This window comes from Eumetopias jubatus, unplaced genomic scaffold, assembly GCF_037043125.1.
Source record: "Eumetopias jubatus isolate StellerSeaLion01/CBP00866 unplaced genomic scaffold, mEumJub1_p1.0 scaffold_7, whole genome shotgun sequence".
NCBI lineage: Eukaryota > Metazoa > Chordata > Mammalia > Carnivora > Otariidae > Eumetopias > Eumetopias jubatus.
Genome location: NW_028274813.1, coordinates 119,352,389 through 119,423,119, shown reverse-complemented (window position 1 = coordinate 119,423,119; position 70,731 = coordinate 119,352,389). Strand labels below are relative to the sequence as shown.

The following is a 70,731-nucleotide window of genomic DNA, read 5'->3' as shown; positions in this document are numbered from 1 at the left end:
CAGAGACCAAAGGGAACTCCAGGGGCTGCCTTGGCTTTGGACCTCGTTAAATAGCTCTGGTTTCTTTTCTCCTTGCTTAAGTAGATAATAGTATTGCCAATAAATACAGCCCGGCATGTCCTCGGCCAAAAAAACGGATTAGACGGAGTTTTAATAAAGTCAAAAATTGTATTTAGGGAAAGGACGTTTCACGTCTCACGTAACATGAGAATCCACAGAGTTCAGGAAGCTGGGCCTCGAGCCACGAGGGATCTAAAGAGCAGCATGACCAGGTAACGGAGCGGAAGGAGCTCACGGTGGTGGGCAGCCTCCAGGGGAATGCTCGGGGGTGTCCACGCCCCGCGGCAGGGCTCCAGATCCAGAGGCGGGCACTGCTGGCTCAGGGAACCGCCTTGGAGCCCACCTCTCGACAAGAGTCCTCCAGGGCTCTGCTGAGGGGAGGGCTCTTTCTTCAAATACAGCCCTCAGCTGGCCTCACCTGCTCTCTGACCTCCACCCGCTGGAGAGCCATGGGACTCCCGTCCTGGGACCTCTTCCCCACCGATACTCACTCCCTAGTGGACCTTGTCCACCATACTCCCTCTGGATACTGCACGTCCAGTCTCCCAGAGGGAGCCCTGTCTTCCTGGACTCCTGCAGGAACTCTCCCTGCCTCCATGCCTGTCCCCTGAATGTCCATCCCTCACAGAGATGCTAGAGTGCTCCTTTAAAATCCTAAGTCAGGTCATCTCACTTGCCCCCTCAAACGCTACAGTGGCTCTCATCATAATCAGGGTAAAAGAGAAAACTCCTTAGGATGGTCTACACGGCCTTGCCTGGTGTGACCTGGCTACCTCTGTAAGCATCTGCTATGCCTCCCTCCCTCACCCCAGTTTAGCCACACTGACCTTTTGGATGGGTCTTGAACATGTCAAGCTTCCCTCTGCCACAGGACCTTTGCATGTGCTGTACCTCTGCCTGGAACACTCTTCTCATATACTCATATTTACCACTCCTTCATTTCCTTCTGGTCTCTGCTTAAATGTCACTTTATCAGAAAAGCCTTCCAAGGTCCCTGTTTAAACTAAGGTATGCCTTCTTTCCCCCCTCTATCCCTTTAACTTGACCTGATTTTTTTCCACTTAATGTATTCCTATCTATCATTATATTATGCATTTGTGGGTTACTTTGCTGTCTGCCTTTCCCTCTAATGGAATATCTGAACACTGTATCTCCAACCTCTGGAACCATGCCCTGGGCACACTGTGGGCATTCAATAAATATTCGTGAATGAACAAATGAGTCGGTTAATCTACATGCCAGTAACGTCACACAATTTTTTTTTTTTTTTTTTTTTTTTTGCAACACAGAGTACAGATAGGACCAAATGGGGTTGAACCTGTGAGGAAAAAGCACTCCTAAATGTAAGTGGATAGGATCTGCTGCAGACTTAGCAAACATCCTGTGCCTGGATCGGGAGGGGCTAGAGGAGAGGGTCCTCCGTGGCTCTGTTGCCCTTGGAGAGCTCAGCCTTCCGAGCGTTGCAGAGAATGCCTGATTCTCTAGGCGGGGAAGTAACGAGACAAGAGCAGTGGATGCTGAGATGTGCTGCCCAGATCCCCCTTCAGGATGGAAGGACCCGAAGCCCAGCCCAACTCACGGCAACTTGGTAGGGACGGGGTGGTCCTCCCCGTTTTGGAAGTCACCATGGGGCTGGCGGGGACTTCCTGAGACTGAATCACGACCCGATTTCCCCTGTCCACCTGTGTCCCCTTCCCTTCTCTGCCACCCGTGCCCACCCAAGAACACTCCCCAGGTCCCTGCGGCCCACTTGTCTCCGTCTCAGAGACCCTACCTTGGAAGACAGCCTTCCGGAATCCCCACTTTTGTGCAGGGTGGGCTGGAGGGAAGCGGCTGGACGTGCCCAGGCGGTGCCCTGGGGGAACAGATTAGCGGATAGGATAGGTTCTCGCGCTGGACGATGGATCACACCGCAGTTCGATATGCTAGATCCAAGCATCCAAGTGGATGAATCTCAAAAAACACAATCCTGAGTTTAAAAAAAAAAAAAGCTGCAGAACGTATCAATATGATAGGATTTCTTCCCTTTTTTTTTTTAATACATGAAATAATACTCTATACTGTTTTCAGGGTAGCACAAAAGCATAGAAACACGGGCCTGGGGGCATCCACAGATTTCGTGATGGGTGTGTTCTGAGGAGGCACAGGGAGGGCTGGGACCAAGGAAGAACAGAAAGGGGATTTCAGGGACATTTGATTTCTGCCCTCGTAAATATTGGGAGAAAAATGTGTCAAAATGATGGCATCTGTTAAATGCCACTAGCAAGTTATACGAGGATTTGTTAACTTAGTTTCTGCACTTTTTCTGTTTTTAATTTTTTTCAAAATTACAAAAAAAAGATTTTTCAGAGTCAAATGTTAAAAAAATGAAATCAAAAAAATCACCAAAATACTATATAAGTAAAGTTTAATATAAGAACTTTCTAAGAATAAATTCAATGAGACAAAATGACAGAAAAGGGTCAGTCTGGCTTTAAAACAGTTTGAGTGTAGGACAAAAAATTCCTGAATTTAATTAGAAGACAGCAAATTGCAAACTTGTGATAAAATGGCAAAGGATTAATATTCATAATTCGTATGAGCTAATTAAGAAAAAAATCACATCTATTTAGGAAAAAACAATGGACAAAAATAAGAGTTTTCACAAAAGAGTAAGAATAAATACATTTTAAAAAATCAATCCCACTACTAATCAAACAAATGCTAATCAAGATATCTTTTATTAATTCATCAAATTGGCAAATATTTTCTTAAAATAATACAGAACTCTGGCCAGAGTTGGAGAGTTCAATCAGTAAAGGTGAAAAGGAAATTATTCTTCGCTCAGGGCAAAAGCATAAATAGGTTGAATCCTCCTGGAAAACAATTGCTGTCGGTATGTAATAAGAGGTTTAAATATGTGTGTCTCATCAAAAGGAATGAGATCTTGCCATTTGCAACGACGTGGATGGAACTGGAGGGTGTTATGCTGAGTGAAATAAGTCAATCAGAGAAAGACATGTATCCTATGACCTCACTGATACGAGGAATTCTTAATCTCAGGAAACAAACTGAGGGTTGCTGGAGTGGTGGGGGGTGGGAGGGATGGGGTGGCTGGGTGATAGACATTGGGGAGGGTATGTGCTATGGTGAGCACTGTGAACAGTGCAAGACTGTTGGATCACAGATCTGTACTTCTGAAACAAATAACGCAACATATGTTAAGAAAAAAGAAAAAGAAGAAGATAGCAGGAGAGGAAGAATGAAGGGGAGTAAGTCGGAGGGGGAGACGAACCTTGAGAGACGATGGACTCTGAAAAACAAACTGAGGGTTCTAGAGGGGAGGGGGGTGGGGGGATGGGTTAGCCTGGTGATGGGTATTAAGGAGGGCACGTTCTGCGTGGAGCACTGGGCGTTATGCACAATGAATCATGGAACACTACATCCAAAACTAATGATGTCATGTATGGTGATTAACATAACAATAAAAAATTTAAAATTTTTAAAAATAAATAAATAAATATGTGTGTCTTCCCTGAGCTACCTCTAGAAATCTAGTGTAAGGAAATAATAGGGAAGTAAGCAAAGATTCAGTTTAGGATACATGGAACCATGGAACCAGCATGGTCCATACATGCCGGTGTGGAACATTTAATATCAAAAACTAGAAAGAGTTAAAATCCCCAAAAGAGAGATGCCTAACCAGATGATTTTGCATCCACATGGAGCAATGCTGTGCCCCACCTCGGGTAGCTTTCCCAAAGATATAATGATGATATGAACAAATGGCACCCAGTAAAAGCAAGATGCTCGGGTATGCGATGTGTTTCTAACGTTGTGTGTGTCTATGTGCACATCTTATGCTTAGAAAGAAATCAGGTTACAAAATGAAATAGTATAATCCCAGTTTTAAAAGCACATATGCATTTCAAAAAACGAAAAATTATTAATTAAATTTTAGCATCATGTCTGGACTTGTGGAAATTAAGAGACCTTTTTTACCCCTCTTGATCTACCCTGTACTTTTATGAAGTCTGTAACTGAGTTGAGGAGAGAGAGACACGACTTCAACAATTTCCAGAAACTTCCCGGTGAGTCAGAGAAAAATGATGAAACAAGGTCCAGCTATGAGGGAACCCAGTGGTGACACCTAAGCTCGTCCTGATTAAAGCTCTAGCATGGCAGAGGCAACCACTTCTGGACAGATGCAAGATGGCGCAAGGTAGGCCTCTTGAAGCTGTCCCAAGTTCGTGGCTGGAAGGCAGTGTCTACGCAGCCTGGAGGCCCTCCCATGCAGACTCCACTCGCAATAGCACCCCAGCCAGCCGCCCAAGCACCCAGTGTCCTCTCTGCCCCGGGGCCTGTGTCCTCCCCTTGTTCTTGGCGTCCTGCAGCTCGAGGGCCCCCTCCTGTCTGTCACGGGGGGTGTTGTCTTCCTGAGCGAGAGCACATCTCCCAGGCTTTGCATCCCCAAGCGGCCTGAGAGGCCTTCTGTTCACCCACTTACATTGTGAACGTTTGATCTTTGGGTTCTGGGATGTTATCGCGCATTTCAAATCCTGTTTCTCTACCGCTAGGTCAGAAGAGAGAACAAGAACTCAGCACAGCAGCCATGACCGACCTCCAGTCACAGAGCCTGACTACGCATTTTTCCCAAAGCAACAAACCAGAGACAACTTGTCCCAGTTCGCCTGGGCTTTCTGGGTTTAGTAGCGAAAATCCCACATCTCTGTAAGCCCTTCTGTTCCAGGACAGGTAGGTGGTCGCCCTGGAGGGTCCAAAATCTTTTGGCAGTAACACAGGGCACGCTCTCTGAGGCCCAGAAGAGAAGGATGTGTTCCTCCATGGCTCTTCCTAGTCTCAGGCCCCGACCCCTGACCCCACTGCCACACCAGGTCCTCCGGGACCCTTTCCTGCAAGGGAACACAGAAAGCATCCTTCCTTATTCTGACCCCTTGTTCTCTCAGGCACCGACCTTCATAGCCCTTCTTTGATTCAATATCCAAAATAAAAACCATGCTCACTAAAGCAATAGTAGTCACACTGAAATTCTAACAGAGAATCTGCTCTAATATCTTCCATGACAAACCAGCGGCTGTAATTCCTCAGGAACCGGAAGTGTGGAGCCTCCGGCTGTGTGATTTCACGCAGCCTCTTACACCTGCCCCCGAGGGGGAGTCCATTAGTCAGGGCTCCACAGGTTCTCCAAACCTGATTCAAGGGAGCTCAGCGGAGTTGGTCTGATCAAGTCCATAGCCAGATCGTGGGAAGGCAGCCAAGCTCAGAGATGACAGGCCCTGAACTAACTCTCTCTCTCTCTTTCTCTCTCAGGCTCCTTATGTTGGTTTCGTTCCCTTCACATTCACTTGTCACCTTTCACATTCACAGTGTCACTCTGACACTGAGAAAAGCAAGCCTCTCTCTCCCAGTCCCCATCTGCAAAACCCCATCGGAGGACTTTGTTTCTCTGGCTGAGGTCACATGCCCATCCTTTTGGCTGGGAGGTCCTGCTCTGTAACCAGAGGACAAAGGGAAGGACTAAGCAGACAAAAGCAATAGATGCCCACCACGGTCCCACTCAACCACAGCTCATGTTCACCCGGCTCCTTGGAACTCCGGCCTCCAACCGCACTTTCTGGCGATGGTGGACACAGAAGCGTGAGGTCTGATCTGATTTGATAAATATCCATGATTCCATCCTCTCTGCTCCACCCTCAGACACTCACACGTCCTTTCTCAACAAAGTGTAAATCTATGCAACTGAATCATTTTTCACAAAATTATCTGTTGAGAACGCTGAGTATTTATCGAAACAAACTGCTTGTGGTAGGATAACGGGATTGCAGGTCACACAGACGCTCACCTTCCTTCCCTGGATCCTGACCCATGGGGGAGGTGTCCCTGCCGTGAAAAGCGTGTATGACCACTGGTTGCCTTCCCACTGGCTCCCGCAAACTCAGATGTCCTTAACCTTGGAAACCGCACACTTCCAAAAATGACGACAAAGAGTAAAGATAGAAGGTGCCCGAGCAGGGTGACGTGCATCCCAGCTCTGCTTGCCCAGCCTCCAGGCCGGTGAGACGGAGAGAGAGAGAGGAAGCCAAGTGGGGTGGGGAGAAGCCTGAGAATTGGCACTGACATCCTCCCGTTTGGAGGGACGTGGACCAAAGCACGTCGTTGCACAGCCTGGGGAAACGTGCCGTTGGAGCCCTGACACAGCCCCTCACTAGCTGGGCAGCCAGTGGAAAGGGGAGGATGGCTCGGGGCTGTCACATCAGTCTCCAGAGCTCCGAGCTGAGCTGGGAGAAGGACACAAAGGTCAGAGATGGGTCTCCTACCTCCCGGGAAACAGAGGCACACCCCTGTGTTTGGGAAGTGAGCGGTCCAGGAAACTATTTCGGATCAAAGGCAAGGCTGCCCACGTGCTTTCTGATGGGTGGTCTTCCCCACACTGTGCCCTCCAGCCACAGGAAGGCAGGCGGCCGACACGAGCTCTTCTCAGACAGCAGCGACGAGATGAGTCGGCGAGGGAAACAAGTTCAGGAAAAAATGAAAGAGGTGCTACTGACCCAAACCCAGGCCTGGAATTCTCATAGGTGAGCTCTTCCAGCCTGCCAAAAACATGTCATTCCGTTCCCGAGCCATGACTACCTGAAAAGAATGGCACCAAAAAAAAAAAAAAAAAAGAAAATTCAAGGAGTTGCAAATTTGGAGGACCTCACAGGCCAAGCGGGTGACTAAGATGCATGACCTTGACCGACCAAGACCACGGGAGTGCAGGCTTTTGAGCGCTGACCCTGGGGGGCTGCAGAGCCTGGCCCGGGAGCGCAGAGCTGACTGCCCTCCACCCCAGGTGGTCTGCCACATGGAAACCCAGGTCCACCGAACTGCCTGGCTCTTCAAGAAAAGCTCAGCTGGTATGTTTGCCTCCCCCAATTCTGAAACTCTTACGGGCCAAACAAACTTAGCCGGCCGACTAGATGTGGATCATGACCCACTGGTTTTCACACCCCTCCCCATTGATGCTGTACTTAGGAATATTGACCTGAAATCTTTTTTAAAAGTCAACAAATATGTTTTCTCAATGACCAACGGGGGACCCATCCTTAGACTTAAAAGCGTAGTTCGATCTGAGGAAATCTGTCAATACATGATATTAACAGATCAAAGAAGAGAAAGCATAAGAATATCATAATAGGTCCCTCACAAATTCCAATATGGGTCCTCAATTTTTAAAATCAAAATAGCCCTTAGTAGAGCAGACATGCTCACATTTCCTAGACTGCTCAGCACTTTTGATTTTAAGAGCTAACACTCGACTCAAGCTATGTGAAGGGAAAACGCACAAGGAAATGTTTTGTTGACCTGCGTATTTGAAACGCAAGGTGTCTCTTCGCTTTCCATGTGGCTGGAAACCAGAGTTTAGCACAGGTCGGTCCTGACTAGCTTGTCACGACTCACCTCGGCTTCTCTCTCCACATTGGCTCTTTTCTCTCCAGCTGCAGGTCGCGTTTTCCGCGCAGCCGGGAAAGGTGAGAGCGAGGAGCTCTGGTTGAATTCATGCTTAAAGTGAATGTGTGGGCGGCTTGTGGGCAGCAAGAAAAAGAAAGGTCTCTCCCCATGATTTCAACAGCAAAGTTCCAGGGTGGATTCTAATCTGCTCAGCTAGGGACACACGTATATATACGCAGTTGTAAGTCGTATATCTGACAAGTGGCTCCTATCTAGAATATATAGAGAACTCCTAATAATAAAATGACAACCCATTTAAAAACTGGGCAAATGATCTGAGCAGACATTTTTCCAAAGAAGGTATATAAATAGCAAATGAGCCCATGAAAAGATGTTCAACATCACCAGCCATTGGGGAAATGAGAACCAAAACCACTTTAGGAGACGCAGCCATTTGGAGAACAGTCTGGTGGTTCCTCAGAGAGTTAGATGGAGAGTTACCACATGACCCAGCAATCTGCCCCTAAGTATATACTCAAGAGAGAGGAAAGCACACGTCTACACGAAAACTTGTACATAAATGCTCAGAGCGGCTCATAGCCAAAAAGTGAGAACAATCCAAATGTCCTCAGCTGATGGATGGACAAACAAAGTGGTCTAGCCACACAATAGAACATTATACAGCCATGAAAAAGAATGAAGGACTGTCATGCACTACGCCATGGATGAGCCTTGCAAACATGAGGCTAAATGAAAGAATCCAGACACAAAAGACCTCATAGTGAGGGTGATTGATTATCTTATGTCCAGAATGGGCAGAAAGTAGGTTAGGGGCTGCCCGGGGCTGGCTGGGGGAGGGTCTGGAGAGTGACCACCAAAGGGCAGAGGGTGTCGTTTTGAACAATAAAGTGTACTGAATTAATTATATGCTTTAAAGGGGTGAATCTGGTGGTATATAAGTTATATCTTAATAAGAATTAATTTTTAAAAGTAGAACTTGCTAAGGCACCTAGTTATACAATTGATAGATCAAAATTAATATCTTTCCCATGGAAATAATAATAATAAATCATAATGGAAGATAATCTCCCATGTACAATAGCAACTAAAGGGAGAAAAGGCCCAAAGATAAACTAGGTAGGAATCACACAGAACCCACATAAGAAAACCTTTGAAAACACAAGTAATTGGAAACACAGACCTTGCTCCTTAACTGACAATTTTTATTTCTCCTTAGAGTAATACCTATAGTCACGGGTTTCCAAATACAGTATAAAAATGACTATCTTGAAACTTAATAGGAAGTAAAATTTATCTAGAAAAATACTCATGCAGAATACTCAGGTGATTTCTGAAATAGCGCAACAGACTCGCAGAGAATGAAAAGAACTGATGTTCACATATATTATCAAGCTATAAGAATAAAAAAAAAACTGCTTTTACTGAAGAAGAAATAGACCAGTAAAACAGAATAAAGGGCCTATAATTAGGCTTAATTGCACATAGAATTTAATTTAGAATAGAGTCAGTATTTCAAGTTAATGAGGAAATTGGAAATTATTTAACAAATGATGCAGTGAGAACAGAGTCTTTGGAGACAATAAAGCCGAATCCTTGCTGTACCCCTATAACAAAATAAATAACTCATTGGCCAAAGCTTTAAATGAACAAATCAACAAACAAACCCATCAGACTTGAAAGAAAGCACAGGGAGTCGACTGCCATTCTAGAAGTAAAGAACACCCACCAAGCCCAAAGACGTACAGAAAGAAAGCTGGCTAATGTCATTACATGAAGACATTCAAGTTTCATATAACTACAAAAAAAGGACAAATAAAACCAGAGTAAAATTTGAAGCACGTGTGAAATAGAGATCCTTGATTTCATTATGAAGAATGCATGCATGTCAAGAAAAAACCTTGTCAGTCTGATTGAAAAATGGGCAAAGCATGGGACACTTCACAGAAAAGTGGATTCAGACAATCCAATGAGCATATGAACGTGTTCAACCCCATTTGTGATTTTCTTTTTTTTTAAAGATTTTATTTATTTATTTGAGAGAGAGAGAATGAGAGATCGAGAGCACGAGAGGGAAGAGGGTCAGAGGGAGAAGCAGACTCCCCGCTGAGCAGGGAGCCCGATGCGGGACTCGATGCCGGGACCTCCAGGATCATGACCTGAGCCGAAGGCAGTCGCTCAACCAACTCAGCCACCCAGGCGCCCCCCATTTGTGATTTTCTTAAAAAGGCAATTTTTAAACCGAAGGTCCCTTTTTTTTTATCCTTCAGCTCAGCAGAACGCGCAAATGCTAGCAGGGGCGTGTGGACACTGGCACTCCTCACGGTGCGCACGGGAGTTGATGCAACATTTTGGGATGGCCCCGGAACAACAGCTACCCACATGCCATGGATTTGGGAAACCAGGCATGATCCCCAGCTAGGAATTTACCCTGCTCAGGACACAGACCAAAGGTGACCAAGATATGTGAGAATGCGCACTGCAGACTTAGAGAAGAAAACAAAACCACACAAAACAAAACAAATGGGACCAACCAAAGAATTCAGTAGCGAGGAACAGATAAAGTGACATACTCCATCCTCCACCCTCCTGAACCACACCAGCATCACCTCAGCCTGGAATTTTCCAGAAGTCTCGAGATGGCTCTTCATGAATCCTTTCATGCCCCACCCCCCGACTTCACCCAAGTTCATCCTTCATTCTGTAGCCAGGGACATCTTCTCGGAATGCAAATCTGATGATTTTACACGTATACACATCCTGCTTTGTTCCCTTTCAAAGGCTGGCCACTGCTCCAAGATAAAGCCCAAACTTCTTACCGTGGCCTACAAGGTGCTGCCATGGTCTGATCTACCTGTCCCTCCAGCCTTATCTTGGGCCAGACTCCAGCCTCCATTTCCTTCTGTCATACTCACAGTGCTGCCCCCACCCCTGGACCTTTGCACATGCTATCCCATCTGCTTAGAGGGTTTTTTTTTTTTTTAATTTTTCTGTCGGTTTGTTTATGTGTATGTGTGTCTAAAGTCTTATTTTTTACTTTATACTTTCCTATATTTAAGAAAAAGATTAATGAGATGCTATAAAGAATCTTAAAGCAACATTATTCCTATTATTTGCTTGGCCTTTCCTCAAAGCAATCACATTCTGATTGTGATCCTAAATTGCTTATTGTCCGGACAACCAACCCTCCTTCTGCCTGTATTTACTGATCATCCATAGTGAGGGTGTCCGCTTGACAAGGACACTTCTTTCCTTTTTTATTTTCACAGAAGGGAAAGTCAGCTAGCAGGTGCCTCCTTTGCAGGCCTTCTGGCCAACCCCACATATGTTAGGTGCTGGGGGACAGGGACAAACCCTATCTTGGACTCATAATCCCTCTGACTGAGCCTGTCCAGAGAATCTCCAATCAAAGGCCAAGACGTTCACCTCCTTACTGGCTGCTTTGTCCGCAGAGCAAATTTTTCTAAGCTATATTATGGTTTCTTCTTGACAGATTACCACCCGAAAAAAATAAGGGGATGGGTGCCAGATGTAATCAAAATCCTGCTTAATAATTTGGCCAACCTTTTTTAAAAAATCATATATTTAAAGAAAAATCATAAGCAGTCATCAAACTCGAGTACCATGTTGAAATGGAAAATAGTGCATCTGGAATAGCATTCTTCAAATACCCTGGATTGACAGGGAAAGGCAGTAGGATGGCACTTTAAGAAGCACCTTAAATGTCTCCCTTCCTTGAAGTCAATAAGTTTATTTTAAAGTCAAGCTTTAAATAACCTCTCTGTTCTAGCAGGCTTGATCTCGTTCTTCCCTGGGCATCCTGGCATATCCCTGCCGGTAGCCTTCCGGAAAGAGGGCAGCGCAGCTCAACTCCTACAACCTGCAACAGTGGCCACTTTTACTTCAGAATAAAAAGGTGTGGGGCGCCTGGGGGGCTCAGTCAGTTAAGCGTCTGCCTTCAGCTCAGGCCACGATGCCAGGGTCCTGGGATCAAGTCCCACATCAGGCTCCAGAGCCTACTTCTCCCTCTCCTCTGTTGCTCCCCCCTGCTCATGCTCATTCTCTCTCTCTCTCTCTCTGAAAAGTAAACAAATAAAAATACTTTCTAAAGGAAAGAATAAAAAGGTGCACACTCCGTAAGAGGTGTTGCTGTAGGGTTATTTGTCATATTGGTGTCCTTTATAAATTCCTCATGAAGAAAAATGTCCAAGAAAACGACTCGGGGCTATTAGTTACACGTTTCATTTGTGCAACTTATTCCCAGGAAGGATTGACCTTGGACACTTGTTAGCGCTTCTCTGTGAGGATTCAGCTGGGCAAAGACAGATGAAGACGCTGACGATGGGCACAACTGCTAACTTGAGCCAAGCCTTAGCTTCAGAGTAGACAGAGCCAAGCCCAGCGTCCTACACAGACTGGGCAGCTAGGTCGTGCCCCAGTAACATGACATCGTCTTGCAGAAAACCTTCAAATAGCTCCCCCACTGCCAGCAAGTTAGAGTGTGAACTCTTTACCACCACCTGTAGCGTCCCCCATGGTCTGGCCCCTGCCTGCCTCTCTGACGCATCTTGGCCCCTTTCTGTTTTGTGTTCCAGCATCAAGGCCTGCGCTCCTACTCTCCCCTTTACCACGACTGCTCCTTCCATGGCTCCCCTTGCAGCCAATTCTTCTGTACAGTTTTTACAATAAAACTCAGAGAGCCACCTCCACCAGGAAGCCTTCCTCGATTTTTCTCCCCAGTCCAGGCTGGACAAAGTACCCAATATCTGGGTTCCCATATTCCCCTATTCACCTCCCCATCCACGCACTTGCCACACTGCATCAGTCACCTGCACACATCTGTTTCCCACCTCAGACAGAGCCCAGAGCAGGGACGATGTTTTGTTCAACTGCGTAGACCCTTTGCCCGGCAGAACCCCTTGACCCATAGCAAACATTCAATAAAATGAGAGAAAGAGATTTGAATGGTGATAAGAAAGAAGATCTTAAAAGTTCTCATCATAGGAAAAAAGACGTCACCTTGTATGTAATGGATGTTAACCAGACTCCTTATGGTGATCATTTTGCAATATAGACAAATATCAAATCATTATAGAAAAATAATAATCAAGTGGAGAAGTGGAGGCCCTTTTGGTGTTTAGATATGAGTTCTAAGAAAGTAGAATGCTGTCCTCAGCAAGAAATCTTGGCTCTCTCTGACCAATCCGGAAAGAATGAAGAAGATAGCGGCGTATTTATCCCCCACCTCCGCTGCTGTAAGCGCCGGGGGTAAGGGGGGGCGGGTGGAGAATCTCTGCCTGTCTGGTCACTACTGGACTTTCCTAGTTGCCCAACACAAACAATAAATAACTATTTGTGGAATGAAAATGGAAATGCTTGTGAACTCAACAGGGAAGCAAATGGATCGTGCCTGATGGCGGACTCATACAAATCGGTGTTAATTGGACTGTTTTTAGTTCCAAAGAACAGAGACCCAGGGCAGTCAGCTCACGGACAAAGGGGCTGCTGAACGAGTTTCTGGGGGAATGAGGGCCTCCGGGCCTCAGCGAGACGGGCCCGTCTTCAGAAAGTGACCATAACTTTAACTAACAGCCTGGATGTTGGTCAGATGCCAACAAAGCCAAACAAAGTAAAACTAGGTGCAAAACAGCACAATGTGATCCCACCTCCGTTTTTTAAAGAGTGTTTGAATTGCCTATAAAATGATGGAAGGAAATAGAAGAATCCGGTACAGTTTTTAACATGAAGACATGAGAGTGGGAAGTGCGCCCCCATGGCGTGGGTGGGGGGGTGGGGGGGAGACAAAAGTATTTTATTTTTGGTTGTATGCCGTTCTGTATTTTTCATGTTGGAGTTTTTACCAGGAGCCTGTATTACTTTTATAATTTATCAAAGTAGCTCAATCTCCGAAACTCTCGGGGATGACACGGCCCTTCTCCGGGACTTGCCACGCTGGAGAAATCCTCACTGGTGCATCTGGAATGTGACAGCTGGGCTGGGGCTGCCTCCCACCGGGAACGCTCCCCACCCCAGGAATGGTGGGTGGCTAAGACCAACTGCTCCAAGCCTCTAGGAAGAAATGAAACCCTCTCCTCCCATTAATGACTGTTCTGCTTGTCCTACCACTGGATGTCAAGGGCCAAGCGAGGGTGTGGGCCTTGGGGAAAGGGGCCAAGGAGGCTGCTCAGCCTTTGTTTCGTTCTGGCTCAGACCAGAGGAGCAGGAGAGTTCTGGTTCACACGTGGGCCGGGGCAGCCCACCAGGGTCAGGGAGTCCACAGGATGGTTTGAGCCCGAGATCTTCACTGAACATAAAGAAAACATGCCGGGCCTTGTCCCGTTCGCCCTAAAGGACTGGTGGACACAGTAGATGGCGGGGCTGTAGCCAGCATCAGCTAGAGACTGGCCAGGGCGAGTGAGTGTGCCAAACCCCTCCCGTGGGCCCTCGGATCTCCCTCCACCCTTCCCCACCCTCCTCGGTGCCCAGGGGCCTCACTTGCGTGCACGCCCGAGTGTGCTCTCTGGCCTCTGGCTTCCTGGCGGGCGTGGCCAGTGGGAGGCCCAGCAAGGGGGAGAGAGGAGAGTCAGGGTGCTGTTCTCCCGCTTTCTCCCTGTATGTCTGCAGGTGAGTGTATCCTGAGCAAGCAAGGCCCCTCAAAGCACCTTCCCTATAAGACTCTCTCCTTCCAGATGCCTAGAACTGGTCCCTGCCCTTGTCCGTTTGGACTGTACAAGTTCCAGGTCCCTGCATGACTCCCCTAACCTACACCCCGTTATAATCACCCCCTTTATTAAATCCTTCTCGAACTAGGCATACCTGACTGTGCCCTCTGTTCCTTCCTGGGGTCCTACGTGGTAGAGGATCTATCCACAGAGACACCCAGAGGGACATTCATCTCTGCACTTCAAGGGCAAAAATAAAAAGCATGTGTTACAAGCGGTGCCGCCCACCCCACAACCTGAAAACCGTAGAACTACATGGACGCACCTGGATCCCACCGTCCTCACAGGCTGCTCCCGGCCGGGGACATCCCCTGTGTGCTCCTGGGAATTTATCACAGGCTTCTAGTCCTGACTTCTGCACTGCTCTGCGGGCTTCTCTAACTAGACCGATTTCCACGGGCTCTGCATCCTTGCACGCTAACCCGGACCTCCTGGGGCTCACCGCGCGTGGGTGGGCTGCTTGATGTTCCTGCTCCGTCTCCGCAGCCTGAGCCCGGCCGGTGACGTGTGACCACCGCTGTGAGGACAGGAGGGGCGCTTGAACCGCCTTCTGCCGCGGTGGCCTTCCACCAGGCACGCTCGCGGGCACCTGCCCTTCCTCATCGCCACGTCCTGGGTCACATGATTAAACATCTCCAGCCAGAGTCGCTCCGGAGATGCCCGGGGCCATACTCTGCTTCCTGCCTGACCCAGTGCCCCAAGTTCCTGCCTGACCCAGTGCCCCAAGTTCCTGCCTGACCCAGTGCCCCAAGAAAGAGGTTGGCCTACATTCTCTCTGGAAGCTGGGAGTTGCTGCCGGCTTTTATTTCTAAGGAACACACGAGGAGTTCTGCCGCCCTGCAGGTGAGCCCCAAACTCCACATGAGAAGTTTCCAAGACAGTATTCAAAGAAAGGGATTCGAACTGTTCATCCTTCAGAGTAGCAGGGTCCTGAAAATGAGGAAATCTGAATTCCAACACGGCTCTGCCAGGTTCTTGAGACGTGATTTACCTTTTCAGGCCTCAGTGTTCCCGTCTGTAAGATGGGGGCAATCGGACAAGACTGTCTCTTAACACTCCCAGACTTAATATTAAGAGGTCGGCCGTGATTACTGGGGAGGTTGAGAATTGTCTTTCGGGACTCTCGGCCTATCCAGCGGCATCTGTCCCGGGGGTCTCATTCCTTGCCTGAGACAGGGGATGGGCCACGTGGTCAGGCAAAGCTCTTTTCTACCCTACAACCTCGTGGTCATCTTTCCCCGCAGACCAAGGCAGTGTGGGAATCAGGCCCACAGGCTGTCCATGGCCCCCGACAGGTGCTCATCCCTGGTTTGCCACATTGGGTCCTGACTTTCAGAGAAAGCCGTGACTTTCCTTACGCCCGTCTTCACGGTCAAAGCCACCTGTGAATTGTGTTCAGACGAGGGTACAAAGGAGTCACAATGACTCTGTGACCTGCACAAACAGGGGCAGGCCGTCCCGAGGGAGCCTGCTATACAGGGTGCTGGCCCTGGGACAGCCAGGGGAAGAGAGACCCGTCTTCCCAGCCAGAGGCCGCCTCGCGGCTCGCCTGGGACAGGGCCGTCTGTGCACAGGCAGGGATGGGCGAATGTGCCTCCTTCCACCGGAAATGGGTGAAGCCGGCTCGAAATTATTACTCAGACGTTTTGTGCTGTGAAGGAAATGTCTTCTGATAGCACAAAGCTATTGGTTTCCTGTTGTGAACGGAGGGTTTCTGGCTGGTGCAAGAATACGCAGGAAGGGAAAGGATGGTTGTCCCTGGAAGCTTGTTCAATGAAACCTGCAGCTCAGGGGCGTCCGGGACCGTCCCGGGGCCCGAAGGGAGGCTGGGCGTGAGGGAGAGCACGTCAGTAAGAGAGGCAGTGTGGAGCGAGGAGCTGGGTGACCCGTCAGTCCCACAAAGAGCTGTCGTGCGCCCACGGCTCGGGCGGCCCGTCCCCTGGAGGTGACAGTCCCAGCGGACACAAAAGTAATGTGGACACACTATGATAAGGACTAATACGGAGCTCTGCTTGAGCACTGGCGATATACGGCGGTACCCCGCACCGAACTTGACACCTTGTCGGCTCCGTTTCCCCTTGTTTATAATGAGGGTTGGAACAAGGAATCGAGTTTTCCAAGGTGTTTCCAAGGCAGGAGTCATAACTACTGGGCACGCAGTATGTTCTAGCTGTTTCCCAAGCATTTTCTCATTCAGCCTTCACAATAACCCTGGGGTGGGTCCTGTGATGTTTAGAAGGGACGACACCTTACGGAAGGTCCCAGAGTAAGTGGCAGGGCTGGATGCTAGCACCCTTCCTCCATGCTTACCCGCCATTCTAGATACTCCCTCCTTCAATGAATATGAGGAGGGCAGGGCTTGCCATGAGCCCGAGGTCTGGCCCTGGGTCGCCCCCCTGGCAGGTGCACCAGCGCACCTGCCCATGCTGGGACGGCCGACCCGGTCTGCACCACTGGTCCAGCCCCACCACGTCCATGCAGTGTTGCTCCTGCCACGCTGGCCTCTGGAAAGCCCAGCGTGCCTTGGGGACCCAGCCTGGACGCCCCACAACACCACCTCAGAAGGCTGATACAATGTGAGGTCACACCACTGAAGACTTTGGGAATTAAGGTGTAGAAGAAGAAACTCCAACGGTTCATCGGATAGGAGTGCTCCCTCCATCCCGAAGAAAACAGTCTCTCCCAGAACATGACAACCCATCAGGGAGTGACGGCTTGCAGGCACCCCCGATCCTAGGCTCCACCTCCTGAGTCCACTCCTCTCCTCTCCCTCCACGCTGCCAGTGTTCACTGCACGCCCCAAAGCACTGTCGGCTTTGTCCTGAGCTCTGCCCCCTGCCTCCTCCCCCTCGAAGACACAGCAAAACCTACAGAGTGGGTCTGAGGCTCATGCCGACTGCTGCCGGTGCTCATCGTTTGAGACACAGCCCCGCCCCCGTGTGCACCCGCTTTCTGTCCTGCATTACACGGCCGGCTGGGAAACGACCTTCTGCACCTGGTTAAAAAAAAGACAATTCTTATATGTTTTCCCTTAATCCTTGGTGTATGGTATGCATGTGTTCGCTCAAACATGTGTGCAATTTCAAATCACAGCCAACGAAGGGCCGAATACCGTTCTAGGCACTAGGGATTCGGGACAAACATTCACGGACTATGCCTCTTTTAGGAGATGGTTCTCAGTACGGGGGACACTGGTTGTAGTTCACACTGTAGGTTGGCTCACTGGGCACCTCATGCCCGCTCCCCTCTCCCTTCGCCCTCCTCTGCGACAGAGACCGGAGAGCTAAGTACTTGCTTGCCTGCCCTCCCTTCTGGCTCGAAACGGCGGCGTAATACAATCAGGTCAGCGAACCGTAAACAAAAGTCTGTTGAAGGGTGTTCTGGAAAAGCTTTGGTTGTTATGTGAGCAGAGGGACAGATACAGACACCACTTTTTTGCTGCCTGCTTGGAATGCAGTCATGATGCCCCAGCCATCTTGTGACCAAGAGGTGACAAGGCAGACCCTATGAGGGTGGAGTCCCTGATGACACTGTGCGTGCATCCCCCCAGCGACGGACCGCCTGTGTTTGCATTTCTCACTGTGAGGAGAACAGCCCCCGCGAGTCTAAGCATCCGAAGTCAGGTCTGCAGTCAGGGCCCTAAGGTGTGAATACATCCCTAACATATTCCTACGTGAGTAACACAGCTAGGCAAGAAGTCCTGGTGTAAGAGGCAAGAAAAACAAGTTCTGGGAGCAGAGGCGAGAAATGCTCCCAGAAGGAGGGAGCATCCGAGCGAAGCTTGACGGAGGTGCTGCAGAGGCCAAAAGGGCTTCCCGCGCACACACCTGCACAGGGGGAGCGCCAGGGGCAGGGCCACGGTCCTGGTCAGGCAGGCGTGCAGGTTAAGACAGAGAGAGATGGGGTCCAGGAGCCACAGACGAGGGCAAAAGCTGAAACCAGTTTAGATTTTATCACTGGAGCCATAGAGGAGCCCCTGAAAGCCACAAAGCTGGAGGACGCGCTGGGGTGGATGGTTGGGTGCCGGGGTCCCTGGGGGTCTCACCCCGAGGGACACCGAAGCCTGCACCACGCTGGCGGCTGAGGGGTTCCATGGGAGGAAAGGATTTGTAAAGGACTGGAACTTCCTCCCAAACGGCAGGGAAATACACACACACACACACACACACACACACACAAGCATACAAAAGCTGGTGAAAACGGAATGAGGTCTGTAGTCTAGTTGACAGGACCGTACCAATGTCACCATCCTGATTTCCACACTGTGCCCCGGTTACATAAGGTGTCACCGCCGGGGGGAGCTGGGCCGAGGACACACAGCACCTTGTGCACGGTGTTAGCAGCCCCTGTGGATTTGTAATTATTTCAAAATAAAAAGTTTAATAGGTTTTCATTTCTTTAAATTTTCTATAAGAATCTAGACTTTTAAAAGGAAACCATTTGTGTTAGCCTCCTACAGATGCCAAGCAGACCACGCGGTGGCATATATGAACTTCTGAGGATGAATCAAAATTGGGATCCCGAGAACGGGGAAGACGTAGTTTAAAAGTACTGAAAGTGAGTCGTGAAGTCATTTCAAGGTTGAGTAGTCCTTTGAGATTGCTTTTGATTTTCTAAATGTAAAAATATAATCCTTTAAAGACGAGGTGCATGTTATAAAAATAATCACTACATACCCACACGTGCGTGCGTCTGCATGTGCACGCGAACGCACACACACACTCACACACCTGTGTACACATGCACACACGTACATGCGTGTTGGATTATTTCTCCTTTTGCCCTTCTAACTCCTGGGCCCACGTATACCCCTTTGGGCTGGTGGTCTCTGCGTTCCTTTTTCGAGCGTGAACATTATCTCTGACCATCGGTCCCAGACCACCCTGGCCTGCGTCCTAAGCCCCTGGAGGAACAGCGTCCCCAGGTCCCACCTCAGGTCTCTAAAGGACCCTACATGAGCTCCAGAGCTGCCCCCGGGGACCCAGGGAGGCTGACAGCTTTGCCTGCACTAACCGGTAGCCACACCGGGATCGCCGCGTGTCCTCCTGCTAAGCTGACCCCACATCCCCGTTAGCTGCTCTGACCCTCTGGTGCCTGATCTTGTGTCACGCCTGACACTCCAAACAAAATGAGCTCTCCTTCAGCAAGACAGCAGATGCACTTTGGCCCACCTGTGATTCCAGATTGGAAGGAGTCATTTCAGGCCCGCTTTCCCCCAACTGCGTTCTATAAAATACTAGGATCCCATGAGATATTAATAGGTAGTCTGGAGGGGGAAAAAAAAAAAAAAAAAGTCCCACCAGGACACTGGGGAAAGCCAAGTGAAACAGGGTGATTGCTCTTGTGCATCATCTCAGAGTTTTTAATATGCTCAATTATTATAAATATAATGCCCCTCCTTTATGTGGGGCATAACCTTTCCTTTATTTGAGGAAATCTTAATTTTACGACTCAGAACTCCACACATTCATAGAAGGACAGTTTGGGGAAATGCTGCTGGGGTCGAGGGGAGGTGTCCTCAAGGAGCTACAGACCCTTCCTCCGTCCCTGCCCTGCCCCGCCCTGCTCCCAAGCCTTGCTATAGCAGAGAAGACTTGTGATGCATTCCAGGGTTAAGAGCCAAGTTCCCTCTGTGCAAGAAAAGGGGAAGGAAGGCACCCAGGCCGTGAAGGGTTGGCAAGGAGACGGAGCGCTCCAGGGAAGACAGGAGTGAGGGAGGCCCAGCGGCAGGCGGGGCGACCTCAGCTTCACCTCACGCTCACACAGAACCCTCGGGGGGAGAAGCCTCCGCTCACCCCGGTTCTTGATATTTCCAGGCAAAGAGCAAAGTAGGTGGGAGGGAGAGAAAACCATGAAAATGGGGCAGGAGAAGCCACGGGGATAAATATAGGCACCTCTCTCCGGATGCTCTTCTATTTCAGTCCCTGCCTGTTTGCTCGCTCTATCGCTCTGTCTCCCTCCCTCCCTCCCTCCCTCTCTCTCTCTCTGCCAATCACCCAGAATGCTCGAGCAGCCCTTGCCCCCAGCATGGCAACCTCTGATGGCAGCCCTTGGGGCTGACAGTGTCCCCAAGCCCGGGAAGTATAAATACATGCCACAAACCCACCCAAAAAGTCATTTGAATTTTTAACTATTCGCATTTCTTCCAGACCTGTTTACTTTGGTCAATGTGGAACATTATCTTTTTAATCTTTTGTTTCGGTCAATTGCTTACTATCTGCAAGAGGGACCGATCATATTTTTTCTTTAATTTCCGATTCCAAAGCGTGTTGTTCCAAATTCATAAATGCAGTAAGTATATGTGGAATTTAAATAATTTTGTACATTTGTTTAACTGGTACTTCCAGAGTGATTACAGCTGAGCACCGTGCAGCGTAAGTATGACCAGATATTAGTGTGTTACTGGCTTTGAGGACCCAGGGCTGGGCCCTAACAGGCTCGGCCTTTCTCTGGGTCATGCCCCAGGAAGCCGCAAACATGCCCCTCGCTCTGGGATTCTCAAAAGCCTCTGCCTGCGCCCTCCCCACCGGCCCCGCTGGAGGACTGGCTGTGTTTGGGGCGGGGGCGGGGGGGGGGGGTAGCCGACGCACTGAAACGCAAATATCATCCTGTTCTGCCCATCTTTCTCTCCTCTGACACCGAAGGGCTTTCTACACTGGGTTTCTGCTTGACAGAGGTTTCCCACCCTGCCTTCTCAGCCCCAAGAACTGTCAGGAGTCTGTCGTCCCTTCCAATGGGGCAAATAAGCTGCGGAGTCTCGTCTTAGGGGTAAAAAGACTACAGGGCGGGAAAACCAGACACCAATCCACAACAGGGTTTGTTTGCAGCGAACATGTGCTCCCTTTCTCCCCCGTAGAGGGGCTGCCTTCGGATCTAGGAGGACAGTGTGCCCGTCCCCCGATTCCAGTGGCTCTGAAATCCTGTCCCTGCTGGCTAAGACAGGTGCTCGGTACGGGTCCTGAGTCCATTCTGGTTCGGAGGTCCCCGCGGCCGCAGGTGGAGAGGCTCTCTTGCTCTCTCCCCTGCCCCCTCTGCCGGTCCGGGAGCCCGTGGAAACCAGGTGAGCTTGGACATTGTAGAGGTGCCACGGCAGGTGAAGAGCGCTATCCTTGGACCTGGTACGGGTGGTGGACTGGACCTCAGCAGCAAAACAGGTCACCACAGCTGCCCCCCCACCGCAGGCCACGATGAGCCTCAGCTGAGACCATCCACGGGGCGCCCCGACCGGCACTTGGCAAGGCCACAATAAAAACGAGCTATTCTAATCTCTAAGTACATGGAGACCCCTGGTAATATCTGTTTCAGTTCCCAGTTGTTCATGAGCCATCAACTTGATAGACTGTTCTAGAAAAGTGCTGGAAGTTAACATCAATTCACTGTTGGAGAGTTTCTGGATTCCCTCTTTCGTGTCCCCTCGTTAGAAGAACTCGGAGCAACATTGATCGTTTCCAATTTCTTTACCGTGACTCCTCCCTCTCCCACTGCCCTTGGCTTCTGGAAGATTCCTAACACGGCTTCTGCCATCACAGCCGCACTTCCTCTTGGGCCCTGGCAATTTAATTCATCCAAGCCCAAAGACTTGAATCCAGTCAATCTGGCTACACCCTCTCCTCCTACCCCATCACGTACCTTCACTCAGTCACTCAACAAACATTCCTGAGCAAAGCACCGTGCTGGGGCTGCGTTAGTTACATGCTGGCAAGACCAAGCTCGGAGCCTAACATCCTAAACATCCGTTTGCATGCCATTTGTTTCATCTGGGTAACATTAGAGATGATTCTCCTTGCCATAGAAAATGGAATCAAAGTAGGAGTTGAGCAGTTTTGCTTCCTCTTTGTCCCCTGATGATTTCACATCATTTCCTTAAGCAAGGGACCTTTCCTTGTCCTGTTCTCCACCCAAGCAAAGCCCTAAAAGTCCCTTCTGGGGAGTTCAGCATTTCGCCCACCCCTCTGCTCCTCCCAAATTCCGTCTCTGCACATAACCCTCCTCCCCCCTTTCATCTGTGATCTAACTCTGGGCCGAGGGAGCGATCCTGTGCAGCCCCACTGGCTCCCCCATGCCGCTCTCCCTTTCCTCTCTCACTGTGAAGGGCATTGGTCAGGATAAGCCAGTTTCTGCTGCAGTAACAAACACCACCCGTGTCTTAAAGCAACAACAAGCCATGGTTTAATTCTTGCTCACTCAGCCAGGGAGACTCAGCAAAACAGGCTGACAAAGGCTCATCGTCCTATACTGCACCCCTGGAACACGTAGCCTTCTCACCGATGGGGCAGGAGGAGAGAGCATTTGAGGGTCTCCCACCAGCGGGTCAGTAGGGCAGCAGGGAGTGATGCACGCCACGGCCACTCACACGCTGATGGGCAGAACAGGGCCCCGTGGTTCCATCGAACTGCGGGAGGCTGGGGACGTGATTGCAGGAAGGGCAAGGGCAGAAATGGGTGAGCGCAAACTCCTACCGCGGGCTGAGTCACAACCACACGACTGACATCTCATTTTCCAGGCCCTCCCGGTCCTTAAGCAGGGACGGACCCTTGGCGATGCTCTGACCCTCAGGTCACACCCATCTCTGGCAGACCCTCCTTTTCTAATACTGTTCTGTGTCCAGTTCCTTCCAACCTTTCCCCTCTTCACTGCTTAACCCCACGGGCAAGACTCCTTGGTAAGAAACTCCGGCTGATCGGACTTGATTCCTGAATACCCTCTTGGGCATCCTGGTGTCACCTGACTCTCAGCCCCGGTGGGGATCTGCAGGTCAACCAGATCCCAGGGGCCTGGCGTGAACAGTACAATGCTGAGAAACCCTCAGCACCCACTCACTGGGAGGGATGACCTGGTAAGCTCTTTGGAGCATAGTGAGAGCTTGCAGGCAGAATTCAGCAACCCCATACCTTAAAAACATCCGTGTTAGACACTCACATATGGGGTCTGGGGACGTGCCAGTGGGTGGTGTAATATATGTATTTTCAGCAGCAAAACACAATGGATTTACAAGCATGTTGTTCATGCTTCAGAGAAATTCCGAAAAGTTTTTACCGAGTAAAGAATAATAAATGAAAATTACTTATGGAATGCTTATCATTGTTGATAGGAGGTGTGCTGCCAGTTATTGATAGCCTCCAAATATAGCATTTTATTTTAGCAAGAGCACAGATCCCAGAAGGCCTTCGGGAGGTCCCCTTGAATCCTCAGCCTTTCCCTGTTTTTTCTCCGTATCAAGTCCCGTTGGAGGTGCGAGGTCACAAACTGTCCTTCTGCCTCCACTGACTGAAGAGGATGCTTCCCGGCCTCTGATTTTGTCACTTCAAATTCCCGACATTCTTCCGGCCCGCTCCGCACACCTCCCTGCTGCAGCCACTGCACCACTGACCTCTTCGTTCTGCACGGTCGCAACCTCCAAATTTACAGACCATTCTTCACCATTCACTGGGGCGTGGTGACTTTCTAACGGCCTGTGGAGAGGCCTCAGAGCCGGGGGTCCCTTGGGAACAAATCCCAATCCCAAATGAAAAGACAAAATGCAAACTGATTTCACTCAACGGAAGGGCTATTCCCTGTACCGCTGATACGCCAGGCATGTTTCACTCTTTTTAAGGAGTTTCTTTATATTGTCATAGATATAGATAGACACAGATAAGAATATAGACGCAAGTATTCATTTATTCATGCACGGATATAGAATATCTGTTCCAGCCACGTGGGTTGTAAGTGGTTGTCATGCTTTCTCACCTCTTAGAAAAGGCCAGGGCTCGGTGTTTAAAATGAAGCCAGCACACCAAAGAGCCCAGGAGCACATTCATCTGGTTATTCCAGAGGCCCTACTGTCCGCTCTGCTTTTTGACTCAACTCTTTCTCAACCATGAGCCAACCCCCTTTTGTACAAAGTACCTCGAGCTAGGTTTGTGTTACGTGGACCCAAGAGACCACAGCCATTCCCCAAGGCCTTACCCTTCCTCCTCAGGCACTACTCCCCAGATAGGCCCACAGGCTGACTATAATACACCCTAACACTGGAACATTTTAAACACAGTGACAACAGACGCATGGCTACTTGCATCCATGTTATGATGCTAGTACCAGAATTAACCCATCTCCCATCCGTTACAGGATAAAAGCTCTGTCCTTTCCCCAACTTTATATACCCAGACAAGCTAACTGGGGGAAGTAGGAGCGTGTGAGCAGCCCTGCATGTCCATCACCACCTCCAGAAAGATCCGAATGCATGCCCCAGACACAGAGCGGAAGTCAGGCAAGACAACATCTCTGAGATCACATATACCAAAACATTTCCACTGGAAGCTTGGTGAGTAGGAGCATGGACGCATCCCATTGCTCCTCGGGCTGGGTGAGTCTGGGAAGGACAGGGAATGTTTCTGGAGAATCTCCACCTACCGGGCTTTGCGTGTTACCTCAACTGGCAATCCGTTGGCTTACACATGCCATGGCATTGGGAGTGTGGTCATCGTTTTACAGAGGAGGAGACTGAGGCTCAAGGACAAGCTCAAGGTCATCAGCTAGTAAACAGCAGAGGAAGGATCTGAACCCAGATCTGTTAGACTCCGGAACCCCTTCGTTTCCCCTGTTGCTGTGCTTCTCAAACCGTACCGTGCACACAACTCACCTGGGGACCTTGTGGAAACGCAGGTTCTGATTCAGTAGGTCTTGCCGTGAGGGGAGGAGCCGAGAGGCCACATTTCCAGCTAGTTCCCAGGCGATGTCGATCCTGCCAGTCTCCAGACCCGCTTCAGAGAACAAAACTGTAGAGGCCATCATGGCCCCGAGGGCTTACGCTGAGAATGCTCAAGTGCCCTTGGGAAGTAGGAGCAATCCTGGGGGAGGATTTTGACTTCTGTGGACCATGGAATTGGTAGGGGTTTGAGCTAATTTCACATGGCTCTTGGGGGGAAGGGAGGCCTCCAGCTAACATCTGGGCTACATAAGTATTTACTTGTACAGAACACAACTCCTTCCTTTTTTCTAAGATGCAAAGGAGTTTGAAAGTTCCTTTTTTGGTCTGCAGGCGATAGCTTCCCTGGAGAAAGAAGGCGTCTCCTGCCGGCCCCTAGTCCCTCCAGAGCTCGATCAGCACCACCCAGCTCTTCGTGCCCCTGCCCACGGCAAGCAGAGGGCACTTCCATCGGCCGGCCACCAGCCCCCCACCTCCCAGCGTCCCTTCCTCACCACATGCTTTCCAAAATGTTAAAATTACAGCAATCGTGCGAATTGCTTTGAGAGATGGAGAAATGGATTGGTACAATGGAGCACGTATCATAAAACCAGGGTTAAGTCCAAGTTTTCAGGAAAAACAAAAAAGCACACATTCCAAAAAGAGGGGGAGGAAGGGCAAAGAAAACGGACCTAGGGGTCCTCCCAGCTGGGAGTCTGGGAAAACTAAGATGACTGCCGGCAGTTCTTGGCTGGGACGGGGTGCGGTCCCTCACGACAGCCCCAGCACTCGCCCCAGGACGAAGCAAGCAAGTCAGACTCCGCTACCGCCTTCTTTCACAAGACTGAATTTGAGCTCTATGTCTAATCTCTCAAGAGCTGCAGCTTGAACCCCAGCCCCCAGCTTATTTCACGAAATCCAGCCTTCAAAGCCCCAAGCGCATGTTTGGCAGCGTCTGCGTCAGCCGAATGTGCGCACGCCTTGCAAGCCTGCGGGTCCTCTCCTGGGTACACGCCCGAGACAGGTGTGTGCACATGGACCTCGAAGATGTGGCCAAGGCTGTCCCTAGAAGCCCGATCGCTCTGAACTGGGAATGACTCAAGTGTCGATCAGTAATAGATGGGGTGAGAGAATTGCACTGTATTTATAGAGCAGAACATGCGGGAATGAGTGAACCGTAACTGTATGCAACAATATGGACAGATTTCATAACATATTGAAGGAAAGACCAAAGTAATCTGAGGCTTTGGAAGTCAGAATGGGGACATCCTTGGCAGAAGGGGAGAGGGAGAATAAGGGGACACAGAGGGAAGGGCGTCTGGGGTGCCGGCTGGCCAGGCTCGGTTTCCTGATCTGGGCGCTGGTTACACCTGTGCTCCTCATGAGAGGAGTCATCAAGGGGTCTCCTCACCATCTGTGTTTTTTTCATGTCTATAGGTTACACGTGAGTTGAAAAGTCTGCTTCAAAAAAGAAAAAGCCTAACATTTCCCTCTAGACGAAAACCTCTTTTCTTTCAATGACCTCAAAGCAACCCCTGGAAGGTGCCCGAATTCTCCTTCCCACACCAGCCTCCCCCACAGTCTGGCCTTGTGGGGTCCCCTAAGTGACGGGCAATTGTCCCCTCCCTGGGCGCATCCTCGCCGCTCCCCGGGCCAGGGTCTCAGCCCCGGAGCCCCGTTGTGAGGTTGCTGCCTCACTCGGCTCCCTGCTTCCCCCACCCAGGACCTTCCAACGAGACCGTTCCTCGTCTCTGCCTTCCTGCACACAGCCACCCCCCAGCATGTGGAGGGTAAAACCCAGCCCCGCCGCCACCCGCGGCACTCCTCCCCTTTCCAAAAGCCAGGTGGCCTGTCCCTTCCAACTTGACCCTCGCTGTGCTCCCTGCTGAGCTGATTCTCCAGCCCAGCGGCACCCGGTGTCCCCCTTGTCACGGCCCCTTGCTCCGTTTTTGCCTGCACCCCGCGCAGGGGAGATAGCCCAGGTCCCCTCCATCTGGTGCATTCTTCCCAGAAGGGCCAACTCAGATTTCTCTTAGACTTCCTGGAGCAGAACTTGACCTTAGCCTCATCGCCTAGCACTGGCCATCCGTTTTTACTTGTCTAAACCACTCAGGGTGTGCCCTTGCAAAGAGCTAGAGAGAAAACTTCCTGAACTTTTTTTCACCCAGATACCCAATCCGGTCCTGAAACTTCACAATACACAGAAAGTAAGGTCAGCTGGGAGAAAACTGCCCACTGCCTACCAGAGATGACACAGCATGAGCATTTCCTCCGGCTACACAATGGAGAAGCTGAGTAATCCCTGGAACCACGAAATGACAAGGACTAAGCTCACGGGGTTTTAAGGTCAGCTGAGACTTGACTGCCATATTTGTCCTTCCTCTTGGGTGAAGCCTCTCTGAGAAAACCCTGCTTTTCCAGAAAATCAAAGCCGGAGTCACGGCCCAGGCAGTTCCTGGCCTGTCGGCCTGGGTCGGGTACTTCTTGGCTCTTCCCCGGGGCCAGGCAGCAGGAGCACCGGGGACAGAATGAGGCAATGTTGGCAAGGCCCCTGCCCTGGGGGCTAGGGAGCCTCTGCCCAGCTGCAGCGCGGAGCTTGAGAGGAAGCGAGTCAGCAGAGGGAGGCAGTGATCTGCATGCGAACAACAGGAGGCCCACGACGGAATCTCAGAATCTCGGCCCCTGCACAGATGATCCTCCTCAGAATGTAAGGACAGGCGTCATCCACAAGCCAGAAAAAAGCCCAGGAAGCTGCTCAGAATGCCCATGCTGGGGGGAGGGGGGTGTCGAGATAGGTCTGGCTGTGCTGTGCTTTCTCTGGTTGACCTCAGACAAGGTTCTAGAAGCCTCGGAGACCCTGCCTCCTCATCTGGAAGATGCTGATACCGATGTACGTGCTTCAGAGCAGAGTGGTGTAAAACGAGAATGTCTGCAAAGTGGCTGGCATGTAGCAGAGCTCCCGAGAGAGCTCGTATGTTCGACATGCTTGTGGGGACCCCAGCCGTCTTGAGCTTATCAACCCTCAACGTGCAAAACCCCCCTTGGGGGTTCTACTTCCCTGGCTCACCTACAGCGTGGCAGGTGCGGGTGAAGATGTTATCTAAGGCAGGACCAGCTTCGCAGCGGTGGCCCAAACAGCAGACTCCTGGAGGGGATTAGTCTCCTCCTAAATCTCTCCCCCTTCACACGGTCTCTTTATCTGGAATTCTACCAATACACTGGGGATCCAGCATCCTCTTTTTTAATAGAAGTCCTTCTGTGAAGAGGAAGCGTCTGCTTGAGTCATTCACGGACTATTGATGAATTAGCAGGCTGCCACCATAAGGGGCTTGGGGTTTTGACTGGAGTTGGAGGATGCAGTTAATTCAGGAGCACAAGCACTCAGGGGGGTCGGCCTGGACCACCTGGGGCCTTCCCTGACAGGCCATGTGCAGCAGCCTCCTTCAGAGCATGGATTCTAGAACCACTGTTCAGGCTCAAATCCAATTCTCATCCCTTAGCAGCTGTGACCTTGGGAGAGCTCTTTCACCTCTTTGGGTCTCAGTCTCCCCATCTGTAAAATGGGGATGATGACCATAAAGTCACGTCATGAAGATGAAATACTCGGAACTGGGCCTGGACCATAGTAAGCATCACGTTCGTGTTGGTTGTTATTAAGAAATGAGGGAACCCGGGAATTACCAGGGGACTGAATTACAAGGAAGATGATACCAGAGACAAATTTCTTCTGTTTCCAAACTCGAGGCCCAGCCAGAGTCACTATTCCTCCCGACAAAGGGGCCGTGTCCGCAGTCCTTTGTTGCCAACACAGGGAAGGGTGCCTCCACCACAGCCCAGCCACATGGGGGAAAGGGGGTGTTGGGGTCGCCTGAGGATCCCAAGCAGCAGTGCTAGTACCTTTTCCTTGGCAACATGCACTTGAGGCTCCAAACCACCAGGTTTTACCAACGGTGTTGCAGGTCGAGGCCTTCTTTGGCTCATCTTAAAGCCTCCGTGTGAACCAGTGACCTACACTGGGGACGATGCAAGTTTGGGACAGTCCACAAAATGCACTGGAGTTAAGATGGGTGAGGGGAAGCTCTTACCTTATACACATGGCACCTAAGATTAAAAGCTCTTATTATCACAACTATCCGTCTAAAAAAGCCTCACGAAATGCCCTTATTCGACCTTGACCTCAGCCTTCAGACTCAAAAGACAAGAATCAGCTTATTTTGCTTTTCTTTGCATTTTCACTATGACCTCACTTCCCTGGGACAACACCCTAAAGCAGTTAATGTCCCCGCTTTGAACTTCCAATTCCTCATCTGTAAAGGGGGGGATAAAAAAAACCCTCACCCCCCAGAGCTTGAAAAGGTTTAAATGAAATCATGTAGGTAATGAGTTTGGAGATACCGCCCACATGTAACTGGTTAGTTACATTGTTACCATTAATATTCTTTTCCAATGCCAAACAAATTTCTCCTCATTAAAAAGTTTCTCCTTTTAAAAATCTCTTCATTCCTCAGCTCCTCTTTGCTGTAAGCCTGGACCCTGCTCCTTCATCAGCGATTTGGTTTGCACGGAGGTGTCGTCTTGGAGTCCTAGGGCAGAAATCTTCGGGGCTGCCTCACTGCCTGCCAGCAGGTCCCATGGAAACTGTCCCAGATTGCTGGACGTAATTAGACACTTAAAAAAGGAAAGTATACACTCGTGCTTACCCACACCCTCCAACCATTTAAGGTGCACAGAATGGCACCACTAGAAACGACCTAATCCAATGTCCTCATTTAGAGATGAGAAAACCAAGCCCCCCCCCCCCCGCCCCGAGGACGACTTGCCCAAGGTCACAGAGCAGGGTGACGGCAAAGCTCAGGTCAGACTCCTTCACCCCTGAATCCCAGGGAGCTCTCAGATCTCCTCCCAGGAGTCCAAAGCCAGGAAGATATGTTGGAAACCACTCATGGAGATAACCATAGTTGTCTTTCTCTTTGAGGATAGAGCTATTTGGGTTTCTATCTTATTCCCCAGCTAGACTCTGAGCTACTTGAAGGCAGGAACCAAGTTCAATAATTTCTTCACTAATGCCCTGTACTCACTACATGTGTGTTGCTAAACATAGAGACACTTTGTGTACAATAACAGAGAGCTTAAAATAAAGCTGTTCACCTATTTCTACAAATCCATCCAAGTAGGTGATCTTAAATGTGGAGGGAAAAAAGTCATTCATAAAGATGTCCATGCAAATACTACTTGTAAAAGTAACCTATTGACAAAAAACAATAAGATATCTACCTAGGAGGGAATGACCAATTACACTGTAGTATACTTACGCAATGGCATTGAATTATATTTTAATAACATTTTAATTAATTTTAACAAAATGGGGGAATGTTAAGTTAAAAAAGCAAGTTACGAAATAATCTTTTTGAACAATGAACTGTGTTAAAGAATATGTATAGAAAAAAATACTTGGAAGGCTACAGGCCAGAAACTCAAGAGGGGCTACTCCTTGGGAGTGGGTTATAGTGGGATTTTTTTTTTCCTTAGGACCTTTGGTGTTTTCTAAATTATCTACAGTGGGTAAGCATTTTATGACAGAAAAACAAAGTTACTCTAAAAGTAACGATTGAGAAGCTGCTTTTTAAAAGAGTATGTGCTTAGGTCCATAGAAGATCCCAGGGTACCAGGGAATTATCACTGTGACAGGGAAATTTACTGCCGCCCAAAAGCTAGGTGCTTGTCTGTAGCCCCAGCTCCCCTACGATTGGGGTATGTGATGGCTTCTGACCAATCACCTTGTGTCACGGCGCACTTCGTGTCCTCTGTAGGCTGAATCGATGAAAAACCAGCAGGTTAGGCTCTTGCCTTGCTGCAGGCACAGAGGTCATGCATTCCAGAGAGTGTAGACGGCACCAGCCTCAGTACCTGAGTGACTGTGTGGACCAGAGCGCTCCGCTCCTCCCTGCATTTTATGCTGGACGTGTAGCATGAGCAATAAGCTTCTGTGATTAGATCCCTGAGACCGCCAGAGTTAACTCTGTTACCCAGTACAGTGGTTCTCAAACTTTGCAGATGACTTGAGGCCCGGTTTACGAATCCCAGTGCCTGAGGTATGTCAGGCGGTTAAATCAGCATCTCTGGATGTAGGACCCAAGCATCAGTGAATCCAGTGTTGCAGCCAAGGTTCTCAAAGTGTGGACCCAACCAGCAGAAGCAGCATCACCTTGGGACTTGTTAGAAGGATACATTTTCAGGCCCCACCCCAGACCTACTGACTCAGAAAGTCTGGGGGTGGGTCCCAAGTTGTGTCTAATAAGCCAGCCCTCCAGGCGATTCCAAGGCGTGCTCGAGTTTGAGAACCACTGCCCTGGTTCTCTTAGCCTTGAATAGTACTGTCATAGCAACTCACGTTGCTTAACTGAAGATAGGCTTCCTAATTAGGAAAAGGCACATTATAACAAAGCATGTCACAGCTCTTCAGAAATGCCTCTTTGCTTGGATTCACCTTCAAACGTATTTTTTACGTCTGCTTTTCCAGAAATGATTGCACTAACTCAAACACGTTGCGAAAGAGATACCGTAGGACTCAAAATATGTCACGGGCAGGCAAGGCCACTGGCTCTCAGACTTTGAGATTTTGGAGTACACAATCATTTTTTTTCTTCCTAATGTTGGGAGAACCAAAATAAGATGAAGGACTCATTCTGCAACATGACGATACCTTTAAAAATTACGACGACTACCGGCTAACACTGTTATTTTTATAAGATGACATTTCAACAAGAAAGATGGAAAAAGGATATAATCTCAGAATAAAGAACGCCCACGAAGGTCTCTGTCAGGGACCTTACATTTCACCATCTCCTTTCTCCCTTTTGCTCTGACTGGTGAAAACATTGTCACAGACAGGCTCTGGTCCTCAGCCAGCCTCCCAGAGCCACTGATCTAGGTGACAATTAAGGCTGACTCTCTATTCCCCGGGACATTATGTAATATCCAAAGCCTTCCAAAACGTGCCAGAAGCTGAAACTTCTTAGCACTGCTACAACCTTCAGCACCAAATTGTTACAACTCACACATTGTTCCACCTCTCGGGGGACCTCTGTGCCATGCAGGCTGGGAGGCTTAGCTCCTCCTGTCCTCAACAGAACTCACATATTTCCCCAGTCTTCAACCCTGAACACAATGACCGGCCAGGGCATGCCGTTAAGAATGTCCACAAGTAAGCCCCATTTTAGGACAGAAGCCATGGCCAGCCTGACCCACCCTTCCCCCAGCACGACCCCACCACCACTCAAAGGGACAAAGTGCTTCTCTCCCAAGGGACAAGGGACCAAGTACAATCTCCATGATTTTTTGTCACATTCGGTTATGAGCTGGCGGACTGCCTGGGAACCAACTAGGGCATCCTCCCTTTGCGGGCGGGCAAGGCCTGAAATCTGTGCTCCAGGACGAGGTTATTAGTACAAAGGGCAGAGTGATACCAGTTAAGCAATTCAACTGGCACCGAGTCCAGATTTCTGTTCCAATATGTTTTGCCCCAGAAAACACTACCTCAGATTTCTTCCTCTGAGCCTTGCAGGACTGGGCTCCTGAAATGCAAGTTCTGCTCTAGGAGCATTCGTGCTTTGAGCAGCGAGAGTGGGTCTTCCTTTTGTATAACCAGCCCCCCCGCCCCCCCGGCTGCACAGTAGGTTTCCGGGAGCGGTGGATTGGCTCCTGGCACATTTAGGAGGACGCACTTGTTAGGAAGTCTGTTGTAGGATAGGAAGTCAGGCGGTGAGTGGGGAAAGCTCTCCTCCAGGGGACATTAAAGGCGGTGTTGTTCTGAGAGGGCAGTGAGCTGCCTCCAGTTGCTATGAGCTAACCTCTTCAGGGTTAGGGTGCAGGCATCCTCGGACAGGAAGTATTTCAGGGAGTACTTGGGGAGAGGACAGGGGGCTGCAAAGACAAGGGGCCAGACTTTACCTCTCACACCTGCATTTATACCCTGTGAGTGGTGATTTTTCCTCGTGCCAGGGGAACAGGACCCCAGACTGTGTCTCTGAGCCCCAGCGCAAATTTTTGGGTGTGCTTAGAGGTGCCGCTAAAATCATTATTCTTTTCATCGGGGATTTCTTCCAAATCACAGTGTAAGAGAAGCTGGGGGAACCCCAAGCAAGGCATCCAGCCACACCCCAGTGCCCCCAGCCCCGACCCACGCTCTGTGGGTCCCTTGTCACATCACCAGAAGGGGACATGAGCAACTCATTTCGGTTTTTATGGAACTTGTTATGGCAATGCACCGTGGCCATGGTAACTCTATCTGCTTGTTAGTCCACTGAAACTGGAATGTCGGCGCTGGAAGGAAAGTTAAATAATTAAGTAGATATAATACTTTTGTTTAAAACAATTCCTTTAATTTGATAAGATAACCATAATCTTATATTTTTAGGTAGTGTCAACAATCAAAGGCAAGGGGAAAAAAAGAAAGTAAGAATAACAAATTTAATGAAACTATTCCAACTGTAGGGATGAAATGGAAATTGAGCCCAAAGGCCCCCGTGCCCATTTGCTGGAAGCTGGGGCTTTGGAGGCTTTTCGTTCTCCCCACTCCCAGCGATTCTGGCAGAGCGTCCCTTCCTCTTCCCTGAGGCTCCGGCTTCTTTCCTCCGCTCACAGTGGAGCCTGGGCCCGCTCAGCCCAGAGCTCGGCTCCAGTATGCTATTACAACCCAAACCTGATTATGGAAAGTCATGAGTAATTTTTGCATTATAACAATTATGGGATTGAAAGCCAGGACTCACTCCCTCAGTCAATTCTCACGCCGGCTTCAAGGGCTCCCCAGGGAGTACGGTTCTAAGTCGGCTTGTGGGAAAAAAGCCTGCCCTCCCGGGGTGGTGCCCAGTTTCCACATCCCTGCTGGGCCCAGCACCCGCCTGAGGATGCTGCTGAGAATCACCACCCAACTGCCCTCCAGTCCCACAGCTGAGGCCCCAAGGAAACCAGACCAGCGGAGAGAAGAAAGTTTGGTCCGGCCAGGGCCTCTCAACGATCCCCTTGGAATCCACCCACATTTCTGGAAGGTCTTCCAAGAACCAGATGTGTCAAAACAGCCCGATCCTGCAGCACTGAGAGCCCCAGTCTTGGGCCCCTAGAAGCTGTCTGGGTTCAAGGAGTTAACAGTTGTTCAGGCAGATGAGAAAGACATTCACACGGAAGCCAGCAAAGTCACATGCAGAGCAAGGAGGCCCACCATGCTGGAACAAGGCTCGACGGGACTGGGGGTTAGTGGGAGGCGAGGGCCACAGCCTGATCGAGGCCTGGTGCTGGCCACTGTGTGCCCAGGCCAGAGGCACGCTGTTGGAACTCAATTAATGTATCGAGATGCTGACTACTTGAAGTTGCGATTTCGGACCTAAATTTGCTGCACCTAAGGCACAGGTAGGGAGCAGGTGAGAGCAGGCCCGGTGTGGGCGTGCGGCTCAGGCTGCAAGCAGGGCTCGTTATGGAGCCCTGTCCAGGTGAAGGCCAGGGAGGCCCCGGGCTAGGGTCTGCGCGGGGCAGTCAGGGGAGAGGAGCAGATGCCGAAAGCCCTAGAAAGGAGAACTTGAGAGAACGTGGTGACGTGAACAGTACGTTTGTCCATGCAGAAATGTTTACTGGGGCTCACAGTGTGTTAGGCCAGTGCCTTAGTCACTGGAGGTCAAAGGAGGACTCTACCACCCGATGATGATACAGACGGGGGCCGTGGAGAAGTAAACAGAGAGTTACAACATGGTAAGTGCTACCGGAAGTACTAGGTGCTCCAGGGACCCGCAGGAGAATCTGTCACCCAGGCTGAGGAATCCGGGGGCAGGAGGAGGGGTCCAAGGGACACCCCGTGCAAAAGCTTGGAGGTCAAGTGAGAGCATGACAATAGAAGGAAATCTGCAGGTGTTACTTTGGCTGGAACGTAGTTTGCAGGGGGCTGTGAGACACCAGATGAACGGGAAACGCCTCCACCGGGAGTCTGGTTTTTATCCTAAAGTCAGTGGGGTGGCCGTGGACACTGGGCAAATAACAAAGATGTTTGCACTTTACAAATCCGAGTGCAGGTCACTCGACAGAGCAGAGGTCGATCTTCCTCAAGCATCCTCCAGGACACCAGCATCGCATAGCAGGTAGAAAACACCTGTCCATGCGATCAGCTCTGCCTGAGACTACAAGAGGACCGTGGGCATGTGGGGTCCTGTGCAAATGGTCCAGGAGGGGCTCAGCCCAACACCTCAGGTGAGGCTCAAGGGGAAACCCACAAAAATGGACATACGAGTAAGGTTAAAAATAGCAGGTTTGGAGAGCAGTTCAACCTCAAACGGCAGAGGGATTTCATCCTAGAAATTCCTTCTCGCCGTAGTCAAGTGGCTAAGGATGCCGGGCTCCGTCAGAAAGACCCTACTGCTTGCTGGCTTTGTGACCCAGGGTGGCTGGTCTCAGTTCAGCATCCTCACTTATAAAATGGGAACACTCTTCCTTACCTTGAAGGGTTGCTTTGAAGACTAGGACACAATGTAAAGTTCCTACCATACATCGTAGGGGCTCAAAAAATGCCAACTCTTGCTTTTCTTTCATTAAACAAACATTTATCAAGCATGCTGGCCACCTGCTAGGGATGACAGTGATGGAAAAAAAAAAAAAAACAAACAGTTCTTGCCTTCGGAAGGCCCCCAGTCTCTCGGCGAGCCTGCACCCCCCCCGCCCCCCGCGCATGCATCTTCAGGTGTCCCAGCTCCTTTCCTGGTGATCCATGGGATCAGGCAGCCTGGCCCAGGAGCCCTCACAGGCCCCATGCAGGCCTCCTGAGCCAAGGCCAGAGGCGTAGGGGGTGGGGAGGCAGGGAAGAAAGCTGCTTCCTGGAGGGCAGACCCAGTCCAGTCATAGCCCTACACCCTGCATCAATACTACTCAAAATTAATGAGTGAAAAGAAAATGATCCCTGGGCCTTAGAATAAAGCCCACTCTTTAAGGCACCTGCAGTCTGTAAGGGAACGCTACCCTCCAGCTACACAGAAAAGAAATTCGGTGAAACTCCTAGTTAAATTACACGCAGTCACCCGGTACTAGGGGTAGGAAAGACCAGTTCTGATGCCAACAGCCTCCCCTGGTCACCAAAAGAAGAGATCCAATTTGATCAAATCTAGGAACCACAAGGTCCCGAACAGCCCAAGACCCAGACTAGAGCATCCTCATGAACACGAATTATGGTGCTTATCCTTGTCTCTCATCATTTGTCCTACCATCTGCGCTATAGTCGAAGCTCATCTCCACATTCCCAACTCCTCGTACAGAATCAGCCTAATGAAAAATGTCTGTTGGAAACCGCGGGAGAATCCAGGGTGAGGCTCCCGAAATCTCAAGGTCCCCAGGAGGCGCCAGGTAATGGCCCGTACTCTGTGTAGTGCTTGGGACCCATTCTCTTCTTGGCCAGAAAACAATGAGCCAGAACAATGTAGGAGGAGCCGTTTGGGGTCAGGGAATCAGGAAGTCCTTCAGAAAGTCTAGATGAACTCCGGACAGATGCTGCAGCATTCACTTCTCAAACCACAAAGATGGTAGAAACATCCAGTCTCTCGGCCCTCAGATCTGACAATCCATACAAGTTGAAACCATGGAATTTCATGGACACGTATACATGGGAAAAGATCAAACAGACTCTCATTTGTAATATATATTAAAGACCTTTTCCTGTGGCATTTGGAGTGAATGAGCCTCGTCTGTCCAGGAAGGAATCAGCCCCCGTGATACTAAGACCATTTATCGTAACTAAAAGGGAAGGCACTCTGGCAAGTCATGGTGGTGCCCACCTATTCCTCCTGTCGTTCAGTGAGCTCTCTGAAAGCCACGCTTTACCAAACCTGCATTTTTTGCAAAGGTGTGCAGATGTAGCACAAAAGGATGGTGTACCCAGAAAACATCTCTATCAGAAGACAGCATCTCAAATCGATTTTGAGGACAACAAAGGATGGGGCTTCTTAGGACTGTTGCTAATAATATCCATGTGGCTTTGAGTTATTCCTCCTAAATAAGCTGATCTAAAGAACATGCCTAATACTGTCCCAGATGCCTAGTAAGTGTTTGCTAAATCAGAAATGTTTTACCAACAGACTTGCTAAACCTGACACTGTTCTAGACCCAACTAACAATACAGTGTCATTATCAGCATGCTTGACCCTATAGGACAGTGGTCTCGTGCCCTCATCTGTTATTAGTAGGGCTCTATCAGGTGTTCCCCAGCTGCCCAGGATAAAGAAGTCCTAGTGAAATCGAGAATGGCCAGTGTTTCCAGAAACTCTAGTGGGCAAGAAGCTTTGGGTTGAACTCCAGAGATGTCAGAACTGGAACATTTAAACCATCTAGAAGAATGCCTCTTTAAAACTTCAGGTCTATGTGTAGTGTCAGTGGAAAAACTCCTATTTTTGTCCTAAATGATCAGAGACTTGATGGCTGAGCCAGATTGGATTTAAAGCCATCTCTCTGGGACTCTCCCTGGTCACCAGCCACGTCTGACTCATGTCCACAGCACAGACTCGACATAAAGAGATGCTATCGTGGAAGATGCTGGGTGGTAGTGAATCCATCATCGAGACAGGTGAACTATGAGATGATCTCTTGTTGGTTCGATGGACAACTTTCCACACCATTACTAACACGAAATGCCCACACACCTTAAAAATTAAATTGCAAGTGATAAAACCAGAATTAGACTTACACGTTTAGACATATCTTTATCACGGGACTTACAGGAGAAAGAACGGGCAAGTAAAAACCTAGCCTCCAAGGTAGCTTTTAGGAAAATCTTTATACCAAAATCCTACCCAAAGGGAGGTGCTCAAATGACTTGCCAGTTAATTTTAGAACAGGAAGAAGATGGTCATCAAACAAAAAGCTAAGTTGAAATGGAAAGAGCATCAGTAAGCACTGAATAGACCAGGATCCCTACAATGTATCTCGAATTTCTGGAGGTATGACATCCAGTCGGGGTCTCCTAAAAAGTTGACTGATGGGGGCATCTGGCTGGCTCTGTTGGCAGAGCCTGAGACTCTTGATCTCAGGGTCGTGAGTTCGAGCCCTACATTGGGCATAATATCAAAAGCCCTTTAAAAGAAAAAGTGACTGATAATATAACCAAGGCAATTAATTGTGATTTTTCACTTGAATGGTATCTTGAGTACTGTCTGAAATCCAGGCAATGAGAACAAAGTCAGAAACTCTTTAACACTTAGTTGGTGTGCTGGTAATTTCAGAAGCACGCTCAGTAACCCTGAGTGCGGACCATATCCGTTTCCCCTCGAAACACAAGATTTAAAATTTCCCTCTCTGTGCCCTACTTCTGCATCATTCGAGTACATGTAGTTATGAATACTTAAAAGTGGGTTCATTTTTAAATTATGCTAGCAAATCTAAAATAGCATTCCAATTCCTCCCTGGAGTCTGAAATGTTTGACTGACATTGTGGTTTTAAGAACTTAAGGCAATGTTTCAGGGAGCCTGGGCAGGTGGGCTACACAGCATGACAGAGGAAGGGGGGAGGGGCTATGTATGCTCTTTATTTGGGACATCCTTGAGCACATCACAATGTATGTGAGGTGTCAGATTAAGGGAAGGGTAAAGGCAAGATTAGGGGAAACTGACTTTAACAGGAAGGGTTTTAGATCATACTCCCAATGACCTTGTGTGGTAGTAGCCTATGGAGGTCATTACAGGTCTTACACATCATGGGAATTCATCACAAATATTTAACTTTTACAATGGGAGAACAGAAGTACAAATGTTTAGATGACATGCACAGTAATTACCTGCCCACCTCCCAATCCTGCTCTAGGGACCCAATTACATAACATAGGTGAACATGCTTAAAAGCTGAAAAGATCTAAATAAACGTAACTGCCTAAGCTCCCACAGTAAAGAATGAGGCCGTAGTTCACCCAAGGCCTCTATATTCGTCTCCTAGAAGAGTGCTTCTCAACGTTAATGTGCCCAGAAATCACCTGGAGATCTTGCCAAAGAGCAGATTCTAATCCGGTAGGTCTGGGGTGGGGCCCAGACTCTGCTATCCCCCGATGCCAGTTTCCAGGACCACCCTCGTGAGGAGGGAAGCTCTGAAAGACCATCCCAACTTGGCTGTTAAAGGACATACTTCCTGAATATACTGCAGACTCGGTCATCCCTCACGTGAGCTTTGGAGTAAGTCTGCATGCTTCATTTGGTTCTGAATCAAGTACTTTAAACTCAGTAGCAAAGTGCTCTTTCTTAGACAGTCCAAGAAGTAAAGGGTTGATTTTTAATGAGGGTGTCTGCCTGTTCCAGTTTTCAAGGACAAGAGGCAACAACACGCAAAAGCACAGAGAGCTAATTTGCCAGTTTACTATTCTATGACTTCAGTTCATTTCGAAGGGGGGTTGCAGGAGGGGGCGAACTCTGTCCTTGTAAACACACCCAGACACACACAGCAAGAGAAAAACCTGCCAGTTCCAAATTGGCAGGAGAGACTACATTATCTTCTCAATCTGAAGAAAAGGGCTCAAAATATCCAGGAGGGAAAAACAAAACAAAACAAAACACCTGAGCAAACAAGAAACTTGCAGAAATGCTGCTTCCTCCTGATACAGAAGCACTTGGGGCTCCCGGAGTCAGCCAGGAAGAAAAGGAAAACCAGCAGGCTCTGCAGACCAGCCGCTCTCCAGGGTGGGCATGCATCAGCATCATCTAGCTTGACAAAATTCAGACCGCTCCGCCCCGGAGTTTCTGATTGATCAGGCCTGGGATAGGGCCCAGAGTCTATGCAAGGGGAGGCACCCTGTCTCACATACAGCTGCACCCCCCTGGGCTCAGCACAGCGTTTGTCCCCAGCAAGGATTTGCTGCACCGACGCCCATTCTCACTTTCACTTCCAGAAACAATTTTACTCCTTGCATATGTATACTTGCTGCAGGCATCTTGTACACACGCTCACTTCAAGAAGCAATCACACATGTCCCGGGCAGGCCAGCCCCTGGCCTGAAGGGCTGTACCGTTAAATGCAATCAATCCCTATCAAGGACACCAGTATCACACTTTTTCCCCCCGATACTATCTGGACAGTCAGTCTTAGAGCCTTCTACCACTAAAGTGGAAACAGACAACTCCCCTGTCCAAAGGACCCTAAAAAGAAAGACCCGACTTAGGTAAAAACAGGCCAATTCATTTCACACATACTCATGCAAAAAAATTTTAAAAAGAATTTTTTTTTTTAAATCAAGACAAGAATTTGCCAGGAGGGCACACGAATGTCTGTGTCCACCTTGGAAACCCAGAGATGGTGCTGTATCCACCTTGGAAACCCAGAGGACCAAGGTGCGGCCCCATGGCAGAAAGCACAGGGAAGGTTGCAGATTTCTTCCCTGACTCCGAGCTCTGTACCAGCAAAAACCAGAAGGGGCTGTGGCAGACGTTCTTCAAAATCTCTGCCTGATCTGCACATTACCATAGTCACATTCATCCCGAAAAACAGGTGTTTCTGTTAAAATTAGCTATTTCAAACTGTCAGATGCTTTAGATCCCTGTGCAAGCTTTAAAAAAAATAGTAATAACCAATCAGATGTAACTGGTCCTTCCATAGTCATAAAGTCTTTAGATTTTGAGAAACATGACCCTAAATTAGAAATAAAAACTCAGGTGGCGATGAGGATGGTGTAGGGAAGAACATACACATACCACACACACACATACACACACACAACTTCTTCATTTCCCAACATCAAACCACAATGAATAAGAGAAAAAAGCCAAGCTTAAAACAGCTCGGGAAAGACAGAGCTCTTTTCTAGTTAAGTCTTGTGTTTGAAAGCCTTTTGTCCCATTTACTTGGGTTGATTGTCATAAATAATGGTTTTTGTTCCAAGAACTTAGCCATAATGATTTCCTTCTCTCCTGACCATTCAAAGGAAGGTTTTCGACATCCCCACTCAGGACGGTGCCCATTAAGCCTGTGTACGAAAACTTGCCCTTGGAAGTCAAAAGAGCCCAAGGATTCAGGTCTTAAATTAACTCTAATGTGGTTTAATTAAAAAAAAAAAAAAAAAAAAAGAATCAGGCCATTCTGATTTTTCTCTGCTGACCTTATTAAGCCCAATGAAATAGGTCTGAGATGCTCCTTTTTAAGAATCAGGACTATTTCAAAAACAAGTTTAGCCAGCTGGTGCACTAGAAGCTAAAATGTCAAAGGCCTGGGTCCAGATCCCTTGCCTAAGGAAGCAATGCAGATACACAAAAATGCCGTGCGCTCCTGCTGAAAAAAATACAAGAATCCATTTCAAGCCACCTGCTAGAAGAAAAATCCTACCCTTAATCTCACAGACGGGGGGGGGGGAGGGATGCGGGGGGGGGGGACGTTAAAACACCACCGAAACTTTTAACAACTTCAGAGGACAGAGATTTTGAATATTACAAGTCAACATCTTTAATATACAGAAATGTAAAGAGCCACAACCAGTTGGCTAAGACAAAAGAAGTTTCAAAATTAATTTGGTGGCAAGCTAGTTAACTTCATCCAAGTAGACAGGGAAAGCGATTTTTTTTTTTTTTTTTTTGGCATGCACTGTCCTGAAAATTGCTTCTGCAAAAGGAATGAGTCCAAGGAACAATTGGCAATCATTTTTGTCTTAATCAAACACCAAATTTACAGATTTCTGGCCCTCATTTTGTTTTACTTTGTTCCTTTCAGTTTACTCTTTGTGATCTGCATAGGCTAAATGAACCACATAATTAGAAACTCTATAATTACTTATGTATATCCAATAAATAAGTAAAAGTCCTATATGCAAGCAGGATTGTCATTGGCACGTGGGTTCAGTTTCCTCCCCACAGATAGTTCCCAAACCTGACCCACCCAGACTAAAGGGCAGGGGGTAGAGGAAGAAACATTCTCAAGGTCACTGTCATTTTTTAAAGACTTTAAAAGTTTAAACCTACCCGGCCTAAGAGAGAAACAACAGCTCCCTTGACTGTTTCTAAGAAATGTAGGTACAATACCACTTTAAGACTTTCCCAAACATCAAATTCAGAGCAGCTCCCAGATCCTACTCTTACCCAACACAGGTTTAAAGATGCTTTACACGTTGAATATGATGTTCTTGTAATAAATACAGCTATTCAAGTAAAACAGTCAATAGGACTTTCTAACATATTACAGTGAAAAATGCTTTCTTCTCAGATCCTTGGGAACTACAAAGGTTTAGGCACAACAAATCTGAAGAAAAATGTAAACTGAGCAAATTTAAAGCATGTAGGAGTTTTTACCCATGTGGACTTCCCAGGGCAAGCACTGAGAATGTTATACTTTCAGTGGGAAAACGTCCAAAACTTAACAAGCTTCAGCAAAACTATACACCCCTCCCTCCCCAATTGTTTTCCTTAAAATGTCTGCAGAGAGGACAAACTCCCTTAAAATAACTCCAAAGTTCAGTTAATGAAGCCTTCTTCCAACACAAGATCAACCAGGGCAGATCTTAGATCAAGGTCACAAAAATCAGCCCTTTGCCAGCAGCTATGTTATGGCTCTAAAAGTTAACACTTTCCAGAATACCTCTCCCTCCGTTAAACAGTCTAGGACCCTGCGATTGTCCTACAATCAGGAGTGACTGGGTCTTGTGTGAACAGACCCGCCCACATAAAAAAAGAGGCCACAGTCTCCTAAAAGTCCTTGCTATAGTGCACTTTTCAGCTCCAGTAAACAGATCCTCTGACCCGGGAAGGGTGGGGTACCACGCAGGATTAGGAAGAGCCTGAATCTGAGATAGGCAGAATACAAATCAGACCTCGGTCAGCCTGAACCACTGTCCATCAGGACAGACAGAGGTGCGGACACAGAGGGGGCTGAAGTACTTTGCAGGAAAAACCAGAGGCAAGACAAAACCCCCATGTCCCAGCCCAGCGCCAGCACCATGCATACTGCGATCATTCCCGGGGCACCCGGCTCTGCGAGGACAGTGTTCTCGAATTCTAGGCTGCTCAAAGAGGTCACCCTCAAGGAAGAAGGGAGACAGGGCTAAGGCGGGGAGAAACTGCTACCCTTTCCAGGGCGCCCTTCCAGAGACGACATGCAGGCATGCAACGTTATTACAATTATTGAAAATCAACAATAATTGCAAAAGGCCATCTGAGAAACATAACATTTTAATAGATGAAATAAATACTCCAGTACATGCAAGGTAAAAACTTGACATGGGGGGGAGGGCAGGGGGGAACCACTCTATAGTGTAAATTAAAAAATAAAACACACACTCACAGTAGCTTTTCCCCCCATTTGCAAATCACATGGCAAAGTCATACTCTTTCCACACCAAGTATACGCCTAATCCAACACGATTGCTTAAAAAAATAACAACATACAAAAAAGGTAGCTACATCCATGTCTAAGGAGTGAAACTGAGGTAACCTTTCTTTTAATTAGGAAAAAACAAAAAGACCAAAAAAGAAACGAACCCATGACCTCCTTCCTGCCCAATTGATAAGAAAATTTAGTGGAGGAACTCCAGAAGAGGTGCTGGGCCGCGGTGGGGGCGCGCCACCTCCAGGTCCCTGCTGGGTGTGCGTAGATTGGCATTGCCCCCCCACCCCCACCCCGCACCGTGCGCACCAGTGTCGTTGGAGCGCATGGCCCCGCTCTCTGGAAGGTTCCTCTGGAGCGTCTGACATGGGGTGGGGGGGGGAGCTTCCCCTGGGATTTCTTTGGTATAAATGGAGAGGGGCGGAGAGTAAGTATCTTCCTCTAGTTTGGGGTGGAAGAAAGAAGGGGGGCGGGGTGCTAATTCACAGAATTGGAATTCACTGGCGGTAAAGTCCTGGGCGAAGACCTCTCCCGTAAAGCCTGAGATAGCAGGGTGCAGCCTTCAGACACGGCGCAGGCCGAGTTCCTCAGCCTCTCCCTGTGGTCCGACATCTTGGCGCCCCCGTCGGGGTGCTGCGCCAGATCCCTGAGGCACTGGGTCAGGAGCACGCAGGCCGACACCACGCTCATGGCGCCACCCAGGATGGCGGTCTGCACCGCCTTGCCCTCGGCGCTCACGGCCGCCGCGCGACCCAGGAACTGCGGCTCGGTGGCGAAGCCCACCAGGGCGCTCACGGCCTGCACCAGCGGCCCGCTGAAGAGCGCGCAGCGGCTGCGGGCCAGCTCGCTGGGCGCCACCTTCACCTCGCGCACGCAGGCCAGCAGCGCCGACGCGCTCGTGCTCATGCACTTGACGCCCAGCTTGAACTGCTCGCGGGAGAAGCGGTCCCGGGACTTGTCGCTGGCCAGGGCGCACGCGTCCGTCAGGAACTTGAGGTTGCGCGACAGGCCCTGCGACACCTCCAGCAGCAGCTGCGGCGTCATGTCGGCCAGCGGGGTGGCGCGCAGCACGGCGCAGCCCTGCTCCACTTCGTGGCGGCAGCGCGTCACTCGGTAGCGGTCCACCAGGCCCGGCTGCGCGGGCTGCGCGCCCGGCGTGGCCACGGCCGCCAGGTAGGCCGCGTGGGCGGAGCACTCGGTCAGCGACACTACCAGGTCGCCCAGCTCCACCAGGCTGTCCCCCGCCTCCCCGAAGCGGCCCATGTTGAGCTGGCTCTGCACGTCGTGGGTGAGGATGGAGAGCCCCTTGGTGCGCGCGATGATCGTGTCCCGGCACTGCTCGAAGGACTCGGCGCCAGCACAGGAGGAGGCGGGGCCCTCGAAGAGCACGGGCCGTGCCTCGCTCGACAGCAGCAGCAGGTCGGCCACCAGCTGCATTTTGCCTTTGCAGTGGTCGCAGACGGACACCAGCCTCTTCCGCGGCTGCGAGCAGGCCCCCCCGACGGCGCTCGCAGGAGCCGGAGAAGCCGCCTCGCCAGTGGGCTTCCCAGCGCTGCCGCTAGCCATCGCGCCCGGGGGGCACTGGCATAACGCTGGGGAGCCCGCTACCGCCGCCGCTGCCACTGCCGCCGCCCCCGCGGCCGTCGCGACTCAGCTGGCCAGGGCCGCGGTGCCTTCCCCGCACCATCATGCCATCCACCGCGCCGGGCAGAGGGCACTGGGCTGCGGCGGCCGGAGCCCGGGCGGCGCAGAGCGGGCCCGGGGGCCAGAGGACGCAGGAGGCTCTTGGGGGCGCGGGGAGGGGCTGCAGCGTTCGGCCTCCTGGAGGGCTTGCAGGAACCATGAACCGGGCAGAGCAAACTCACGGAGCGCGCTCCTCGCCGCCGGGCTGCCAGGAAAGTCCCTTCTGCTGGGCCGCCGTCGCCGCCGCCGCCTTCCTGGGCATGGCCCGGCCCGGCCGCCGGAGCGGGAGGGCGGGAGGGGGAAGCTGGGAGTTGTCCTTCCTTCCTTCCTTTCTTTGAAATCAAAATCCCTTCCTCGGGGAGGAGCGCGGGCGGCGGCTCGGGCGGGTTCTGCTGTCAGCCACCTCGGGCTCGGCGGCGCACGTGGGCTTTCAGGCGCCCTGACCCCGCCGGGCGGCACTTCCCCGCGACGGCGGCCCCGGCTGGCGCTGTGGAGCGCGCGGCCGCCCGGCGCGCATCTCCTGCCTCCCGCTCTCGGGAAAGCGGCGCCGGCGGCGGCAGAGCCGAGGGTGTGGCCGGTGCTGGCGCGGCCGCGCCGAGTCAGAGTCGGGCGGGAGCCTGCACTGATTGCGCACAGCGGCCGCCCCGCTCGCGCGCTCGCCCGCCCGCCACGCCCGGGCGCGCCGGTCGCCGCGGCCGCCCCTTCCCGCCTCGCCGGCTCACAGCGCGCGGCCCGGCGCCGAGGCGGCACGCCCTCCCCGACCGCGCGCCCTGCGGCCGGCCGCTAGCTGTGGACGCGAGTCCATCCCGGTCGCCTGGTCGCCTGGGGCCCGCAGCGGCTGAGCTCTCCCGAGACCCCGGGCCCTGCGCATCGGACGCCCGGCGCGCGTTTCCCCGGCGGCCACGCCAACTCAGAAGGTCCCCGCGGCGCTGCGGCCACCCGCCCGGGCCCCGGCTCCTGCCATTTTCGTCAACCTCCAACTTCCGAGCGAGCCGGGAGAAACTGAAAGGAAGGGCGGGGGCCGAGAGGCAGAGGGGAAGACGCCCGCTTCCTCTCCCCGCGCGGCTTCTCCTCGGCGCGGGCCGTGGGTGCGCCGCCGCCCGCCGGGGCCGCCCGAGCCTTCTCCTCCCCGCGTCCGCGCCTCGCCCCCGGGCTCGCCGCCGCCGCCCGGCCGTCACCTCCCTGGAGCCTATAGAAATCTTTTGTGTGGCGTCACCGCCTTTCGTTTAAATCCCGCTTCCTCCTCTCGCCCTTCCTCCCGCCCCCTCCGCCGCTCCCGGATGCTTGCGCGATGCGCTGCTCCTCCCCCGGGAAGCTGGGTGGCTGCGGGAGGACGCCGCCGCCCAACGCGGACGCCGCGGGCGCCGGGCCGGGGGTTCCGCGGAGGGGGGCGGGGGCGGATCGGGGGTGGGGGAGAGCCCCTCCTCGGCGCACGGCCCCGGGCGGGGGACGTGGGGCGCAGCCTCCGGCGGTCTCGCGGAAACCCGGAGCCGGACCCGGAGCTCCACGCTTCCTCCCCGCCCAGCGAGCGAGTCTCGAAGGGGACTGTTTCTGCACCGAAGGGAGGAGGACGCTGCACACCATCCCCTGGCCGCCTGCCGGGGTCCGGTCTGCGCGCTTTGCGGGACCCGGGCGGGTTTTGCCAGCCCTCGCCCTGCCCTTTGTTGTGCGTGGCCCTCCTCCGGGGGCGGGGGAGTTCTGCAGGGCTGTGCGGGGCGCTGAGAGCACTTGCTATGGAGTCGGAAGAGCCGGCTCGGGGGACCCCTTGTGTGGCTGGAGCGCGGGCTTTGAACCAGACTTCCCGGGGTCAGCCTTTCTCCAGCCGTCTAGGAGTTGTGTGACCTTGTGCGAGTCCTCCCCCCAAGTGTCCCGTCTTCTGCTCTCAAAATCAGACCGTGTGCCCTGACTGTTTAAGTATTACTTGGCGCATAAATAGTAGCTGGTGGAATTAGGAGCCTCCATCCGCAGGCTTTGCTCTCTCGTAACTTCTGTGTCTTCCGCTCGGCGATGGAATAAATAGTGGCCACTGTTAACGAAGAGGAACAGCCTTTGGAGGTGAACGTTGTTGTCCCGTTTTACACGGAAGGAACTGATCCGCTGATGCCTCCAGCGCCTTCCTAAGGGCGGGAGGAGAGTAAATGGCCGGGCGAGGAACCTCCTCCCAATCTCTTTTTCGTTTTACCCAGACCTTGCTCTTCAGGAAGTGGTTGAGGCACCTGGGCTTCCTCCCAGCGGGGGGCGGGAGGGGGGCACCTCCTAGTCCTGAAACAGACCCTCCAGGTGCCCAGCCCAGCACCAGCTTGGGTGTGTCCGCCAACGGAAATGTTTGTTCCTCTTGTCCCTTCCTAGGACCCACCGTCACCTTTTTTTTTTTTTTTCAGCCAGCCAGTTAACGTTACTTATAACTAAGATGACCTTGCAATTTATCATCCAAACTGAAACTGTTTTGAGAGTGAATTATGAAATATGCTATTAAAAAGTTAACCAGGAACAACAGATACAAACCTGGATAGTCACCCAACTTATGAGAGTGTCCTTGGATATTTCTAAAATCTAGACGAACCCACTTGTTTTGCAACCAAGGCCAATAAAACGGATGGTTTTCTCAACAAGCAGCAGTTCTGTAGAGTTAATCCTTTTTTATTTTTCTCTGAGGGAAAACCAGTTGGACTAATCAGGCTCTTTCCATGGTAACCCAAGAAAGCACCCTACCCTTACTGAGCTCCAAAAAACTTACTAGGAGAACTCAAACCCTTCCCTCCATTCCTAGTGTATTCATGAAACTGCTCTAGGATGGGGATTTTTCCCCAAAGCTACTTGGTGCCCTGGGGGTGCTGTTTTCCTTCTACATATCCATCTTCTTCTCTGTGCTGGACCCCTTGTGCCCCCTCGAGGAGCTGTGTCACACATAGAATGTTCCACTACCTTTGCATTAGCCTTTAAAGCTGATAGGATTTTTCGCCCTCCCGCTTCATTTTTCAGATAGGGTTGCTCCTCCCACGCTGACCCTTCCCGGGACTACCTCCACCTTCCTTTTAGATCGCCTGACTTTCTGCCATCATTCATTCACTCCACAAACACTGGACCCCTACCACATGCCGGGCGCTCTGCTAGGCACCAATGCTACATCAAAGTTAAGTAAGGACTCTACCCTTCTGAAAAGTAGAGCCCAGAGAGGCAACACAGTCACACAAGCAAGTCATCACAACGTCAGACCGCACGGAGGAAAGGAGCTGTCCCAGAGATAGCGTGGCGATGGAACAGTCCAGGTGCGTGGAACAGTCCAGGTGCAAGTACGCGAGGGCCACGTGACCAATTCTGACCAATGAAAAGGAGAGGAAGTGCTGTGCCTTCCTTTCAGCGGAGGCAATGCAAAGCAGATCTGTGATTCTCCATTCTCTCTTCCCCTGCTCTAACCACTCGGGACATGGTTCTAGGGGGTGCAGCTCAAAGATGGTGGAGCCTCCCTAAGCCCAGTGGCTGGACCACACCGAACATTGACCGGTGCAGGACGTGCAACGTGAGCAGAGCATGAGCCCAGCGTCACAGCGCAGACATCTGAGGGTTGTTTGTTGCTGTAGCATATTGTAGTCTAACTTAATAGAAGGCGGCTGTATGTGCCTCTGGAGTCACTGGAATAAGGGCTTTCTCTTTAGAAAACTCCACTCATTACCCCATCTGACCCTCTCTTAAAATATAATATGATCCAAAGGTACTGTGCAAAGTATTTTTCATTGCAATGGAAATCAGGTGAGAGAAGCTGCAAATATATGGGCTGAAGGGTTGGCTGGGGGAAGGTGGTTGGAGCAGACAAGGGGAAGCCGGGGCCAGGTGGGAAATAGCATGACCACTGGAGAATGTATTCTCAGTGCCTGGCTGAAGGCCGACACTTAGTGGGCATTTAATAAATAAATGAGCACGATACCAAAAGAGAGCTGATTGAGGGTTTGGGGAGGCAAGGCCCAGAGTTTGGGCCAGGCGGGATTGGGGAAACATGCTTTCCCTCCTTCCTTGCTTATTCTAGAAGGTGTATCCACCCCCTGGACTTTGGGCAGGTATAAAACAGCAGTATGAACACTCTGTTTGGGTTTGGCTTTTTATTTTTTTAACCGTGGCGCAATATTCCTTAAATAAAACTTTCCATCTTAGCCATTTCTGTGAACTTAGCTATAGCTCAGTGGTATTATGTACATTCACATTATTGTGCAACTATCACCACCCCCACCCCCGGATATCTTTCATCTTCCCAAACTGAAATTCTCTCCCCACAAAACAGTAACACCTCATTCCCCCGACCTCCCAGCCCCTGGCAACCACCATCCTACCTTCTGCCTCTATAAATTTGTCTTCTGTGGTTTCCTTATATAAGTGGAATGATACAGAGAGTATTTGTCCTTTGGAGTCTGGCTTATTTCACTTAGAATAGTGTCTTCAAGGTCATTGTTGTTGGAGCGTATGTCAGAATCCCCTTCCCTTTGAAGACTGAATAATATTTCGCTGCATGTACACAGGCTGGGTTTGAGACCCAACTTTCTTCCTTCACTCCAGACCTTACAGAACAGCAGCCCAGCTGCATCTGCTTTACTGTGCCACCTGTTGGTCAGTGAGGGGCACTCTGCGCTGATGTGTCTTTCCTTCGGAGCGGCGTCCCTGTGCTCACTGATGGGCCAGTTCCATCTCAGGTGATCTTTCTTACCCGTGGCTGAACACCACCCTTTATTATTTTCCTTTCAACTCTCCTCTAAAGGAGAGGAGTTTGTATCTGGTAGTTTTCCTCCTCCCCCTCCTTTTCCCAGATTTACTTATCCTCACCGGTGATGGAGAGTCTGACAGTCATCGGGTTGTGGTTCATGAGGGAGTAGGAGCACGCCCCTCACCCAGCATGTCGTCCTGATCTCTGGTGTATCTGTTCCCAGCCCATAAGAACACCTGGGGAGGATCTCACCCAGCCCTCCCACATGCTCCCCATCCCCCTGCCTCCCCCCACTCCCTCCCTCTGGGCTGTCTCTCTGTTCATCTGAAGCTGAGTATGAGACGGAGGTGGGTGTGCAGGCCAGTTCACCGTGGGAGGCACACATGAGCACGCAGCTCCCAAGATCTGGGAGATCTGGAATTTTCTGCAGTCTAGCTTACCAGCGAGCCCGACATAGAGGTGAAGGTTGCTTTCACAGCCTCGTTTCCCTACTGGTGAGTGATCTTGAGAGGTATTTTCATGAATTCTGTAGGGCAGGGGCGCCTGGGTGGCTCGGATGGTTAAGCGTCTGCCTTCGGCTCAGGTCATGTTCCCAGGGTCCCTGCTCAGCGGGGAGAGCCTGCTTCTCCCCCTCCCTCTGCTCCTCCCCCTGCTCACGTTCTCTCTCTCTGTATCTCTGTGTCTCAAATGAATAAATAAAAAAAATCTTTAAAAAAAAGAAATGCCGTAGGGCAGAAGATAAATGCCAAGATCCAGGCTCCAAATGCCTGAATAGAGTTCCTAACACTAATCGTGCCTGGCCATTTTTCTATCTCTCAGGGTGTCTAGCACATAATAAGTCAGCAACTACAAATGGCCTAGCTATACCCCCCACGCGGAGCCTCCCTGAGCCCCAGACAGACTCTCGGGCATTTCTGCCCCTCCTGTGCTCTGTGCAGTGTGGCTGTTAGCACTGCATACTCTCTCCCCACAGCCCTGTCGCTTCGTTAAGGACAAGGACTTGATCTGTTCCTCTCTTCCCCCACACCTAGTGCATTGTGTGGTCATCAATAAATGTTTGTGGAAGCAATGAATAAATGAATTAACCTGTTTGCCATTCTCTGCAAGAAAGGCATGCTTTCACGGAACCAAAATCCTGCTGGCCATAGCTCTTGCTCCGTCGTGGACATAAAGTCACGAATATTCACAAACCCACTGCAAGGGCACGGCCTGTGTGTGCGATCATGATTTACAGCTCATGGCTCTAGGGTTGAAACGTAGGCCTGAGGCCTATTTGCTTAGCAAGCGTGTTCACCCCATTTCTCTTATAGCTTGTTGAGGAGAGGCCAGGGAGATGATTCTCTGGAAACAGAGATTATGAGTTCACCAACCATAATTGCAAATAGCTGTGCTAACAGAGTGTAGGTAATGTTTCAAATGACATAGATAAAAGTCCCACATTTTTTTTCAGATCTAATCCTCAAGTTTTCAAGGCAATTGCAGTATTATGGATAATTTGAATTAAGTGTAGTATTCGGAGAATTTCCATCGAAGTTAGATTTCTTTCCTTATATGCTGGTACAGAGAACAGTATCAATCAATATTTTAGGGGCATCCATGTGTTTATGTGTGTCTCACCCCTTTTAACTCATTGTCATGGTGTTCGGCAAACGCAAGCTTAATTGTTCTGTTTCATTATATGAGTCCTACTCTTCCGTTCACAAATAAGGAAGGTGATCAGGAAGGGACTCTCACCCTAGCCCGGGGCAATCCCATCTCTTCTGGACATCTGGAATTGCTACATGGGAATAAACTGAGGAGCACGTAAAGCTCAGGAGATTATGTTTTCCCTCTTCTTGCACTGGATTCAGAAGAAGCAAAGTGAAGAATGGTAAGTAGCCATGGTCTCCCCATGTCCACCTTAGCTCCACCCCCAGGACCCTCCTCCCATACCTCCCCATGATTCAGTCTTTAAATGGTTAATGTTCAGCACACCGGAGCCTCCAAAGCCACGCTGTATCCTTCTGGTCATAGGCCTCTGTTCTCATTGATTAGTAAGTATGCCTTTCCTGTTTTTCAACATTCTGAACGTCACCCCTGCCTGATTCCTAATACTGCAAGAAATTCTTGTTGTACCCTCCAGTTGAGGCATCCCTCCTCTGCTGTTGAGTGACACAAGCCAGGATAAACCCGGATTAGGACACCTGTTAGCTGTGAGATTCAATTTTACCATCTGCAGTCACTGAACCACTTAGAGGGGTGGTTACTATTAAACCCCGGAGCAGTGAGAAGTTTGTGGTTTCATCTAGCCCATGACCACACCATCCCTTTCACTTCTGCTCCCTCCTCTCCTGCCCTACAGCATGCCTGGTCAGACTTCGGTCTCATCCCATCTGAGCATTCCTGCCTCCAACTCCTTTTCAGTGGATCTTCCACATGGCTCTCAGTTTCACTATGTGACTGTCCCAATGATTAACCCAGTCGATGCTACATGGAAGAAAGACACATCTTGTCATCCAAGACACCTGGGACCTCTGACGAATTATATAACTCCAAAACCAGGGTTTCCTCTTCTTTAAAACAGGGATCTTATTACCATCATATCATCTCTTCAGGTCCTGACCTCCTGTAACCTGCTGTTACAATACACTGACTGTGTATTGTTTATCTCTTCTGCTACACTGTGAGCTCTTTCATGCAGCATCCTTGTTACATTAATCTTTCCATCAGTGCCTCATCTGGTTTTTGGGTCGACCATAGGCCCTCAGTAAATAAATTCTCATAGAGTTGAACTGAATCAAGTTCCAGACACCAAAATGGTGACAATGCAAAATCAATCCAGATGTTTTCACGTCAGTGGATTATAAACTGAATTGATTTGTTCCTTCGATGAAAGTCAGTAGCCCTGGAATTTTTTTTTTTTACACAATCCCAATAATTTCTGTGCACCAGAATTCTCAGCACTTCTGCACCTTCACTTGGCTGCTGGTGAAATAAACGACCAGCGTGACCCCACCCAGCAGAGCACATGATCGACCGTGGCTGCTCATGTGTTTTAGCCATGACTGAACCAGGACAGGGCTGCGAGCCACTGGGTGGAGCAGTGTGCCCTGGGGAGAGAGCTTATGACATTTCCCCTATGATTTCAGAAAAGAAAAGAAAAGGAAAGGAAAGGAAAAAAAAAAAACAAACCCTCTTTTTCTTACGAGTCTCTGCTCCACGTCAATAGAAAATGTCATCACCTGTGCACATACAGACGTGTGTTGTCAGCCAGCTCTGCCATGGGACGGTCCTCAGGGTGGAAGGAGGCACACACACTTGCACAGCCTCCTCCTCTCTTTCCTTGATAACAGAATCCCACTTTTATTTGGGGTGACAGTGTACACAGCTAGAAGACAGTCTGCTACCCTCCTCTGGAGGGCTAGGTTCTGGCCAATGAGATGTGAGCCGAACTGAGCAGGCTGCTTAAAGGAAGCTAACTCCATAGAAGAGTGTACACCTTTTGATCTTCCCTCCTTCCTCCTTCCCCTGGATGAAAGTCATCTTGATGCGGGTGCTCCAGGAGCCATCTCAGAACTTGCCGTGAACTTGAGGATAGAAACCACCGGCCGGAAGAATGGAGCAGGATAAGAAAGGGGCTGGGTGCCAGGTGACTGAGGAGCTACAATACCAGCCCTTGGTGCTTCACTTTCCAACTGCTTCCCTGAAAGAAAAATGCAACACTAACAATAAAGCCCTCTCTTTTGTTTAAGCCACTTTAAAAGGAGCTCCGTTTTCGGTTACACGCAGCCCACTAATCTAATCTTACAAAGCCGGGATATATTAGTTTGGTAGGGCTGCCCTAACAGAGTACCGCAGATCCGGTGGCTTAAACTACGGGACATTTTCTTGCTGTTCTGGGGGGTAGACGTCCCAGACTGAGGTGTTGGTGGGGTTGGTTTCTTCGGAGACCTCTCTCCTTCACGTGTAGATCCCTGTCTTCTCCCTGTGTCTTCACATAATCTCTCCCCTATATGACTGTGACCAAATTTCTTCTTCTTATAAAAGACAGCATATTGCATTGAGACCAATCTTTGCAACCTCATTTTAACTTAGTTACCTCTTTAAAGACCCTATATCCAAATACAGTTACATTCTGAGAGACTGTGATTAGGACTTCAACAGAGGAAATCTGGGGGCCATACAATTCAGCCCATAATACAAAGCATGAATAGAGGTTTATTGTGGCTCTTTTTCTTTTCTGTCTTTCTTTTTTTTTTTTTTTTTGGTAATAGCAGAAAAATTGGTAATAAGTGTCCATCAATGGGGGGGGTAATAGGGAAATAAACTATTGGTGAATTAATACCAAAGCATGCTATACGGAAGTATGAAGAATGAAGGTTCATCGTGTCATACTGCTAAATGGAAAACACTTAAGGAGCCAAAATGCTTACTAATATGTACAGTGTGCTGCCATAGACATACATATAAATGCAACAAAATGTGTATGAATCACATTTCTAGAGACATTTCGATGTTTATAAATGTATAGAAAAATGTCTCTGTGACAAAACTGATTGGAGTACAGTTGTGGGGTGGAGTAGAACGTTTGAAACTTTGTATAATGTTTGGATCTCTCACAACTACAGTAAGTAATTCGTGTCTTTCTTAAATAATTAAAAACTTAAAAGATCAGATCAGCCATTTAGAACTCGTGTAATTTGGAAGCATCTCTGTCCAAACTCTTTTAAAATAAGAAACAAACAAACAAAAAAAAGATTCAACCTTGAAATGCATTAGTCAGAGCCTACAGTATTGGGTTAAAATCAGATGAAATACTGAAGTTGTCTTAAACATGAAAAAAAAAGGGGGGGGGATTATTCGCGTTCCAGAGATGACGGTGATCCTGCATCCCCTGCGACCAACAGCCAAGCAGCGGGCCCCGTCCATCCGTGACCTTCTGGAAAAGCAGAGCTATACCCGCCACTCGCTTCCAGGTAAGCGGCTGTTCTCCAAGGAAGCTGCAGGAGACGGAGAGGAAGCGTCCGTGCACACTCCGGACCCGGCTTCCCCGGAGCCCAGGCAGCTCCCGGGACTGGCACCTCCAGTGCCTCTCGAGGCCCCGCGAGGCGCTGTCCGGGGGCTCCCGGAGGCCCTGAGGGGGCTGGTGGACCTGGCCTGCACGGCAGGGAGAAAAGGACCGGCCTCCGCGAGCAAACGGGCCGGCGATCCGCGGTGACCCGGCTCCGGCAGAGAGCCCCGGGAGACCGCGGGAGGGACCCCGGGAGAGGGGCGGGGCCAAGATGGCGCGGGGGCGGGGCTTCTAGGGACGGCTACGAGGCGGGGCCTGGTAGGTCGGCGCGGGCCTGGGGGCGGGGGCGGGGGCGGGGGCGGGGGCGGGGGCGGGGGCGGGGGCGGGGGCGGGGGCGGGGGCGGGGGCGGGGGCGGGGGCGGGGGCGGGGGCGGGGGCGGGGCCCGGCGGCGCGCGCACCGCTGGCCTCCGCGGCGGCGCGGCGAAGATGGCGGCCTCTGGCTGGGCGCGCGCGGCCCTTGTCCTCCTCTGCGCCTGCGACCTGCTGCTACCGCCGCTGCCGCCTCGGGCCTTCGCTGCCGAGGGCGCGGCCGGGACGCCCGGCGAGGCCAGCCCGCCTCCGCGGAAGAAGAAGAAGGACATTCGCGACTACAACGATGCGGATATGGCGCGTCTTCTGGAACAGTGGGAGGTCTGCGCGCGCGCACAGCCGCCCCAGCTTCTCTGCGTCTCGGTGACCCTGTTCCCTGTTCCCGCTGACCCCCGGCGCCCTCCGCGCCCCCGCCCGGCTGTCTCCCGGCCCCCTGACGGCCTCTGCCCAGGCCAGGCGACCTTGCTGGCTGCCGCGCGGGAACCGCCGCCGGCCCCCCGCGCGCCCGCCGCCCCCCGCCCCAGCCTTCCCCCCGGGCGCCCTTGCAGCGCTTCCCTGGCCACGCGGGTCCCGGGCCGGCCCTTCAGGCCTCTGCCCTGCTGTAGCTTCGGTGCCCCGGCCGCCCCTACGGGGCCCCCAGCGGTCAGTGGGCCCGGCACGTGCGGAGGGAGACCTTTCCACTCTGCTCAGGCATGGGGGTGGGGCGTGAAGATCGTCCTTTTAAGAGGACCGTCTCAGCTTTAATGGTTGGCCCGTCTTCCAGGTCAGTAGGATTTCAGGCTTCTCGTTTTGCTGTATTCTCTCCTGAGAGTTTTGTAATCCAAGGCTGGTGGCTCTCGGTAAACTCACATTTCCTTTAAAGGAGCAGAGACTTGTTTTTGTGAGAGTAAGTTTTTTGGTTCGTTACTTGAATGCACTGGAGTGTGTAATCTTTCTAGAGAAGGTTCCGCAAAGGAAAACACGTTGTGCCTTTTTCCCTCGCAAAGGCGGTTGTGTTGTCCTGGCTCATTTGCGTAGCTGGTGGAGTGGAGTCAGAAACGTGGGTTCTACTCACTGTGTAATCTTGGGCAAGTCCTGTTTCCTCTCTAGGCCTCAGGTTCCTTATCTGCAGAATGAGGTTTTACCGGATGACTCCTTCCCATGGCGATGTCTTTTTATTTTGTGGGTATATGGCTGTGTACATGGGCGTGTCTGATAGAGGCTTTCAGAGTTTAAAATACCATCTGATGCCTTGGACTAGAAGAAAGCAGACTTGTATTTCCGTATTTATCTGCAGGTGATGATGGCGAGATTGGGGTGGATTTGAGTGTGTGCCCCACTGATGAAGAGGGAACTCCGGGCAGCAGTTCCTTCCACCTTTACGGTCTCCTTTTCTATCTCCCATCTCTTTATAGACTTGAGCAAATGAAGGTTTTGATCCCCCAAAGAAGAACACTGCCTCTTGAGGAAGTCCTACCCTGGAAATAGTAAGACCGTGAGCTAGACAGAGGGGCTGCTGCGGAGATGAGCAAGGGATCCCGCCATCAGGAGCTGTAGGTGACAGGACGAGTAACCCTAATACAAAGTAGGAATTGCTGAGTTCTGTAAAAAGGAAGAAGGTGTCGTGGGACTTTCAAAAGGTCCCAGGGAGGAAGTGGCATTTTAGATACTCGAAGGGGGTGTGGGAGCAGGGCCACAGGAACTGGGGTGGGGGGGGCACATGGGCACGGGGCAGAATGGTGCAAATGGTAATTGCCTAGGCTTTGGAATCGGACTGCCTGGTCTCAGACCACTTGTGAGTTTGGGCTGCCGAAGAACCTGTCCGCACTTTTAGTTTCCTTATCTGCAAAATAGAGGCGTTAGTATTACCCACCCCAGAGTAGCTGGAGTATTAGCTTTAAGAGAGCCTGGAAGGAACATAGGATAGCGCAGCTCCCAACTGGAAGCCGTGCAAACATGAATCAGGTATCTTAGCTGGAAAACGCTCTGTCTGAAGTTAAGTGTGGGAAGGTTGGTGGGGACCAGGTTGGCCTGGGCCTTGAATGCGCTGGGGCCTACACTTTATTTAGAAGGCAATACGCAGTCGCTGATCAGAGTTTGCAAAGCTGCATGACCCAAATACTGTGATACTGGGACGCTTACATGTGATCATCCCTACCTCCAGACAGAAATGCGTTCACTCTCTCATGTTCCCTCTGTGTGCGGACACAGTTTTATAGCTGAGAGCATAACATCAATGTAATTTTCTGCTGTTCATTTTTTCACTTGATATATTGAGCGTTTCCCCGAGGTAACTGCACAGTGTTCATAATACTCTCTAAAGCCTTCAGAGGATGCCCTGGAGTGGATGTTTCAGCTGTTGGAGGTTTTGAATTGGGGATATCATGATTAGAAAAAACGGATTGGTTGGCAAAGGTTAGGATGGATGGGCAGGGAGAGAATCTGAAGGCAGAAACGACTTCTTAGTTAATATTTACTGAGTTTTCATTAGCTAACAGGACTACTCTGAGTGCATTCACTCATCTAATGCTCTTACCCTGTTTTCTAGATGATGACACGGAAGCCCAGAGAGGTTAAGTAACTTTCCCAAGGTCAAACAGCAAGTAAGCTGAATTTCAAACTTGGTCATTTGACTTGCAGGCCTGTTCTTTTAACCATTTTACTACTGCTCCATACACACTGGTGAACAGAAGTGCAAATGAAAGGTAATGAGGAGGACCTGGATTAAGCCAGAAGCTGCAGGATCTGAGTGGAAGAGAGAAACCTGAGAGATTGTATGTGCAGCTTGGTGGCTGGTGGATTGTGTGACCAGGCAGGAGACAGCATGATGTCCTGGAAGGATGGGTTTTGAACCAGCATTACCGCTTGGTAACTCTCTGACCCTCCTTTTCCTAACTGTAAAGCCAGAGACAACCCCCTTCGCGGGGTGCCGCGCAAACCAGATGAGCTAATGTTTGCAGACCCTCCACAAATGTGAGCTCCCTCCCCCCCAGAAGCTGGGATTTTTCCTCTGCCTGTGGCGATCCCTAAATCCATCCCCCAACTCCTTCCCACTAGTGTGAGAATTGGTATGCCATGGAGAGGCCTGCCCCACATGGGTTGGGGATGGGGAAAGGGAATGCTTTCCACTGGGTTAGACTTAATGCTGAGTCCCAACTGGTGTAGGAAAACCAAAGGCAGTTCTTTCATTACACCTTACAGTGCGGGCAGGTGGGGGTGGGGGGATTCCGGAGCCAGCAAGGTGGGTTTGCTCTTCAGTGTCACCCCTGCTGGCATGTGACTTTGAGTGAGTTATTTGTCTTCTCTGAGCCTCACCCACCCCATGTTCCCTCTGGCCCTTGTGGGGCCGAGCCGGCTGCTCTGCACGGGCTAGCTAGTGTTATCCTCAGGGACCACGGGAGCAAGGAAAGGATCTGGGAAAGGGGAGTCAGCTTTGTGACTGAATCTGACTCAGCAGTGAAGTGGGGAAGCCGGTTGAAAATGCCTAGAGGCAGGGCTGGCCTGTTTCTGGGGAGTGCCTGGGGCTAGGGGCTTGATGGCGGTCCTCAGAGAACGTCATGACCACAGGTCAGATTCTGCAGGGAAGAAGCCCTGGGACTATGGAGAGCTGGGCCGGGAGCCACACTGGGGCACTGTCCTACCCCCCACCCCCGTTTTTTGTAACTGAAACACACAACACAAATTTCCAAAGATGGGAATTAAAGTAGCTTGAAACAATCCTTACCCTTGCTATAGGCACTAGACTTGAGATTAGTTAGTTTTCATTAAGTGTCGCCTGTGACCTAGTGAGTTAATTTCATGACCTCGAGTGAAATCAGTTTGAAAAACACAAATGTTCTAGGTTCCTGAGCCAATTAGAAGTCTTGAGGTGTTTTAAGGAGATCATAACAGATGTTATGGAGAAGTAGAGTAGAACGAAAACAGAAACAGCCCATGAATTTGGCGACCAGGCGGTCCTGTGTGATTTTGACAGTGTGATTTCCGGAGTTGGTTGGAGGTGTGATTATTGGGGCTAGCACAGGCTACTTACTGCTTGTCTTTATGTCATCGAATCCCCAAACCCAGGAGGGAGATGCCGTCCCCCCCTTCCCATTATAGGTGAGGAAAGGGATTTTCTAAGCCTCCCAAGATCCTGTGATGGCACAGCACGTGCCCCTGACTGCAGATCGCCATCAGCTCACAAAGCAGAAGGAGAAAGAAATGGGTCAGTTGGGAGGGTCGCAGAGTTGAGGAGAAGCTTGGTATGTTGTGTGTTGTCACACTGCTGCGGCCCTGGCGTTCACCTAGCTCTGCTTTTCTTTTTATAGATGAGGAGGCGGGCCCAGGGGAGTAAGGAGTCCTATCCAAGGTCACTCAGGTGGTTAGGTAGAGCTAACACTAGATCCCAAATCTGGAATAAATGGGGATCGCCTCCAAGCACTACTGTAGAAGTCTCTTGTGCTCATCCTTTATTAAAAATATTTTAAAATTACATTATTGTTGGTGTCCTCGGTGATTTAGTCAAGAGAACCACGGAAGAGTGATAAAGGGGCTTTGTTTCATTTTAGGTTGGTCATTTTTCTGTTTTTTTTTTTTTTAAGATTTTATTTATTTGAGAGAGAGAGCATGAGAGAGAGAGAGAGAGCACATGAGAGGGGGTAGGATCAGAGGGAGAAGCAGACTCCAGGACCATGACCTGAGCCGAAGGCAGTCGCCTAACCAACTGAGCCACCCGGGCGCCCCTGTTTTTTGTTTTCTTTTTTTAAAGATTATTTATTTATTCATTTGAGAGAGCGAGAATGAGAGAGAGAGAGAGAGAGAGAGAGAGCACATGAGGGGGAGGGTCAGAGGGAGAAGCAGACTCCCCGCCGAGCAGGGAGCCCGATGCGGAACTCGATCCCGGGACTCCAGGATCATGACCTGAGCCAAAGGCAGTCGCTTAACCAACTGAGCCACCCAGGTGCTCGTCTGTTTTTTTTCGATAACAGCTTTATTGTGAGATAATTGACTTGCCATACAATTCAGCCAATTAAAATGCACATTTCAGTGGTGTATTCAGAGGGTCGTGCAGCCATCACCACTCTCAATTTTAGAACGTTGCCATCGCTCCAAAAATAACATCTCATCTTATTCCCTCTCTGCCACTTCTCCCAACCCTCCAGCCAGCCCTAGGCAGCCACTAATCTCTGTTCTGTTCTGGACATCTCACCAGCGGCCTCGTACACCTGGTCTTCTGTGTGTGGCTTCTGTCACTTAGCACAGTGTTTTCAGGGACCATCTACCAGTACTTCATTTTTTTTTTTTTTTTTTGTGGCTGGAATTATTCGGCTTTTCTCTGAAGAACTCTGGTTTTTAAATATTTTTATTTATTGATCTATTTACCTGCCTTCCTACCTGGGAAAAGTCACGTGTCCCTTTTGATGCCTCCCAGTTCCAGCCTAATACCACAGGGTGTATTCTTAACCCCTTCCACTGCTAGAACTCCCTTCCCCAAAGTGAAGAATGGGGCTGTCGTTATCCTTAATGTATTTACTCCTCGTGGAAGCCTAGGATTCATGGATGGTAGTGTGAGGCTTGCTAGTTCACCCCACTGCAAAAACCAAGCCTGCTAACTAGAACTGGGTATTTGTTCTTACTGTTTTAGTTAACGTTGATATACGTGAAATGCAGATTTTAAGTGTAGGGTGCTATGAATTTTGACAAATGGATACATCTGTGTTGTCCATGCCACCATTAAGAAAGAGAATATTCCCATGACCTCAGAAAGTTCCCTTCTCAGTCAGCCCCACCTCATTCCGCCTCCCAGGGGCCACCACTGTTCTGATTTGTCATCCTAGGTTAATTGTGTTTGATCTTGAACTTTAAATAACAGGCTTACAGCACGTCTGATTTTTGTGCCTGGCTTCTGTCGCTCAATCTTGTCTTTCTGAGGTTGGGGACACATCTTCATTGCTGTGTTGCAGCTCATTGTAGGACCGAACCAGGATGTGGCCATTTTTACAATCTACCGTGCTGGGTGGATTCTTCCAGAGGGAAAGAGCTGTTAAGCCATTACATGGGCTCTGGTGACCTGGAGTGATGGGTGCTAAGTCCTGCCGGAGACTTGGGCTTCTCCCAGAGGTTGCCTAGAGGAGGGAAGCTCCTGGGTCTCCTTTTTCCTGGGAGAACCTGGGTCGTCTGCCCGCACCTGCCGGCCGACGAGCGCATTCTGATGACTCGCGTGCTCTGTGCTCTCTTTTCATAGAAGGATGACGACATAGAAGAAGGGGATCTCCCGGAGCACAAAAGACCCTCGGCGCCTATCGACTTCTCTCAGATAGACCCGGGCAGGCCCGAGAGCATCCTGAAGATGACCAAGAAGGGGAAGACGCTCATGATGTTCGTCACTGTGTCCGGAAGCCCCACGGAGAAGGAGACGGAGGAGATCACCAGCCTCTGGCAGGGCAGTCTTTTCAATGCCAACTACGATGTTCAGAGGTAAAGCACCAGCAGGCCGGCCGGGGACAGCGCAGTCCTCACCTCGGGCCCTGGGCCCTCCTGTCTTGGATTTCCCCTTACGTTTATTTCTCTTCGTTTTTAAGAAGAGCATTTATTATTGGTCACAGCCAGCAAGCTTATTTTTTAATATCTCATTCAATCCTCAAGTTTTATTTATCTTTGTGTCTTTAACTCTGTTGGGGACGGGTAGCAGACAGGCTGCAGTGGGTCAGGTGCGCGGCAGGGTGCTCCCTCAGCCGTGTGCTCCGCTCCATGCCCCCCCGGCTCCCGGCTCTCACCACACAGTGCTGCACCTTTCGTCCCCGTGAGCTGGGGCAGGTCGGCCTCTGTGGGGCAAAGGAGTCACAGCCTGGCCGCGTGCCCCCCGGGGGGGGGGGGGCGGCATCCCTCCACGTGGGGCAGCTTTCCCACTCGGCCTTGGAGCCGACTGCCTAATTCAGGTGAAGGGGTGGGGTTCCTGCAGCCCAGTGCGGCCCTCCCGTGCAATGCTCAGGGATTTCCTTTTTCCTCCTCAGTAACAGTCCTGAAATTCAGGGTCTTCAGAAGTCCTAGTTCAGGAAATAGAAGAGTAATGACAAAATATGAAAGGAACACTTACTGTCTGCGATGGTGTGATGCTTTCATTAGCTTGACCAGACGCATAGGGGAACAGGTACACAGCCAGAGCCCCCGCTGCCCTCCCAGAGGCAGGGCGTGGCCCTCAGGGACGAGGCGTTCGTGCCCCTGGCCACACTGGTGGGCTGCCTAGGCCCCATTCTGCTCCTCTTCCCCCTTGGGACCTGCTGAGTCCTGGCGTACGTGGGCTACCTGTTACCCTCCGGGCTCGGGATCTCCGTCCAGTGGTCGAGTGTGTCTCTGACCCTTCATGGGCCCCTTACGGTGACCCAGCCTAAGCCCGTGGTTTTCAGCCTTTGTCTGCAGAAGGCTTTTGGCAGAGGAAACCTTCACTGGGCACCTCGGAATGCAGAACAGATGCCCTCCTCCACGGCAGCAGCCTCACAGCCCCGGGGGCGGCTCCCCAGACCCCTCGCTGACGCTCCTAGCGCAGGCATCCACGCCCCACACAGCCCAGCTTTCTGTGTCTCGGATTTGAGCTGAGGCGTGAAATCGTTCAGTCAGTAGCTAAACTACAGGTTTTTGTTTTGTGTTGATGTTGAATTTGGGAGGGATTATTTTTCCTGGTTGCGTGCCACAGAGCGGCTCTGACCCGTTCGTGCATTTCTAGTGTGTTCTGACCGTACGATCGCATGTCTCTGTCAAGGTTCATCGTGGGATCAGACCGTGCGATCTTCATGCTTCGTGATGGGAGCTACGCCTGGGAGATCAAGGACTTTTTGGTCAGCCAAGACAGGTGTGCCGATGTCACCCTGGAGGGGCAGGTGTACCCCGGCAGAGGGGGGGGAAGCAAAGAGAAAAACAAAACAAAGCAAGAGAAGGGCAAGAAGAAGCAGGAGGGGGACCCGAAGTCTCGGGCCGCCACGGCTCCAAAGGAAGACAATCGAGCTGGGAATAAGAGGGAGGAACTGTGAGCGGCCACCGCGGCCCCTTGGGAGGAGCCCCTGGGCCGGACAGCCCCCTGCGGTGGGGGGCAGGCGGGAGCACCACTCGCCGAGGACGTCCTGCTTTCTTCTGGAAAGGCTCTGCCGTAGGACCGGTTTGTGGTCCACGTGAGAAGTACTGTCTAAAGGGCTTCAAGTAAGAGGACAGAGGTCTTATAATTCCCATTGGACGGTGACACTTCCACGTTTGCCAGAAAATCAGTGTAAATGGAAACCCGACCGTTGCTTTTGCCATTTCTGTCTGGGGGCATCATTCCTGCGGCCCCACTCCCCTACCCTGGCGGGCCCTGACCACCAGGGGCTCGCTGTGTCCGCGTTTCCCTCCTTTCTGTTCACAGGAGGGCTGCCGCGTTCTAATCGGACAGACCTGGACTCAGTGGAACCGGGCTCTTCGGGCCGCAGACTCGGTTTTGGGGACTGTAATGTTAAGCGCGCTGTGGGAGCCCCGCGTGGCACTCTGAGCTCTGAATGTGTGGTCAGGACACCAGGATGTCTGAGCCCCACGTCGGTGCAGAGAAAATCACGTAGCTTGGAAACCCCAGGTCTTTACTGTGAATCCCCATAGGGGTTCTCGGTTCCCGTCTGGGTTTGCGTGGTCTGTACGGGTCGGGGCTGTGTTTCCTGTCCTCGTGAGGGGCAGCCGCGCCAGTGTCGAGGGTTCGAGCGTGCTGTCATGTGACAGTGCTGAAGGGTGGTGATCGGGAGTCTGCCGGTGGGACAGAAGACTCAATGACCTCATTCATTTCTGAACATTTTTCTCTGATGAAGTGCCTAAACTTGTGGTGTTTTGTGTGGTACTAACGTGACGCAGTACCTGCCTCTGTCGGGTATTGCTGTTCATGCGGCAGACAGAACTTGTATGCAGGTGTCACTTTTAGGAACTAAAATTATTTGTACAAAACTTCCATTGTGATTTTAACAAATGAAGACTAGCTCGTGTATGTGGTTCCAGATGTTACTGCTGGAGGAAGGTACAAAGTGACAAGTCTGTGCCTACCCCCTGCCGCTGCCTCATCTCAGGGGAAGCTCCTGTTCGTTTGTTTCCAAGGGGGAAAAAGTTCACTCAGCATCTTCTAGGGACGTGTTTCTTCCAGCCTCTGTGTCCCCTGATTTGGCAACTATTCAGATTTCTTTTGGATGAAGCGTGCTGTGTCCCTCCTCAGGTCTGTGTGCGGACAGATGTCCACCCTGCCGTCCCCACCTCCGGCCGCCCTCGCGGCGGGGCTGAAGGGCATGAGGCCCAGTCAGAGCTAATCCCGGGGTCCGTGTGCCTCGGCCACCTCAGGAGGAGGACTTTCTTGTGTCTCCTACTCCTTGAATCGGGGGGCGTGAGGCTGGAGCTGCAGCTCTCGGGCCCCAGCCCGACGAGGGCTGTCTGAGCCCCTGGATCCAGCCCCGGGTGCCTGGCTGCGTTCAGTTTTTACCTCGGGCGTCTGCTGGCTTTCTGTCCTCTCTAGCCGATACGGATCATTGCTTTACCCAATGCGGGGAGGGTACTCTTCGCACTGCCCTGTACCTTGTATTTCCATGTCAGGATGTACTAACCTCACTGCTTCCTGTGCAATGTGCGGCCATGTCAGCCAGTGTTTAGAGCGTCTGTTAGTGTGCTGGGCACACGACAGCTCCTGCTGTCCTGAAACTTAACGACCCGGTGGAGGAAGACAAGTACTCATCACGCATAAAATGGCAACTGTTAGATGAAAGAGGTGTACACTGCCAGAGGTGGGGATGGGGGCAGGGGGAACCTTCGGGTGGTCAGAGAGGCCCTCCCTGAGGCAGGAGGCAGAGGAACCGTCTGTGCAAAGGCCCTGTGGTTAGAAGGAGCAGAGGAGGGATGGCAGGAAGCCAACGAGGAGTCGGGCATAGTGCAACACCCACCTAAAGAGGGACGAGGTGCATGGGGCCTGGCAGGAATTTGGGGTGCCCTGAAGGATTTTGAGCTGCGCTGGGGTGAGCATGAGAGACCATCCCATCTGTACTTGGCTGCACTGAAGAACTGATCACGAGGGGCCCCCAGTGCGTGTGAGGGGCAAGCTGGGAGAGTATTTCAGTAGCTCAGGCCACAGCCGCAGGTGGCCCCAGTGAGCAGCGTGGCTGTGAGGGGTGACCCACAGTTGACCCGCACACGGCCTGCTGGTGGACCCTTGGGTTTTTCCTTAGTACTTGGCGGCTGCCAGAATATTTTGGTAACTTTATATCTGAAGGGCAAATTCCTAGCAGTGGAATTGCTAGAACAAACAAAATGTAACATTTTGGTCTGTGTTGCCAAACTGCTGTCCCGAGCGGTTTTGCTCACTTGTACCTTCACCAGTGGTGGAGCGCGGATCCTTGCTGGCGCTGGGCACTGCGCTGGTCACTGTCAAAGATGCAGACCCCATAGCTGCATCGGCTGCCCCACAGAGCTAGAGATGCCAGCCAGCCGCACCTGTGCCCAGCCCCCGGGTGCTGATGGGTGAGCTGGCGAGCCTCCAAATGGCTCTGGCCCCAGCCTTCACAGAGAGGAGCTGTCGCAACCTGCCGGGCTGGATCCGGAGACTCGCCAACAAGAGAGATGTGTCGAAGAGAGGGGGGCAGAATATACGCAGAACCCTGCAAATGAGAGTTCCGTTTTGCTTGTTTGTGTTGGTGTTAATGTCTTGATGTAATACCTTGCGTGGTAGCTTTTGTCTACCACCTGTGAGACACGAGAGCCGCCTTACGTCGGCCGCCTTCCTCCCTTTGTCCTCACACCCTCTGGGTTTTGGTGGTTATTCTCTGGTTTTTAGTACTTCTGGTGCTTTCCTTTGCAGATTATGTTAAACCTCTTGCTTTTTTTTTTTTTATTACCAATTTCAGTAGCATGTATGCACCCCTAATCAAGGCAGGGAGTTCACAAACTTTCCCTTACCGCCCTGATTCTTGTGAACCATGTTGTGTGTACTGGTCCGAGACCAGCCACTCTCTCTCCTTAATAATGACTGCCTTTTCTCTCAGCTTCCTGGGGATCCTTCCTCAATGAGAACATTCAGCAATTCTGCTAGAAAGTCTTAGTGTTGATTTTCCTTTTTTTTTTTTTTTAATTCTCGTAAAAGATGGTGTGTTATTTTCCATTGCAGATTCAGGGATTTTTTTTTCCCTTATTTTGGAAACATTTATCTTTTACTTTTGTTGTTGGGGTTTTGGGCACCCATTTTTTTCTTAGTTCTGATGAGAGGTTTTTTTTTTTTAAATTTCATTCTGTTTTTAATCTCAGCTGTTTTTATTAAAATTCAAGGTTTTATTAAATTTTATGAACTCAGAAAGTCCAAATGGAGAATCTCCCCCTTGGGTTATATTTTTTCCCCCCGGAATGGACTGTTTCTCTGTATTTGTCAGTATATTTGTTCTTTTGTTGTTGTTTGGTAATTTCTAAATGTTTGGATGGCTGCCAGGTCATTGCTTTTCCCCCTCTTGTTCATGCTTAGTGGACACAGCGTTTCCCAGACCTTGGCCCACAGCATCTATTTTAGGTGAATTCTGACTCCCCTCGCTCCTTCTCTGAGTGTTGTTTTGTTTCGCTGGAGCTGTGATCCAAGGGCTCGGGGTGTCGTCCCTCAGCTTTTCCATAGCTGAGCGGGACCGGCAGGGGCCCAGGCAGGGCTGCATGCGGTCTGGCTTGATAGGCAGGCTCTGCGCTCCTGTGGTTTCTACCCAGTGTCCTGGATTAGGCGGCTCCTCCCCACGGTGGTGGGAGGGGGTGACCACCATTCCTGGAAGCCACTTGTCACATCTTTGGAGAGTTTAAAACACTAGCGGCGGACCTTGGAGCGTCGGCTCCCCTCAGGGAGGGTCTGGCTGGAGTGTTCTTTGCTTCACTCTGGGAAAACCAGGTCTTCTGCGGCCAGAATGTGGGGTGCTGCTGGCCAGGTCAGGACAAGGGCGCGGGGAGGGAGGCGCTCGCTGCAGGCTCACAGTGGAGGGGGTCACCGAGCACAGCAGCCAGCATCAGGTTTTAACGCTATACATAAAAAATACAGTTCATGTTAAAAAAAAAAAAAACACCTGACCACACTTGACCTTGTTAGAGATGGAATCAGAGCAGGGATGAGGGTGGACGGGGAGGCCACGCTGGACAAGTGTGGGGTCAAGTCGTCCTCTGGTTTCAGTTCATACCCCTGACTTCCCGGGTTCTTGCTTCTAGAGGAAGAACTGAAATCCTTATTTTTACTAAGATAACATGACAGCGATGTTAAGAGATCTCTATAAAAGGAAAAGATTCATCTGCCAACACCCCGCCGAGCTCTCGAAGCTCCTGTCATTTGACCACGTGTCCTTCAGAGCGTGATCCCTGCAGTTTCTCTCCTGGCAGAAAGACCAGTCCCTCTTCAGCTCTTACCACTGAGCTTTCTATTGGAATATGGCGTCCGCATCGCCACGCAGACCACGTCTGACCTTTAGCAGCACTGTGATGCCCCCGTGCTTTTGCTGTGCCTTGATTTTATTCACCAGGCCGATGTTGCGGAGAAAGTCGGGCCAGACCACGGTGCCAAGCATGGCTCTGTTACAGTCTTCCCCTCACTGTCCATGCACCCCCCTCTGGCAGCGTCGGCTTCAACCCAAGCCCACCCAGCTCTCACGAGTGACCCTACCCCGCACCCCCTCGGTCGTGGCCATTTGCCCCAGACGTGGGCCCCTCACACGAGACACTGAATGACCCGGTGGCTGAGTCACTGAGAGATGAGCAGCTAGAGTGAAGGCATCAGAACCTCTCTTGGTGAAGTTTCTAGATTGGCCCTGCGTTTCTAACCTGGGCCTTGATTAGGTTGACTCAGGATTCTGAGAGCGCGCTCTGGGTCCTTGTAATCAACTTTCCCCCAGAGCTGCTTTGGAGAGGGCTCTGCCGCAGGTCTAACCAGCCCCGGACCCATCTGATTTGTCCGATTCTCTGATGACACGTGTCAGGAGACAGTAAGTCCAAGTGCAGGTGTAAAGCCCCCCGCACGGGGCTGGATCAGTGCGCCCTGTATCTCTTTCTAAACTGTTGAATGAGTTCTTAGCTCCTCACAGTCATAAACTGAAATTCGTTTCTTGCTTTCCTGAAGATGAGTCCTTTAGTCTTGGTTTCCAGATTACTGGAACTAAGGACGTGTTCATATTGTGTGTGGTCACTTTATTTCCAAAAGGATTATATCCGTTTGCACCATCACCCGCAGTACAGGAGAGTTTGTCCTCTTTTGCCCATTAATACTGACCAGGAAGGGGCATTATTTTCAATTCATTAGTGTATTTATTTGTTCAGAAAAATACCGATCACTACATGCCAGCCATAGTTCAGTACATATAAAACAGTAATTTATTTTAATTTGTGTGCCTTTGAATATTAGGGGGGCTTTGTGTTTTCTGTGCTTACTGAAAGTCCCTCCTGTGAAAGTGATTTGTTCCTTTGTTGCTTAATCTATCGGTGGATTCTGTTAAACAAAAATTGTGTGCTGGACACTTGTTAAAAATGACGAGGAAGACTATTCAAGACCGTCACAACAGGAGCAAGGGCATGCCCCCAGTGGTGAACACAGCAAACGTAGCCGGGGCCTTTGAGCTAGGGCTGGGTGAAAGGAACTTGATGGAAGGCTGGGAGTTCTTGCGAAACTGGCCGCACGGGATTCTGACTGAAGGCAGGCCCAGGACTTGGGTGTCAAGGGTCGGGGGCAGGTGCTGGACTGACTTAGCAGGGTCCTCTGCCAAAACTGGGCTCAGCAGGCCAAGCCAGGGGCCTGGTTGAGGTGCATCCTCAGGGGAGCCTGACTAGTTTGGTCAAGGACAGGAGTCTGCCCTTTCCTAGTTTTGCAATGTGCGTGTCCTTTGTTGAACACAGTGCGAAATCTGGCGAGTGTTTTCCTGTGGTGAGGCCGTGAGGCGCCCCTCAGCCGGGTTGGGTGAGTCCGAGGCTCGGTGCCGAGGGCCCGCGGCGGCGGGCAGGGACCGGGCTCTTCACCGGGGCTCCTGGGGATGCAGGTCTGAAAGGAGAAGCCTGAAGAGGAGAGTGGCTGCGTCGGACCCTCCAGTTCACTTGGGGCTGGGGGCCGAGGAGGAGGAGGACGAGGACGGCAGCGGCAAGAAACTCAGCTCGGCCTTTAGAACCTCCACACCTTCCCATCACCTGCCTGCCCGGAGCCTCGCGTCTGCCCCGCCTCGGAGCCAGCTGAGGGGATGGGGGCTGGCTGGCCGTGGCGGGGCCAGCGAGGCCTCCCCCTCCTTCACGGGACCCTGTCAGTGAAGTAGAACTGTTCCTTCTCTCCACCGTCCAGCCCCGAGAGCCAGGGCACTGCTGGGGCAGCCGGGCAGCCAGACCCTCTAAAGCAGCCAGGGTCTCCCATTTAGAGAGTCCGTCCAACAGTTAGGGGTGTGTCCACTAGGGGGCAGCAGAGACCGGCCTCCGGCCGCGGGCTGCCTCCCTGGGGTGGGAGTCCATCAGCCGCTGTTCTCAGGAACCAGCCGTTCCGTCTGCACCTGCCAGGCATCTGTGCACATGTGAACACACCTCTTCCTCCGACTTCCTCTTTGGACCGTGAAAGACTCCGATCCTTGTGTGTTGTCCACACGTCCTAATGCAGTTCATCCTCACAGTGACCCTAGGCGGGCAATGCTGCGTTGTCGTCCCCCCCCCCCATTCTACACACAAGGAAACCGAGGCACAGAGAAGTGGAGGGTTTTTCCCAAGGTCACACTGCTAGGGATCGACAAAGGCAGGATTCAAACCTGGGCAGTCAGGCTTTGCCTGGGAAGGGGCTGCTCCCACATGCAGGCCACGTGGCGCACGCACGTGCCAGTCCCCTCACTCACCCAGGACTCACCGAACACCAGCGGGCCCCTGGAGCTGCGAGGGCGACACGGGTAAGGTGACCAAGGCAGGCGAGTCCCTCTCTCGGCGGAGACTGCAGTAAAGATGCTCAGTGACGTTCACCACCTCTGAGAACCCACTGTGTGCAGGCTGTTGGCACACTGGATGTCGCTCACTCCGCAGAGCCACGGGCTTGCGCGGGGCCGGTTAGAGCGCAGGTCTGCACTTGGACCCCCCAGCCCCCCCACTGCCAGAGCTGCATCATTGTGGGCACGTTCAGTAAGCACCTGGCCCGGGGCCCACGGGGGCTGAAAGTTCCCGCCTCCTGGGAGCATAACGGGGGTTAAGTGAGCAAATCCATGTGAAGCACGCAGCACAGCATTGCACAGTGCCAACTGTTGCCACGTTTGGGGGTCTTCAGATGAGTGAACAGAGGCTCATGGGGGTTGACGCAGTTGTCCCAGTCACAGCTGGGAGGAGGCAGAATGGCCTCCCGCCCAGGCCTGCCTGGGAGGGCTGTGCCCCCCTCACTGTAGCACAGCTCCCTAAGGGGTGGCAGAGGGGATGGCGGAGACCACCTCGGGCGCAGGACAGCCGTCTGCCCCGCACACTGCCTGCAGCACGGTGGCCCGTGTCCTTCAGGGAGGAGCGCCACCCCCCCTTGGTGTTGCACTCCCAGATCCTTGTGTGGCCCAGGGCCTGCGCTCCGGCAGGGCCTTCATCCCGCAAAGGGCGAAGACCAGGGCCAGGTAGTGAAGTCCCAAATCCTGGGTGGACCACAGGCTGACGGTGCCATTTGCAGGGCCAGGGATTCTAGTGGGCCCGTTTCAGGAGGTCCCACCAAGTGCCACAGGCCAGAAACTCCAGGGCCTTCCCCATCTGGTCCACCTGAGCTGTAGCCGAGGCCACTTGGTCGACTCCTCACAGGACTTGTCAACCTGACCCACACCTCTCTGCGCACGCGCCTGCCGCTCAGATTC

At 51.0% G+C, this 70,731-nt stretch overlaps 2 protein-coding genes across 2 annotated transcripts; one reads left to right on the top strand and one right to left on the bottom strand.

Annotated features, from left to right (window-relative positions):
* Positions 1 to 43,034: 43,034 nt before the first annotated feature.
* On the bottom strand, positions 43,035 to 46,097 carry TLNRD1 (talin rod domain containing 1). Its single transcript, XM_028089419.2, has one exon. The coding sequence runs from the start codon at positions 44,768 to 44,770 to the stop codon at positions 43,682 to 43,684; it is 1,089 nt and encodes a 362-aa protein (XP_027945220.1). The 5' UTR covers positions 44,771 to 46,097; the 3' UTR covers positions 43,035 to 43,681.
* Positions 46,098 to 55,022: 8,925 nt separating this feature from the next.
* MESD (mesoderm development LRP chaperone) lies at positions 55,023 to 63,896 on the top strand. Its single transcript, XM_028089410.2, has 3 exons — positions 55,023 to 55,261; positions 61,143 to 61,375; positions 62,658 to 63,896. Exons 1-3 carry the CDS (start codon positions 55,058 to 55,060, stop codon positions 62,923 to 62,925), a joined length of 705 nt encoding a protein of 234 aa, XP_027945211.1. The 5' UTR covers positions 55,023 to 55,057; the 3' UTR covers positions 62,926 to 63,896.
* The last annotated feature ends 6,835 nt before the right edge of the window (positions 63,897 to 70,731 follow it).

What these genes read in the sequence shown, in the direction of transcription:
- MESD (XM_028089410.2), top strand. Translation starts at nt 55,058, where the DNA reads ATGGCGGCCTCTGGCTGGGCGCGCGCGGCCCTTGTCCTCCTCTGCGCC. An exon ending in GTCTTCTGGAACAGTGGGAG is followed by an intron (nt 55,262 to 61,142) that starts GTCTGCGCGCGC and finishes CTCTTTTCATAG; the next exon opens with AAGGATGACGACATAGAAGA. An exon ending in GCCAACTACGATGTTCAGAG is followed by an intron (nt 61,376 to 62,657) that starts GTAAAGCACCAG and finishes GTCTCTGTCAAG; the next exon opens with GTTCATCGTGGGATCAGACC.
- TLNRD1 (XM_028089419.2), bottom strand. Translation starts at nt 44,770, where the DNA reads ATGGCTAGCGGCAGCGCTGGGAAGCCCACTGGCGAGGCGGCTTCTCCG.